This window comes from Prionailurus viverrinus, chromosome C1, assembly GCF_022837055.1.
Source record: "Prionailurus viverrinus isolate Anna chromosome C1, UM_Priviv_1.0, whole genome shotgun sequence".
Lineage (NCBI taxonomy): Eukaryota > Metazoa > Chordata > Mammalia > Carnivora > Felidae > Prionailurus > Prionailurus viverrinus.
The window spans coordinates 106,841,824-106,913,912 of NC_062568.1; positions in this window are offsets into that span (position 1 = coordinate 106,841,824).

Consider the following 72,089-nt stretch of genomic DNA (forward strand, 5'->3'; position numbering starts at 1 on the left):
ATGCCTGAGAACTTTCCTGTTCTGTTCTGCTTCCCTGGAGGCCCAGCTGGCAGCCCAGCCAGCAGCCTAGCCCTGAGCTCTGTGAAGTACTTTACCCTTATTCTGCTTTTGTAAAAGTTTATTTATTTATTTATTTTGAGAGAGAGGGATAGACAGAATCCCAAGCAGGCTCCTCACTGTCAGCGCAGAGCCTGATGTGGGGCTTGATCTCACGAACTGTGAGATCATGACCTCAGTGGAAATCAAGAGTCTGATTCTTAACCAACTGAGTCCCTCAGGTGCCCCTCCTTACTCTGCTTTGTGGCTGGGTAGGAAAGGGTTAAGTCAGCAGGTCTGGGTTGCTCAAACCCTACCCATTCCAAATAAAGGCCTGTCTCCAGAGATTTTAGAATATTCTGTCTGGTAAGAGTGTTTTGCATGCCTGAGGCCTTGGGCCATGCTTTACCGGTTGGGCAAGATAAGTTTATGCAGACAGTGTGATTCATAGCCAGTGCCTGGGTTTCCTCCAGGAGGGGGCTGGAGTCAGTCATGTACGTGTTGCGACTGACCTCCAGTCAAACTCTGGACACAGGGCTCAGGTGAACTTCCATGGTTGGAACTTTGCACGTATTTCTGCATTGTTGCTGGGGGAGTTCAGCGTGTCCCTGTGTGACACTGTTGGGAGAAGACCCCTGGAAGCTTGTGCCTGGTTTCTCCTGAGCTTCTCCTGGGTGCCTTTTCCCTCTGCTGGTTTTTGTCTATGTCCTTTCACTGTGATAGACCATACCTCTGTGTATAACAGCTTGTCCTCTCAGTAAGTCATCGATCTGAGGATGGTGGGGGGACCTCTGACATAGCACTCAAGGGGACTTATGCATATTTCTCTCCCTTTCCAATAAAGAGCCTTGTCTGAGCCAGCTTTGAATGAAAAGGATGTTCAGGAAAGGGTCCAGACAGGTAATGGCCCACTGATCCTGACTGACCAGGGAGCATAAAGACCATAGGAACTGTCACCATGGAGGCCTGAGTTGGGGGCCATGTAGAACCTGGGGAAGGCTCTGGTTGTAGGAAAGGGCTGCTCACACAGGCCATGGTTGCAGGTAGAGGTCATAGCCCTGCCTACTGTGGCCTGGCAGGGAGAGAGCCAGAGGACACCAGCCTGGTCTAACCTGCTTCCTTCTGTCTCCAGCCTCTGGCAAAGTCCTCAGGTCCAACAGGAAGCTGCAGGGCAAGTGGGTCTGCAGGGGCAAATGGAGGCCATGACTGCCCTGACTATAGTGCTGGGGAGGGACCAATGTACGGGCTGTCCCCGTGGTCCCTGATGGTGGCTGAGGCTTAGGACGCCAAGGAGTGTGCCCTGTGCCTGCTGAGCTCGGCCCAACTACACAGCCTCTGTGGGCCCAGGTGCCATGATGACCATGGGGTGGGGCATGTTGTTTGGGAAGAAGTGGAGGGGGGAAGTGGAACTGTCCTGCTGATAGGGCACAGAGCAGGTGGGGAACACTCAGGGAACCAGGATGCCCTGAGGGTGGTACCCAGTTCCACAGCTCCAGGCTTCTGTCTTCTGCCCACAGGCCTCAGGGAGAGGCCCTGTAAGGCCGGATGGCTGCCAGGGTCTCCAAGTGGGGCTGCCCTGCGTGTCTGCACATGGCCTTCTCCCTAAAGCTGCCCCCTCCCCACCTGTAGGGTGCCCAAGGTGGGTGCTGTGCCAATGGGCAGGCCCAGGTATAAGAATGGATGGAAAGGACTTGCTAATGAATTTGTTAATTAATGAATGCCATTCTTCTTCCCACAAAGGATTCAAGGTTATTTATAAGATCTCAGACAATACAGTAATTACAAAATGGAGACCGACTCACTGGGCCTGGGACAAGGTCAATAAGAATGTGGAGTGGGTGCAGGCGGGCTGCCCTATGGCCCATGCTCACACTTCCTGCCCCACGCTCTCAGCCTGGGCCTGCCCTCCCTCCTCAGGTTCTGGGCTCTGGGGCATGCTCACCTTCCACAGAGTCCTCCTCATTTCTGTGCATGACACAGAGAGCTGGTTTTACCCCAGGAACACTTTCTGTCCTGCCTGAGCTGGCTGGCCAGTGTGGTCATCCCTGAGGTCTCTGTGCCCCAGGCTGTGCCCTGCTCCTTGACTGCAGACCTGGCCAGTCTTGGTCCTTCCACACCCTTCTGCCGGCCCTGGCCTTCATGGTACTGCTCCCCAGCTGGGTCTGTGAAAGGACGGCTCTGGGGCCACCCTCCCCAGGTTGCCCTAGTCCTGGTTACTTCACTGCATGTTACCACACTCGATGCTGTTAATGTTATTGACACCTGCTGGGACGTTGTGACTAAGTGTACAATGGTACTACTGGACACCCCAACGCACCTTCAGGGAAGCCTTGGGACCTGTAGTGGGCCACATGACCAGATCCTGGCCCAGACCTTCCCCACGGCTGGCTGTGATGCCCCAAGGGCAAGGAAGTTCAGGGAAAGGTGAAGTCCATCTGGCGGGACTCCCTGGGGCCTGGCTCTGCCCCTCTACACAGGTGCCTCAGCCACCAGCCACCAGCCTTCCACGTGAGATCTGAGAGAGAGGCCGTGCAGACACCCTTGTGGAAAGTGAGGGGGTCCAAGAAGAATCATTCACCTCATTTTGGGTACAGTATCAGATTCCCGCTGTCCATGGAGGAATATGCAAAAAAAAATGGGAAATCATGGCCTGAATGTGCTAGCAGTATGCAATCAAGCCTGACTTTACAAACCATTAAACCATGCGCTGAGTTATGTTAATTATTATAAATAAGAGCACAAAACAGAATAAAACATCTATAAAAATAATGTAAGATAGAATATATAATGTAAAAGAATGACTAAAAATAAGTGACTCCACTAATTTATTACATGTTACAGTGGTATTCCAGATCAGCTGGGGAAGGTAGAATTCATTTCGGTAAATATAGTGAGTGCTCTACCAGGCCCAGTTTCTTCATCCCACGTGGTTGGCTTGGGCTGAGATCTGCCTGGACTTGGCCACTTGCCTTGCTTTCTGGCTGGAATGGTCCTAGTGATGGCTCTTAGACTTTCTGTGGTAGTAAGGCCACTACCATGGGGCACAGAACCACTGTGGTGACCCATCTCCTCATACTGTGTGGGCCTCCTTGGGGCTGAGGGCGAGTCACCCCTGGATCCTACCTACATCTCTCTGCCCAGATCTGACTCAGTGGACCCACAGGGGCTGTTTGGAGAGGGAGGGGGAAGAAGGCAAATCAGTGCTCCAAAGGATGGATGTTGGCCAATGAGAGAGGCAGGCAGGTGACGTGTTGTGCCTCCCCTTCCTGGGGCCACTCTGTGTTCTCTAGCTGTGTCCTACTTGGCTGTGTGTTGACAGGCTTTGCTCTCCCTCCTTCCCTGGCTCACTTTTTCCCCTCACTATTGCTCCCTTCAAGTATTAGCACATATGTGTGACCGCAGGCTCTGATTCCTAGGGACCCTGTGCTAAAGTAAGTGCATACTGTTTGCCAGGCAGTGTTCTGGGCATGTTAGACATAACAATGCAGAAAACAGAAAAACATCCTTGTCATCATGGAGTTAATGTTCTAGAAATGGTAGTGGGCTGGGGAAGACAGTAAACAGTAAGTGACAGAAAATGTCAGAAACTAGTGAGTGCCCCAGGGGTGGGAATGCCAAGGGGAAGATGAATAGAGAAGTTTTATATAAGGTGTTCCCCAAAGGCCTCAACCTTCCAAAGAGGTTGAAACATGCACACAGACTGAAGAAAGCAGTGGGGAGAAACACATGGGGAAGACTGTTCCAAGTGGAGGGAACAGAGGTGTAAAAGCCCTGTGGCAAGACTGCTTGGCATGTTGAAGGCCTAGGAAGGAAGCCAGAGGGCTAGAGCAGGGTGAGCAAGGAGCAGAATAGAAATTACCAGAACATGTTGGGCCGATGAGTCTTGCCAGTGTTGCGGGAAGCAGGGATACCCAAAGGCACTGTTGCATTGGCACAGTAAGAGATGGTGGTAGCCTGGACCAGCATTCAGTAGAGGACTTGATGGCTGGATTCTGGACAGAATTTTAAGTGGATCCAGTAGACATTAGATTTAGACATTAAAAAGAAGAAAGGAAGCAAGAATGACTCCAAGGTATTTGTCCCGAGCACTGGAACTGTGGAATTGCCAAAAACCATGGTGGTGGGCAGGACAGGCTTTGAGGGGAAAGGTTAAGAATTCAGATTGTGTGCATTGAATATGAAATGCAATGGAAATGGTGGGTAGGTAGTTGGACATAGGAGACTGGAGTTTGGAGGTGGGGATTTGAATTGGAGATTGTGTACAGTGCTACCTATATTCTTTAAAAAATTTTTTTGAAGTTTATTCATTTTGAGAGAGACAGAGAGAGCAAGTGGAGTAGGGGCAGACAGAGAGGGAGAGATAGAGTGAATCCCAAGCCGGCTCCACACTGCCAGCACGGGGCCGGATGTGGGGCTCGTACCCATGAAACATGAGATCATGACCTGAGCTGAAATGAAGAGTCAGATGCTCAACTGACTGAGCCACCCAGGTGCCCCGTATTCTTTTATATCCTTCTACCTGACATTATGTTTCTGAAAGTTGCATAGGCTGCAGTTAATTTATTTTGAGGCATTCCATTGTGTGAATATATCTGAATTCACTTATCCATTTCACTTTTGATGGTCATATGGATTATGTCCAATATTTGAGTAATATGTATATTTCTGCTTTGATTATTCTTGTATGTGTACGCATGGGCTCACATTCCTCTGGGATATATACCTAGAAATGGAATTTCTAGGTCATAGATAAACATATTTTTAATTTCACTAGATAAAGCCAAACTGTTTTTCAAAGTGGTTACACTATTTTGTGCTCCAACTAGTATGCTGGTGTCTGACGTGTCTGAGAGTTCCCGTGTCTCCACATGCTTGCTGAGTTAATGTTTGCCAGCATGTTGGAAGCATAGGGGTATTCCATCATGCTCCTAATTTGTGTTTTCCTGTTTTATTTGTGATGCATGCATTACTGGTTCAATACAAGTCTCTAAAAGATACTAGTGGTAATGAAAACAAAGAGAAATTGACTCAAGAATTTCAAAACTAGAAGAAAGGAGGAAGGAGGAGTGGAGGGAATAAAGATGTAAAACTCTTTTTCATCTTACGCCAGATTAGTCAGTGGACACTGTCTAGAGCTAGAGTAATTTACTGAGCCCTATATGACAGAAATGTGAGAAAAACCAGAAGGTCTTTGAAAGTCACAATGGAAACTTCCTCTTCAACCTCCTTAGTTCTGCTTCTAAGCAACACAGAAGCTAAAGCCGTAAAGGGGCAGAATGGAGGGAAGATGGGTTTTAAGCAGGGGTTAGTCATATAATTCAATTTCTTTAACTTGGTGTCATACTTCTGTACAACTTCCCAAACAGTTCCTGTGGACTGGTTGTCCAAAACAATGGAAACTGTAAAATCTGCTAACATGCTGGCCATGACCCAGAATTGGAACACAAAGCAGCCTAAGGATGTCCTGTGAATAGCAGGTGGCAGGCTAAAGTGTCCCTTGGATGGGCAGGTTGGGCTCCACAGGGCACACAGGGGCTCCTGCCACCGTCCCTGGATGTGCTGCCTTTCCTTTGCTTAGTGACCTTTTCCCACTGTATTTCTTTGTAACAAAAGCATTCCAGAGTACCGTCAGGCCCCTTGGCTGACAACAGCCCCTGCAGACGCACCCATGGATGCATAGAAAATGTGGAAAAAACACAATAATAGTGAAAAACTGTACCACAGCTTTCTGAGTGCGGGATACATCAATAAGGACATGGAGACACTAGTGGTACAATCAGTGGCATGACATGAGTTCTACATATCAAACCTGTGTCCTGCAGACCGAGAAGCCGTGTTCTTTTCTTGTGCTCACAGGACACTTACAAAAACATTTCACTCGTTAGGCAACAGGCGAGGAAAATTTTCCAGTAACTGCCTCCTAATAGAAATTGTACAGGTCAGTACTTTGACCCAGCGCATTGAAAATGGAAAGTAATAAGAAAGTAAAAACAAAACAGAACAAAACAAACCCCATCCTTGAGAAAACTAAACAAACATAAAAATAGTGCAATCATTTCCTAAGTAACTTTTGAATCAAAGAGTAATTTGAAACTACAATTGCTAAATACTAAGAAAACAGCAATTTGAAAACCCTATATATCAAGACCTAGGATATCTGTCAAGGTTATAATGAAGAAATTCATGACCTTAAATGCCTTCAATGTTAGGCAGAAAAGAGAAATAAATAAAGTAAGTTTTCAGTTCAACTTAAAAAGAGAAGAATAAACTTTAAAAAGACAGGACAAAGGAATTAATAGATAGGAACAGAAATTAGTGAATTAAAAACACTGAGCCATAAATAAGTGCCAGAACTAATTCTTTGGGAAACTCTCAACAAAAGAGATAAATTGCTAGCTGGTCCTGCTGGCCCCCATGTGTTTTACAAGGATACACATGATGGATGGCATTGCAGGCAGTATGGCTCCCTGTAGGCAGACCCCAGGTTAATGTGAAGTCCGCACTCCCCCACACAGGAGCTCCTTTCCTCAAACACCCAGGAAACTCTCTTGGAATGCAAGTGAGTGGGGTGTGATCAACTCAGGGATATATTTGGATTTGGTCTAGTTAATAAAAAGGAGTCTGCAAGATTTTGGAAATCGAAATATAATTAGAAAACAAAACCTTTTACTGTATGTTTAATCTGATTCTCCTAAAGAAAGCATTGCATCTTTATGATGGAGAAGAAGGAGGAACCTAAAGCAGAGGGGACTAGGAAGGAGGAAGTATATCAGATGTGCAGGAGATTGAAAGGGGTTAAGAAATTAATACAACTCAATAGATGATTTCTCAAGTGAGTATAAATGATAAAAATTTACACCAAAATAGAGACAAAGACAGAACATAGTAACATCCATGGAAAAAGTAGAAAAGTGATCCACAAAATGGTAGATAAACAACTAGTTCAATGTTATACAAGATGGCAGAATGGAAAGTTCCAGGAGTTGGTCCTTCCAACAAAACAATCATTGAACTAGCATGAATCGTCAGAATCAACTATTTTGGAACTCTGGAATAGAGTCAAATCCTTGTTGAATCCAGGGAAGTGCTTGGTAAAGAAAGGGTCTGGTAAATTTTGGTGTTTGTGTAGCAACTACCTTTCCCCATTCCCTAGCTTCAAGGCAGGTAGCCATAGAGAAGATGGTCTGCCTTTCTGGGGTGCTTGCTGGTGCCAGAGAAGGCAATAAATTTTGCCCTCAAAAATAAGGTTGTGTGTTTTGTTCTGTCTTGATGAGTAACTGAGGGGCCAACATAAATGCTGGCCATTGTTTCAACTCCTTTGGCTGAAGCAGCATTCTGGGTAGCATCTGTTGAAATAACTTAAAAAGACAGAACAACATCTTTTTTGTTTATTTGTTTCTTTTCTTATTGGACTCAGGTATTCAAGGAAGCCTCTATTAGGTGACTGTCTGACCGTGAGATAACAGAACAGAGACTTCACTGACCACACTCAACAAAGAATATAGATTTTGCAAAAATAGTTTAGAAATGTCACCTAACAAATAGATGGCTTCATCCCCAGCAAACAAAAACAGCAATCCCTGGGGAGGTAGGAGAATCTGACTTCCAGATTTATACTATATTAAAATATTCAAAATGTCTAATTCTCAACAGGAAAAACAATTGTTAGAAACCATCCCTATGAAAGCTCAGACATTGAGCTTATGAGGCAAAGACTTTACCTATCTTATATATACTAAAAGAGTTGAAGAAAACCGTGGTCAAAAAATTAAAGGAATGAGAAGAATGTTGTATGAACAATTGGGGAATATCAATAAAGAGATAGAAATTACAAGCAGGAACCAAATAGAAACTCTGGAGCTGAAAAGTACAATTACTAGAGTAAACATTCCACTAGAGAATTTCCACAGAAGATCTGAGTGGCAGAAGAAAGTATCAGTAAACTTAGAGACAGGCCAATTGAAATTACCCAGTCTGAGGAGCAGAAAGAAAAAAGACAATAAATAAATAGAGCCTGAAGAACCAATAAGACATCACCAGACAGGGCAATATGCACATTATGGGAATCCCAGAAGAAGAAAGCAAGAGCAGGAGTGAGAGCAAGAGTGAGAGTGAGAGTGAGAGTGAGAGTGAGAGCATGAGAGAGAGACAGAAAGGGGCAAAATGATATTTGAGGAAATAATAGCTGAAAATTCCTCATATTTGAGGAAACACATAAATCTGCACATGCAAAAAATTTAAGGAAATTCAAGCAGGAGAAACTTAAAAGAGAGCCACACTGAGACACATTATAATCAATCTGTCAAAAGGTAAAGGCAAAGAGAAAAGCATCAAGAGAGAAACAAGTTGTCAGGTACGAAGAATAATCAATAAGATTAACATCTATCTTCTTATCAGAAACTACAGTGACCAGAAGGCAGTGGGGTTATATAACTGAAAGAGAAAAACTGTTACCCAAGAATTCTATATCTGGTAAAATGATCCTTCAAAAATGAAAAAGCAAGACATTCTTAGATAAACAAAATATAATAAAGTTTGCTGCTAGTAGACCTGACCTCCAAGAAATGCTAAAAAAGAGTACTGCAGGTTGAAATGAAAGCACACAGAAGGTGACTCAAAGCTGTGTGAAGAAGTAACAATTCCAGTAAACATAAGCAGATTGGTAAATACAAGAGTTAATACTGTTGCTTTTTTTTTTTTTTGCTTTCAATATGGTTTAAAAGACAAGTGCATAAAACAATGAGTATAAATCTGTCTTAATAAGCATACAATGTATAAAGGTGTAATTTATGACAATATTAATGCAAAGGGTGATAAAGTAGGCTAGGATCAGAATTAAGATGTACTATTGAAAGTAAGCTGGTATCAATTAAAAATAGTGTTATAAATGTAGAATATTAACTTAATCTCCATGCTAGCCACTAAGAAAATAAATAAAAAGTATGTAAGAAGTAAATGAAGAGAGTCATGGAGTTACACTGGAAAAAAAAACATCAAACACAAAAGGAGGTGAAATTGAGAAAAAAATTATATAAGACACCAACTTGGCAAAATGGCAGAAGTAAGTCCTTCACTATCATAATCACTTTAAGTGTAAATGGATTAAGCTCATCAATTAAAGGAGATTTGCAGAATAGATTAAAACACACACACACACACACACACACACACACACACAGACACACACACACACAAAGTCCAATTGTATGCTGCTTACAATAGACTCCCTTTAAACTCAAAGACAAATAAGTTGAAAGTAAAAGGAAAGAAAAAGAGAGCTGGAGTGGCTATACTAATGTCAGACATCAACAGATTTTAAGTAAAAAATTATTACAAAGAGACAAGAAAGAACATTAGATGGAAGAATTATAAACATGTACACACCAAACAACAAAGCCCTGAGTATATGAAGCAAATATTGACAAAATTGAAGAGAAAAACAGATAGCTCTATAATAATAATAGGAGACTTCAATACTTGACTTTCAATAATAGAACATCTAGACAGAAGATCAATAAGGAAACCAGAGGACTTGAATAATACCATAAGCCAACCAGACCTTTATATGAGACATATAAAGACTCTCCACCCAACAAAAGAATACACATTCTTCTCAAGTGCCTTTGAAACTCTCTCTAAGATAGACCACATTTGGGCCATAAAACAATTAATTATCAATACATATTAAAATATTGACATCATAGGAGTATAATGGAATGGAGCTAAAAATTAATAACAGAAGGAAAATTGGAAAAGAAGCACATTCCTGGAAATTACACAACACACCCTTAAATAACCAATGTGTGAAAGAAGATATAACTAGAGAAATTATATAGCACTTTGAGATGAATGAAAACAGGAGTACAACACATCAAAACATATAGGATGCAGTTAAAGCAGTGCTCAGAGGGAAATTTATAGCTGTAAATGCATATTAAAGAAGAAGAAAGTTTTCAAATCACCAAGATAACTTTACACCTTAAATAACTAGCAAAATAAAATCAAACTAACCCAAAGCTAGCAGAAGAAAAGGAATAATAAAAGTTAGAGTGGAGATAAATGAAGGAGAGAGTAGAAGAACATTAGAAAAGATCAAAGCCAAAGGTTGGTTCATTGAAAAGATCAACAAAATTGGCAGACCTTTAGTGAGACTGACTGAGAACAAAGAAGACATAAATAACTAAAATCATAAATTAAAGGGGGGACATTATACCAACCATACATAAACTAAAAGGATTATAAGGGAATACCATAAATAATTATACCCTAACATCATCATCATCATCATCATCATCGTCATCATCATCATCATAATTGTCCTAGGTAATCTATATGAAAGGGACTCATTTTTTTAGAAACACACAAATTGTCAAAACTGACTAAAGATGAAATATAAAATCTTACCAGACTTATAATGAGTAAAGAAATTGAATCAATAATAAAAAACCTCTAAACAAAGAAAAGTCCATAATCAGATACCTTCAGTGGTGAATTTTACTAAGTACTTTTTTTTAAAAAATTCACACCACTTCTGGGGCACCTGGGTTGGCTCCATTGGTTAAGTGCCCAACTCTTGATTTTGGCTCAGGTCATGATCTCATGGTTTGTGGGATGGAGCCCTGTGTCAAGCTCTGAGCTGACAGCGCAGAGCCTCCTTGGGATTCTCTCTCTCTGTTCATTCTCTCTTTCTCTCTTTCTCTCAAAATAAATAAAGAAATATTTAAAAAGTTAATAAGCTAACACAACTTCTACTCAAACTCAAAAATTAGAAAAACAGAAAACACTTCTGTATTAGTCAGATCCAGCTGCCATAATATGATGCCACGGATTTGGTGGCTTATATAATAGCTATTTATTTTGCCACAGTTCTACAGGCTAGAAATGCAAGATTAAAACACCAGAAGGCATGATTTCTGGTAAGACCTTTCTTCTTGGTTTGTAGACAGCTGCCTTCCTGTGTCCTCATGTGGGCTTTCCTCTCTCTGGTGTCTCCTCCTCTTCTTATAAGGACACCGGTCCTATTGGATTAGGGCCCCATCCTTATGACCTCATATAAACTTAATCATAGGCTTAAAGTCCCTATATCCAAATACAGTTACATTAGGGGTTAAGTCTTCAACATATGGATTTGGGGGGGGAGGGACACAATTCAATCCTTAACAACTTTCTAACATATTCTATAAGGCCTTGATACCAAAGCTAGACAAAAATACCACAAGAAAACTATAGACCTATATGTCTTATGAGTGTAGACACAAACTTTCCCTGCCAAAATACAAGAAAACAAAATCCAACAGTACATTAAAAGGATTATCTATCAGACCAAGTGAGATTTATCCCCAGAATGCAGTGGCGACTCAACATAAGAAAATCAATCAATGTAATATACTACATTAATGGAATGAAGAGAAAAAAAAACCCACATGCATCTCAATAGATGCAAAAAAGGCACTTGAAAAAATTCAAAACCCTTTAATGATAAAAACATTCAACAAAGTAGGGATAGAAGGGAATTTCCTTCACATGATAAAAGGCATTTGTGAAAAACCCACAGTCAACATCATACCCAATGATGAAAGATGGAAAGCTTTTCCTCTAAGATTAGGAGCAGGATAAGAATGTCTGCTTTTGCCAATTCTATTCAACACTGTACTGCAAGTCCTAGCCAGAGCATTTAAACAAGACAAAGAAATAAAAGGCATCCAAATTGCAAAAGAGAAAAGTATCTCTATTTGCAGATGACATAATTCTATATATTGAAAATACCAAAGAATCTACAAAATAACTACTAGAGCTCTAAATTCTGCAGTTACTGGGTACAAGATCAACACACAAAAATCAGTTGTGATTTTACCTACCAGCCATGAACAATTTGAAAAGAAATTAAGAGAAAATTTCCATTTACAATAGCAATCAAAAGAATAAAATACCTAAGAATAAACTTAACCAAGGAGGTAGAAAGACTTGCACACTTGTACAATGAAACTATAAAACATTGCTTAAAGAAATTTAAGAGGGTCTCATTAAATGGGAAGACATCCATATCCATGGATTGGAAGACAATATTACTAAGCTGGCAATGGTCCCCAAAGCTATCTACAGATTGAGTGTAATCCCTGTCAAAATTCCAGTAACTTTTTTTGCACAAATGGAAAAGTCAATCCTCAAATTCATATGTAATTACCATTAGCTAAAAACAAAAACAAAAACAAAACGTTGAAAAAGAAAAATAAAGTGGGAGGTCTGACACTTCTTGATTTCAAAGCTCACTATAAAACTACAGTAGTCAAAACAGTGCAAAGATCATGCTGTTGTCTAGACACTAAGTGAAAGAGACCTCGTGTCTCCTCCCTCTTTCACTGCTGTTATGGGAATCCCCATCCCACACCCTCTGCTGATCCACTGGCTGGAGAGTGCCCTGCTGGGAGGATTCCTTTGTGGGTGCCTCCCTGCCCAGGGGGTAGCTCTTTTGGGCTCACTCTCCCATGCTCAGCCACTGCTTCTCAAAGTTGCACTGGGCCAGGGCAGCTTCTGCGATGAGGTTCAGGTTGAACCTCTGGGCTCTCACCACTGGCATTGAGTCCAGGTCACTAGTAGAGATGGGCCTTTCCCCAGGGTAATGTAGTTCAGGGGCCAAGAAAGTGACCCTCATTTCACATCTCAGGAGGCAGAGGTAGGTGTCTCTTCCACCCTCTCCCAAAGTCCTGGGTCTGTGTGCTGATTGATCCATCATCAACCTGCAAATCAGAGGTTCCAACGAGTCCCAAAGTGTCTGCTATGCCTTCCTGTCCCACTGCTCTGTACTGCAAAATAGTGATGCTACTTTGAGGGGGAGAAAAACCAGCTTCTACAGATGAAGACAAACACAGAAGCAAAACACTGTGAGTATGTATTTCTGCCCATCTATATACTTAGGAAAACACTGAAATACTGTAAAGTAGGATTATGTACACTTTTTTTCTGTTTTTTTTTTTTTTGTTTTGTTTTTGTTGTGTTTCCTACATTTTCTGATTTTTCAAAATTGAGACTTATCCTTTTGGTAAAGGAAAGATATCTTATAAAAATGTCAAGACAGTCTTCCTCTGATGGCACTCAGCATGTGGCTGGTGTAGGCCAAGGGTCTGCTGATGCATTTTAGATTAAATCTGTGAATCACTGAAGGACGACTCCAAGGCTTGGGCCACTGAACAAAGAGGGACCTTACCAAAGGAAAGAGAAACCCCAGAGGAATCCTGTCCCTTCAAGGCCTCCCCCGTGGGCCCCCACCCATCCCAGATGTCCAAGCAGACATGAGGAGCAGACACAGTGGAGTCCCAGGGAAGAAGGAGCAGCCCCACTTCTCAGTGAGAAGCCCTGGAAAGACCCAGAAGTGCCCAAGCTCTGCTTTCTCCAGTGGGGTCAGATGGTCCTCAGGGCCTGAGTTATGGCAGGTGGGCCTGAGTGTGCTCCTTTACTCTGGCCTCTCTTCTCCCACCAACCTCCCTCTTACCTGCCCTGGGGTCCTCTAGAGCACACCAAGCCTTTGCTCATGCTGGTTTCTCCTCTGGGAGCACGTCTTCCCCCTAAAGTCACTTGGGTCATGCTTTTATGCCCTCAAGTGCCTTCTCACTTTAATCTTCTCTAAGAAAACACTCAAGGTCACTCCATCTGAAATAGCACCTTCCCAGGGTGTGTGTCACATTGGCCTGCTGATTTTGCTCCTTGTCTGTGGGTCCCATGAAGGCAGACCTCCTCTGCCCTGATGCTTGCTGAATCCTGCTGGGTGCTCATGGTGCTAGATGAGGAAAGGCCCACCTGTGCCTCAGATATTGTGTCCCATGGGGATGGTCACTCGGTCCCACCTTTCATGGGACTCTCACAATACCCATGCCAGCCGCTACTTCTAGGACCCATGCACACACACCTAACAGGGCCTCCCAGGCCTTCTGTGACTGGCCTCTGTCCCTGTTACTCCAATGACATTGCTCTGACCACACCTAGTGTCCCCAGGATCCCCTGGGGATTCCTTGCCCTCACACTAGTAGTTTTTCCTTCCTTTGCTCATCTCACAAACCCTTACTCAGGCTTCAAGGCCAGGCGTAAATGTCTCCAGCCTGGGAAGACTTCCCAGCCTGCTCAGCCAGCTATCCATCCTGCTGGGAGCTCTCTGAGCACCTGGTGCTCACCTGCACGGAGACTCCATAAGCTGAACTGTTGGCCTCTGACTGGCAGGGGATCCCTGGGATCCCTTACCCTGGGCAGGGCCTGGCTCAGAGAAGGCAGGCCACTGGTGCTCAAGCAGTGAGTGCCTTTGCACAGTGAATCAGTTCATGGGCATTCCTGCTAATCCCTCGCCCTTCTCCTCCTTTCTCTCTTGTTCCCCTTTTGTTCATTGCCTCTCCTATTTGCCCAGAGTCAATCTAACTTATGAAAAACAAGCTGTCATCTTAGTGTTTTTTATACCTCGTTCCTCCAACAGCTGCTGTGTTTCCAGATGTTCATTACTGCTGTATTAGCAGAAGTTGTTAATGATACTCAGGCTGACAGAATACAAATTGATTTTCTAAAGTTATGCTGATTGCTTAGGCATGTTTCTTGCACCAGCTAAGCAAAATGGGGGTAGGGTGGGGAGGAAGAGCCATGCCATGTAGCACATATGGTCTTTGATCCACATGTGAACCAAACGTGACTGGAGAAGGTGCGGATAAGGACGGGTTTCCAGGGAAGTTTTAACCAGACTAAACCCAAAGGGTGATAGTGCCTGAAAGCAATGCACCCTGAGATGCTTTGTGTTTTCTGGCTTCTGCTGTGGGCAAAGAGGGGCCTTGTGGAGGGCAGGAGTGTGGACCCTGCAGTCACACAAGCTTGGTTGAGATCCCAGCATTGCCATATATTTGGGACATGTGATTTGGGGGAAATTGTTAACCCCTAAACATCCTTATCTGCAAAATTCAGACAGCGTGGGTATGTTAGTGATCATCAAACAAGACAGAGCATGCAAAAGTGGAATGGCCTCCTTGATAGCTTGGTAGAGATAGGGAGGTATGATTAACTGTTAGTGAGCTACTAGAGTGTTCAGCAGTCTTCACTGGTAGGAAGAGCAGAAACTGCCTCAATGATTGAAGAACCTGGAGCTGGTTCTGCTTCCAGACACCAGGGGAGAGAAAGAGCTGGAGAATCCAAGCCAGAGCACTGTTGTTTCTGTTGCTGCCATGTGGTGTCACTGTTGCACACGAGCCCTGCACAGCCTGGTGGACACTGGTATGGTGGGGGCCTCATTCCAGGTCTCTGAGAAGGCTGCATTGTGCCTCACCCTGGGGCTGCAGAGCTGTGATGCTATTCCTTTCCCTTCAAGAGGTTCCCTGGGATCCTGTGCTGGAGACTGTGTGACACAGAAAACTAAAGATCCTCTTACAGTCTTTCCTGGGGCATGGGTACCTCAGTGATGTCACAACTGGAGAGGGACCATTCCTGTGATTTCCCCAGAAACAAAAGTGGACTTTGAGGTGACTCATCCTCTATCTACTCCTAGATACAGAAGGAGCTGTCTTGGTTTTTAAATTCCAGTTCAGCAGCAGCACCTCACATGTGTAGGTCATGAAGCTCAAGTGATTTGTTCATGCTACTCTATCAACTAACAGGAGTGAACTCCCTTTTCTTTCCACCCAGGTGAGCCAGCAGGTCACAGGTTGTGTCAGAGGCTCTGGCAAGGCATCTTGGTAACCAGGATATTTATCTATCAATCATTCTGAAGCCCTGACTCCACTGGGAGCTGTGGGGGTAGCAGATGGAACAGATCAGACCTGGACAAGATGGCTCTTTCCCCTTTTCTCAGAGCCTGCCCCAGTAGGTCCAAATGTAAATGGTCCTGGAGCTGAGTGTGTGGGTCTGCTGTCTGGATGCAATGCTCAGGGCACTTTTTTTTGAGTTCCCAAACAGAGGGCTCCCTGTGACCTGGCATGGAGAAACTCAAGCTGATGTGGGCGGGGCCCTGACATGCTTCTTGAACAGTTACTAGGAAGGTGAGATGATGGTCCCAGAACTGAGGCCACAGCCAGAGCCTCAGCCCTGCCACAGGTAAGCTGGAGGGTCTGGGGCACGTCACTGTCCCTGCTCAGGGCTGTGTCTTCCTGACCACTAAGTGCCTGGGAGTGCTGGAATGTTGGAGGGGAAGGCCCTCAGAGATCCTTCCAGCCAATCCCTTCCTGCCCTGAGCACTCTCTACCACACCCCTAGGGTGGACACCAAAGGCTCAAAGTAATTTCCTTTCTCATGAGCTGTGATGAAAGGAAGGGATGGAAATAAGAATTTCACCAAGCTTTAAGGGATGAACAAACAAGAGGAGGGCATTCCAATGAGGCAATGTTTTGGACCACTGAACGGAGAAGTGCCTTGAGGTAACAGGCTCCAGGATGGCTGTTTGTCATGTGGAGAAGGGTCTGTACACTTGTTCAGGTCTCAGGAGCACATCTACTGTGCTGGGTGCAGTAGGCTGCTTGCCAGCGGAAACAGGGATCTCAGAGTTTCCCTCAAGTTGCCACACCTTATGGGTGCATTATTCAATTCATTCATTTGTTCATGCATTGCTGAAAGCCCTGTGACTGGTGTGGGGTAGGGTCTGAGACTCTATAGCAGGAGGAACCCACATCTCATGCAGTGAGGGGTTTGGATGAGGCTGGGACCCTTGGGGGGTGGGGACAGGGCCCAAAATGCTGGGTGAGAGGAAGAGACAATGACTGTGTGAAGCTTGGCCATGGTGTGTAATGGCTGTACTGGGCATGGAGGCCAGAAATGTAGTCAGCTGGTTTGCAGCAATAACTTTGGTTAGAGAAGGAGGGAGAGGAGACAAGAGGTAGGGAGCAGGGAGGGAGGAAGAAGGGAGGGGGTCCCTGCTTCCTGGAAACTCTCTGCCCACCTTTTGTTGGGTTAACCCTTCCAATGTCAAGTTAAATGTCCCCTCCTTAGGTAAGTTCTCCCTGTCTCCCAGTCCCAGATTGAGTCAGGTCCCTGATTATAAGTGTCATCCCCACACGTGTTTTAGCACAATTCATATTAAATAGCGATTTGTGTGATTATATGTTTGTCCTCTGCTATCTGTCCAGGCACCTAGTATGGGGTCTTGACCACATATGATTAAATGATGTTTACTGAATATTTCATTTGCCCCTGGGTGGAGAATTGGAGTTCTGTCTGTCTGAGAAGGTGTTGGCAAGGGACCTGAATTTCTCTTGCAGGTTGTCACTTAGTGAACCATTAAAGCCATTTCCCTTTTGGTCTCAGAGTTTTTGTTTTGTTTTGTTTTGCTTTGTTTTGTTTTGTTTTTAGGAAACAGAACAAATTATTAATAAACTATCTCTGAGTTTCCTTCCAGCTCTGAACTGCTGTGCATCACAGAAAAGTGACCTTTGTAAGAGTTGGCAAAGCCTCCTTGACCCTGGCTGGGCTGCCTCTTCTTTTGTCTCTCTGTTCTGTCTGCTTCCCTCCTCCAGTCTCTATAGGACCCGGCTTTGCTGGAAAGCACCTGTGGTTTCATGGGAACATCTGTCAGCCTCTGCACACTTGTGACAAGTTTTCAGTTGAGCTGATCTTGAGATGTCAGATTGCTTCCTGATTTGTGTGCCCAATTTCCTCTTCATGTGACTGCCCCTAGACCTTCCAGTTCTTCATTCTGGATGCGATGACCATTGGGGGAAGAATGTGGTTGAGAAGGCCAGTGGCTGGGTGATCACACTGTTCACAGACATGCTCCCTAGTCTCCAGCCATTACGGGAGATTAACAATGTGGTGCTAGAAGTTGGAAAGAGAGGTCTCTCTTGATCATGCACCATGCACATGACAGATTGCTGGGCTTCCTGAAAACAGAGTGGGTGATCTCCATTGACATTGCCCGATTGTGCAGATTGTTCTATTTGTCTATGTGGAATGCTCGGCCTCACTGATGCTCGCAGGGCTATTCTTTTCTTGCAGCTGTTGTCTTGGCAAAGTGCTACATGAGAGAGATGACCACGGGGAGAAGGGGGCATCCTCTCACCATCATACTGGCCGCACCCAGTCAGGAGAGAACAGCTCCCTATGTGTTTGCACCTGGGTAGATACGCCTTGGGGAGTCCAGCCCATCATCTTACCTCTGTCTGCAGGGCCCTAAAATAGCGCAAGGAAAAGTTGGTGTGGCCCTGTGCAAAGGCTAGCTGTGCTTATAGACGTGTCTGGTGCTGGCTTGAGTACAGAGTGGGCCAATTAATTCCCATGTTGTCTGGATACCTGTTGGGGAGGGACACACCCTATCTCACAAAGCTCCCTAGGCCACACCAGCTGGAGGGGGTGCCAGGAAGAAAGGATGACATACATGGTACAAGTCTTGCTTGCTACCTAGCCCAGTGTCCCTTCTCCTGGCTGCTCTGCAGTGGGTCCTGGATCCTGGAAGGGGCTCTGAATGAGCTCTCATGGCACACGCTTATCTCCAAGATGTGCCCTCTGCCAGGGTGGAAAGGCACTGGTCATATGAGGGAAGGGCACAAACATTCATAAGGATCTGTTTTGGGTTGGGCAGCAGATATACATTATCAAAGTGCAGCAGGTCCCTACACTTAAAAAGAGGCAGGGGTGGGGTCCTCTGTGTTCTCTGGCCTAGAGAACTGGACTGGACCACAGACAGGATCTCAGGGTGCCTCCACTTTTTCCCCTTAAAGCCCAGACAACTCCATCCTGCACCCCATCCGCCTTCCTCTCAGCCTTCCGGGGCCAAGGCCACCTCAACTTCCCAGGTTCCCATCCAGGTAGGAGGGAGGGGTTTTATTACTGCTGCCCTCCATCCCCTGGAGGCTGTGCCAGGAGAGGTGGTAGGGGCACTGGGCACCCCAACCTTGGCATGCTTGTCCCCTCCTCTCATCCTGGGGTCTCTGCTGTGGCTCTGGGTGTCCCCACTGTTTCCTGTATGGAGTGCATAAGAGCATGGACTTTGGGTGGAGTTCAATCCTTCATTTAGAAGCTATTGCTTTTAGCTAAGTTTCTCAAGCTCTTTTTTTTCTTCTTATTTTAATCTGAAAAATGGAGATACTAATGGTATTTGAATTTTAGGGTGCTCTGAGTAGTAAGTGAGGTTAGGACTCAGCACAGCTGGAAACCTATGAGCCGCTGTCACCACAAAGCTCCTTGCCAAGGCCCTCTTCTCTCAGGAGGCTGGAATCCAGGAAAGGACTGAGCAGCCATTGGAATGGGGTCCTGAGAGAGGTGGAAAGTACCTTCACTGTGCTGTGGCCCAGAGCCCCAGTTCTTCCGTAAAATAATGTTCTCTGATTAAGAGAATAGATTGCAGGGGCACCTGGGTGGCTCAGTCAGCTAAGCAGCTAAGTGCTTTCCACTCAGTTCATGATCTCCAGGTTGGTGAGATGCAGCCCTGCGTCAGCTCTGGTGCTGACGGTGCAGAGCCTGCTTGGGATTCTCTCTCTTCCCCTCTCTCTCGTCCTCCCGTGTGTGCTCTCTTTCTCTCTCTCAAAATAAATACACATTAAAAAAAGAGAGAGGAAAGTGGTTTGCAAACTGTTTCTGAAACTATTTTTCAAATTATGCCCATAAGGATGCCACAGAGACTGCCTTGGGAGGCAAAAGGGAGGCTGTGGGCTCTGTACCCCGGCCCCAGAGGAGTCTGCTTTGCTCTGTAAACACTTTTAAATACTGGGTTCCACACCAGATTTCATTAAAATATGGGACACACTGTTAAAAAAAGTTTGAATATTCCATAATGAATATTTTTAGAAGTTTGGACACCACTGTATTAAAATGGCATCATCATCATCATCATCATCACCACCACCACCATTTAAAAAATAAAATCCTATAGAATGCTGACACAGGACGGGCATAAAAACATGCCCTACCCCCTGCCGCCCCAAGAATAATCAGCAAGTCCTCACAAACTGTGTTTTCATCAAAGCCCAAAGGGACTGCAGATGAGGAAACTGAGGCTGAGCCTCTGAAAAGTGCCCACCAGCAGAACTCAGCTCTGCGGCGCCCCCCTCCGCCCCGCTCCACGCCTTCTTCCGGCCTGGAGTCCTTCAACCAACCTACCGGTTTATAGATCAGCGGATGCTCAAGCACGCTCACGTGGACATACACCTCCTCCTCTCACCCTCCCTGGTTTCCCTGAATCCTGTCACCTAGAGCAGGGAGAATGCACATCAGCTCTGAGACAGTGTCCCTGGTGTTCAATCCCCTCCCCTAACCAGAATGTCTTCTGGCTGAAAGGGGGAGAATTTCAGGCAGACAAAGCATGCTGCAATTTTGTGTGCTGTGTCCATGCCTGCTATTATGGAATGACTTCATCGTGTGGTGCTGAATGAGGGTTGCTTCAGAGGTTTTGGAGCACTGGGCAGTCAGCTGCTAAGCATACAAAAAGCCTGAGCTGTGGGTCAGGGAAGGCACCCAGCTCCAGAGCAGACAGAGCAGAGTTCTCAGCACCAGCCAGCCCATGACTTGGGTGAATCCCAGAAGCTCAGTTCTGCCCAGGCCTGGAGCCCTGGGCAGGATTCCTTGGGAAAAGTAACAGAAACTGTGTGGCCAACTCAAAGAAAAGGGAAAGTTTTCAAAGGCTTTGCAGCAGCCACCAGAGCTGATGGATGATTTGAGTTGAGCCAGGACAGGAGCAGGAGTCCCAGGACAGTCCCCTCCTGGGGACCTGGCAAGATGAGTGACTGCCAGCCTATTCTGGGCTCTGTGTGCCTGCACTGATTCGTGTCCCAGAGACAGTGTTTGAGGCTCCTTCCCATCTGGGGGAGGATGGGCTCTTTAGCTGCTCTTCCACCAAGACTGGATGTAGTGAGGAATGGGTTACCCAAGAGACATTGGGGTCCTGCCACCTGGAGGAGAGGAGTGGACGTGAGCAGGCCCTAACCAGTCCATTCCTATGTGGTCTTCACTTCCAGTAATCAGTCGTGCACACAGCTGCTTAATCAATTGTTCTTAATTGCTACTTGCATCTTGATATTCTCCTTAAACATATCTTTGGAGGGATGTGGAGGGGCCAGATGTCCTTGGGGAGGACTTGAACACTGCTCATTGCTCTCAGCTGCTCACACTTGTCCACTCCTCTTCCAACTCTCCTTGCCTGTCTCCACCCTGAACCCCCTTGGCACAGCTGGTGGCCCCTGCCTCACCCCGCTCTCCATCACAGTCCAGTTCAGAGCAGATGGCTTTGGGGAGTGTCCGGGATTTTACTCTGTCCAGACCTGAGCCCCGTGTCTGAGAGCCCCCATGATGGAGTTATCAGTGGACTGGGCCATTTTATCTTTTCTCCTGGGTTTGTTTTTTCTCTTTGATTTTGAGTTGCAACCTTGCTAGCTCCATGTCTTCCAAATTCTAAGTCCACTCCTTTGAGGCCATCAACTTCTAGGACAGGAACCACATCTTAGTGACAGAGAGGAGACTTTCTGTCACTGGCCTATCACCAGTGCCAGGAGGAGGTCCTGTAATTGTGTTAAAGTGTAAATCTGTGCAATGAGGATGCTGCAGAACATGAAGTGTCATCATATGATGAAAAATCAGGCAGCCGTTACATTAACATATATGAAGAAATTTTAATGACATGGATTAAGGCTATGGAATGTTAAATGAGAGAAGTAGGACCTTACATACAATACACACACAGAAAACTTGAAAAACAAACAAACATATGGGCCAAAATATTAATACTGGTTGTTTTTGAATGGAGGAATTTTGTGTGATTTATATTTTCTTCATACTTTTCTGCGTTCTCAAATTTCCTCTGAGAATTATATATTATTTCCATTTTAATGCTTCCATTGTTTTTATAATGAGAACAAAAGTCTTTAAAAACTATTGAAAAGTAACAGAATCATTTGTATTCTGAGGTGATGCTGCCCAGCTTGATGGAACATGGATGTGATTCAATTTCTCCCCCTTTAGACAAGTGTTTTATTATTTCATGAGAAGGTAAAGGGAGTTGTAATTTAAACCAACATCAACATACATTTCCCCTCCTGACAATTGTATTCTATCAGAGAAACAAAGTAAAGCCAAGTGGATTTGTCAGAGTACCTCCTGGAGATGCCCTTTGCCTTCATTCAAAGAATGTCCTGAATGCAGATAAAATATGCACTCCTTCCCATGTCCTGGGAAGCTAATCTGATTCTGGCACTGTAATCAGACACACGTGTGAAAATCTGGTCTCAGCTGTGGTTTTAGGAAGTCATTTAACCTTTGTCATCTGCAAAATGGGAATGATATCTTCCTGGTCAGGTTGTCCTGACCATAATGATCTTATATGTGGCATGCTTCATCTGGTCCTGGCACAAGGTAGGGGCTCAATCAACTATGATGCATTTTTTGGTGTGTGTGATTACCTTTAGGCAAGCTCCAAAGGCACAGAGCTCACCAGGACCTTCATTGTTCCTCCTGGTCTTGTGGGGCTCCCCCTATAGGACAGTTCCCACAGTATGGGGAGGAGTCACCCAGATACTCCTAGTCCTAAATGTCACAAGAAGGTTTGAAGATTCCTGATAAGGGACCGAGGGAGGGAAGTCAGAGTGAGGGAAAAGGAAGGGTAGAAAAGAGACATAGGCGTGAAAAAAGAAAAAAAAAAAGGCAATTGCATAACTATAAAAGGTAGTATAAATGCATGCTTTTCTCTTTTTTTAACTGATTTAGAAAGCAATTATATAAAATAGTATGTTTATAATGTATTATAGAGTGTGTAACATATAGAAAAATATATATTGCCAAGAACAGCACAAAGGAAGTGGGTGGAAGCAAAGATGCACTGGGCTAAGGAAATGACTACAGATAGTAAAGTAATAATTATCACAATGTACTGTTGGGTCTATAACATTAATAGATATAATATATATGACAATAATACCACAAAAAAGAGGGAAAGCGAACAGAGCTACATAGAAGTATCATTTCTATATATCATTGGAATTAAACTAGTATGAATCTGAAGCTGATTCTGATAATTTAAAATACACACAGTAAGCCTTACAGCAATCACTAAAAAGAAAAAAAAAAGAAAAAGTGAAAAAATTATCAAAGAAATTAAATGTTACATCTGAAAATGCTCTTTAATACAAAAGAAAGCAGTAGACAAGGAACAGAGGAACAAAAAACACTTGAGACATATAGAAAACAAAAAGTAAAATAGCAGATGTCAATCCAGGTATATCAATAATAACATTAAATGTGAGTGGATTAAACAGCCCAATCAAAATGCAGAAATTTTCAGATGGATAAGAAAACATGATCAGTCATATGCTGTCTACAGGAGACACACTTTAAATACACAAATAGACTGAAAGTAAAAGGATAGAAAGAGATATATTATGCAAACAGAAACCACAAGAAAGCTAGAATGGCTATATTGATATCAGACAAAATAGACTTTACAACAAAAAATTTTTTTACTAGAGACAAAGAGGGACACTTTATGATGATAAAAGGGACAGTCCATTAGAATGGTATAAAATTATAAATACATATGCACCTAATAAAAGAGGATCAAAACACAGGTGGCAAAAAGTGACAGAAATGAAGAAAGAAATTCAATAACAATAGACACTTCAATTATCCACTTTCAATAGTGGGTTGAACTAGTCTTAAGATTAACAAGGAAATAGAAAACTTGAACAACACTGTAAACCAAGTAGACTTAACAGAGCCAACAATAGAATACATATTCTTCTTAAGTACACAGGAAACCTTCTTTGGCATAGACCACAGGCCATAAACAAACATCAATACACTTAAAAGGATAGATATAATATAAAGTGTGGTCTCCAATTACACTGGAACAAAATTAGAGATCAATATCAGGGAAAAAAAAACTTGAGAAAGTAACAACACAGTCCTAAAGAACCAGTGGATAAGAGAGGGAATCAAAAGGGAAATTAGAAAATACTTTAAGATGAGTGAAAATGAAGATACAACATATCAAAATTTATAAGATGCAGCAAAAGTGGTCCTTAGAGGAAAATATATAGCTGTAAATGCTTATATTAAGAAAGAAGAGGGGAACCTGGGTGGCTCAGTTGGTTGAGCATCTGACTTCAGCTCAGTTCATGATCTCATGGTTGTGAGTTCAAGCTCCATGTAAGGCTCTCTGCTGTCAGTGCAGACCCTGCTTCAGATGATCTGTCCCCCTTTCTCTCTGCCCCTCCCCCCCTCTCAAAAATAAATGAACATTTTTTAAAAAAGAAAGACTTCAAATCAATAGCCTAAACTTCCACTGAAAAAAAGAAGAGCAATCTAGCATAAAGCAAAAGAAGGAAATAATAAAGATTAGAGGAGAAATTAATGAAATAGAGAATTGAAAAACAACAAAAATTCAATGAGTCCAAAAGCTGGTTCTTTAAACAGATCAACAAAATTGATAATCCTTTAGCTAGCCTAACCATGCGAAAAAGAGAGAAGATAATAACTTGAATCAGAAATTAAAGAGTGGATGTTCACAAGACTACCCACAGAGAAAAGCTAAGGTTCATGTGACTTCCAAACTTCACAAACTCTTCCAAAAAATAGAAGGGAGGGAAACAATTATGAACTCATTTTGAGGCCACCATTACTCTGACACCAAAACCAGAGAGAGACGTCCTAAGAAAACTAAAGAGCAATATCTCTTATGAACTTGGAGGCAAATATCCTCAACAGAACACTAGCAAACTGAATCCAACAACATGTAAAAGAATATATACCAGGTCAAGTGGGATTTATCCCAGGAAGGCAAGGTTGGTTAAACATAAGAAAATCAATTACTGTAATAGGTCATACCAGTAGAGTAAAAAATAAAAACCACATAATCACCTCAATAGATATAGAAAAAGCATTTGACAAAATCCAACAGTCTTTCATCATAAAAACACTCAACAAATAAGGAATAAAATAGAAATTCCTCAACCTGATAAAGAGCATTTATGAAAACTCCACAGCTAATATCACACTTAATGGTTAAAGACTAGATGCTTTGTTCTTTTTTAAAATTTTTTTATGTTTATTTATTTTGAGAGAGAGAGAGAATGAGCACGAGCAGGGGAAGGACAGAGAGAGAGGGAGGCACAGAATCTGAAGCAGGGTCCAGGCCCTGTGCTGACAGCTCAGCACAGAGCCAGATGTGGGGCTCCAACTCACCAACTGTGAGACCATGAGCTAAGCTGAAGTTGGACACTAACCGACTGAGCCACCCAGGTGCCCCAACTTTGTCCTTAAGATCAGGGGCATGATAAGGAAGTCTGCACTTGCCAATTCTGCTCAACATTGTACTGGAGGTTCTATCCAGGGCAATTGGACAAGGAAAAAAAATCCAGGTTTGAAAAGAAGAAACAAAAGTATCTCTCTTCAGAGATGACATGACTTTGTATATAGAAAATACTAAAAAATTTAGGATGTCCAACTTAAAAACTCTAAGAACTAATAAATGAGCTTAACAAGGTTTTAGAACACAAGGTCAAAATAAAAAATCAATTGTTTTTCTTTATGATTGCAATGAACAATCCAAAAATGAAATTAAGAAATAAATTTCATTTACACTTTCATTTACAATGATTTACAATCATTTCAATTACAAGATAAATAACACACTTAGAAATAAATTTAATAAAATAAGTGCAAAACTTATACTCTGAAAACTAAAACATTGAAAGAAATGAAAGGAGATTTATTTATTTATTTATTTATTTATTTTCAACGTTTATTTATTTTTGGGACAGAGAGAGACAGAGCATGAACGGGGGAGGGGCAGAGAGAGAGGGAGACACAGAATCGGAAACAGGCTCCAGGCTCTGAGCCATCAGCCCAGAGCCTGACGCGGGGCTCGAACTCATGGACCGCGAGATCGTGACCTGGCTCAAGTCGGACGCTTAACCAACTGCGCCACCCAGGAGCCCCAGGAGATTTAAATAAACAGAAAACATCTCATGTTTATGGCTCAGAAGACTTAATACTGGTAAGATGGCAATACTTCTTCAATTGATCTACAGGTACAATACAATCCCTGCCACCAGCTGTTTTCCTTTCCTTTCCTTTCCTTTCCTTTCCTTTCCTTTCCCCCTCCCCCTCCCCCTCCCCTCCCCTCCCCTCCCCTCCCCTCCCCTCCCCTTCCCTTTCCTTCCCTTTCCTTTCCTTTTCTTTTCCTTTTTTTGGAATTGACAAGGTGATTCTAAAATTCACATGTAATTACAAGGAGTCCCAAATAGCTAAAACAATTTTGAGAAAGAAGAAAAAATACAAGGATTCACGCTTCCCACCTTCAAAACTTAAGTACAAAGTGATGGTAATGAAGACAGTGTGGTACTGGTGTAAGGATAGACACATAGATCAATCAAACAGAAATGAAAGTCAAGAATTAAACCTACCCATCTATGGTCAACTGATTTTTTGACAAGGGTGTCAAGGCCATTCAATGGGGGAAACTAGGCTTTTCAAAAAGTGGTGCTAAGACAGCTAGACAGCCACATACAAAAGATGAAGTTGGACCCAGACTCAAACTTTATATAAAAACTCAAACATCATTTTTACATCTCAAAATGGATCAAAGGTCTAAATGTAAGAGCTAAAACCATAAAACTGTTAGAATAAAATGTACAGATAAATCTTCAATTCTGTCACTTCAGCACTTGACAAAGGATTCTAGTAAAAACATGATCAACAGAAGAAAAAAAACACATAAATTGGATTTCATAAAAATTAAAAATTTTTTGCTTTAAAATCACTGTCAAGAGGGTAAAAAGACAACTTACAGAATGGGAGAATATATTTGAAAGCCATAATCTGATAAGAGATTTGTATCTAGAGTACATAAAGAACTCTTATAACTCAATAATGCAATGACAAATAACCCAAGTAGAAAATGGGCAAAGGATCTGAAGAGATATTTCTCCAAGGAACATATACAAATTACCAATGAACGTATGAAAAGATGCTCAATAGAATTAGCCATTAGGGAAATGCAAATCAAAGCCACAATGAGATGCCACTTCACATACACTAGGATGGCTAGAATAAAAGGTCAGATAATAAATACTGATAAGAATGTGGACAAATAGGAACCCGCACGCACTATTGGTGTAAAATGGTGCAGCCATTTTGGAAAACCCTGACAGTTCTTCAAATAATTAAACATAGTATCATATGGCCCAGCAGTTCCACTCCTAGGTATATACCTAAGAGGAATGATAACATATCATGCACATGAATCTTTATAGTTACATCATCTTAATAGCCAGAAGTAGAAACAACTCAAGTGTCCATCAACTGATAAATAAAATGTGGCCTACTATACAAAGGAATATTCTGCCATAATAAGAAATTAAGCACTGACACATGGGTGAACTTTGAAAACATGCTCAGTGAAAAAAGCCAGTCACAAGTGATCACACATTACATGATTCCATATGACATAGAAGGTCCAGAACAGGGAAATCTACTGAAGTTGAAGGTAAGTGAGCGATTACTTAGGTCTGAAAGGAGAGTGGGGAGAGAGGTGAGGGTTTCTTTTAGGGGTGATGAAAATGTTTTAAAACTCGTAAGTGATGACTGTGGGGTTGGTGGTATGTACCTGTGAACATGCTAAAAAACATTGAACTGTATGCTTTAAATTGATGTCTTGCAAGATATGTGAGGTATATCACAATAAAGCTGTTAAAAACAATTGTTAGTGAAATAAATTAGGAAAAGAGAAATGGAGAGAGAGAAACAAGGAGAGAGGGAACAAAGGAGTTTATTCAATGTCAGTAAATAAATCTTTGACTTTAACTGGGGAGAGATACAAGAAGATATGAGAAATTCATGCGGAACAGCATATAGACTGACATCAAATGAAATGTCATCAATTGCCAAAAGAATCAGATCAGCCCCAAAGGTTGTGAAGGGGTGGGGGATAGATCAGAGGGGATGGGAAGAGTGTGGGGTGGTGGTAAATGAGCTAGTATCATATGTCCCAGGAATCAGGGTGACCTCCCTAACCCGGGAGGAAACAGACAGTAGAATTCCCTCACCATGTTAAAACAATGAACTTGACCACTGTGTACTGACATGGAAAGATGTCCATGATTGTTAGTTTATAAAAGCAGGATCTACACCAAGCAGTAGTTAATTTTAGAGAGAGGGATTGAGGAGGAAGTTTATGCTTTTTCTGGATCATTTGATTTTTTTTTTTTTTGCAAGCATATTTTTTTTTTTTTTGTAATCAGAAAAAAAAAACCCATAAAGGTATTTCACAAAGAACAAATAAGACAGACCTGATTAACATTTGTGATTTGCAAATATTCTTTGATGAGAGATGATGTGTAAACAAGAAGGATTATTACCATAGGCCTAGCCAGCTTGGAATGGCCACTTCTGCCATTGTCTCCTCCCGGACAATGCCACAGCTTCTTCCACAGGGCACTCACAGCCGCAGGGAGGGCCCCCATTCTCCCTGAAGCCTCACTTCCCACGATTTCCCAATGGGCTGCCTCTTCTTCCATCCATCCTCCTCACGCAACATCCCACCATAATTATCCTTCTTCCCACCACTTCCTTGAAACCAAACCTGTCACAGACACCAATGACCTCCAAGTTTCCACTGAACTTCTGTGCCCCTCTCTACTTCTCAGTGTTTGGCAGTCTGGCTCCTACCCGTTCCTGGAATGCTTTCTTTGCCTGGCATCTGGGATTCCTGACTCCTCTGCGGGCTCCCCTTCCCTCTCCCTGGCTGCCCCTTCTCAGCAGTCCTCCTGTTTCACATAGTTTGGGATGGCGTGTGCTGGGCTCTGACCCACCCTGAACTTTCTCTTCCTTAATCTCTGCTCCTCCATGGGTAACTCATCTGGGCCCTGCTGCCCTCTGTCTTAAAGGTTGTTTTCCTTCCCTTGTTTAATACTGAAGGGAAGAAAGAGGCAGAAATGGAGTTTCAGAGAGAAGATTCTGCAAAGATGAGCAAGCTTGTAGGGCTGGACTGTCCTCTCCCCCTGACTAGATAAGACCAGGCAAGGGGAAAGGAAAGAGGGAAGATGAAGCTAGTCAGGCCGGGGAGAGAGAGAGTGGCAGAGGAACAGGTGCAAGCCCTCTGGTGTCTCTTATCAGGACACTAATCCCATCATGAGGGCCCCACCCTCCTGACCTCCTCCAACCCTTATTACGACTGTCAAGGCCCTGTCTCCAAATAGTCATAGTGGGGTTTCAACATGAGTTTTGGGGGGGACCCAAACATTCAGTCTATAACAGATGGGCTCAGTGCTGAGTGTTCCTCACCAGAAAGCTTGCTGTCTCTCTCTCTCTCTCCTTGCCACCCCCACCCCCCACCCCAAATGTGAGAAGGCGACGACAGACAAGGAAAAGTCTGCACATTAGGAAGAGAGCTCTCACCGAAAGCCGACCACACTGGCACCATCATCTTGGGCGTCCAGCCTCCAGAACTGTGTAATCAATGCCTGCTGTTGGAGCTGCCCAGTGTGTGGTATTTTGTTGTGGCGCCCGAGTGAGACTGCATGTCTGTCAGGGGACTCTGCTCTTCTCCACTGCTCTGCCTGCTTCTTCTTTCTGTCCTTCCCTCTCATCCTCACTCACAGCTGTCCCTCAGCACTGTCCAGAAGAATGGCTCAGGATGGCTAATCAGTGCTCCAGCTGCGCCCTAGCCGAAAGGTACTTTCTTCCGGGCCTCTGGTTAAATCCTGAGAGGGGAGTGTGCTCACTGTGGCTCATCTGGTCTTTGTCTGTGGCCCTGCTTGCTGGGGGTGTGTGCTTCTGGATGGCCCACCCTGTTCTGGCCCAAGCAGACCCTCTGCAAGGGGGACTGGGTGCTAGACCTTCGACTAGGGGCTCAGCATGGCAGTGACAGCACCGTGAAAGCCCAAGCCTGTGGGAAGCAGGTGGGGTATGTGTCGCATGGGGGCCAAGGGAGCAATGAACACTCGTGATTGTTTGCTCTGCAAGTATTATTCGTGTGCATGTATTTGCCTAACCTCCACCGTAGTCCGTAGGCGGGCAGATGTACCACCTTGGAATAGAAGGAATGGGGCTCCCTGAGCTGAAGCTCTTTCCCAGGCGCCAGGCAGGAAGGGGGCGGGGCGGGAGTGTGGCTCTGCGGAAGCTCCGCCCCAGGGCGTGGCTGGCCCACTCAGGCCCCGCCCATGTCCTTGTGTCGGAGCAAGCCCATTGAGCGCCCAGGAAATCCAGCTAAACCCTTGGACCAGGCAGTCTGGGAGGCAAGGTCCTGCCTTGTTTCCAGGCACTTCCTTGCTGTTGGAAGGGGGCGGCGCCACCGAGATTCTTTTGATGGGCACTGACCCTCTGCCTGTCCTGTCGGATTAAGCTCTTTGAATTAAACATGGTCCCTTCAGACTTTGATTTGGATGCGAACACCTGGCACGGGTTATACACTGAGCCCTTATCAGCAGCAACACCTTGGTGTGACTTCTTTATCAGATCTTCTTTTCCCTAGACTGAGAATTGTCCTAGAGAACAGACCTTTGGGAGGATTCGAAGGGAGAGGGAGGTCTGTTACAAAGGCACCATCACCCCGGACAGTCTTTAGCATAGGAAAATCATCCGAGATAACCATCGCTGTGTTTAGGCTGCACTGGAGCCAGCTGCGGAGGTCCAGTGACGACTTCACCTCCTCCTGGCTGTGTGAGCAAGGCCTTCCTGCCCGGACTTTCTCAGCTGTAAGAGACCTGGTGAGCAGCAACGCCTCGAATGCACTAAATGCTCAATTACAAGTATAGCAACACAACAACCAGTATCTACGCATCAATTTGCAGATCACAAACCGTTTTGCATGATTTCCTTTGAGTCACAAACAGCTCTGGAGATTTTTTTAAATTAAAACAAAAAAAATTTTTTTAAATGTTTATTTATTTTTGGAGAGACAGAGACAGAGCACAAGCATGGGAAGGGCAGAAAGGGAGGAAGACACAGAATCTGAAGCAGGCTCCAGGCTCTGAGCTGTCAGCACAGAGCCTAATGCGGGGGGTTGAACTCATGAACCCGAGAGATCATGATCTGACTCGAGGTTGGACGCTTACCTGACTGAGCCACCCAGGCGCCCCACCCTGGGAATATTGACACCCATTTTACAGATGAAGGAATGGAGGCTGAGAGAGATTAAGAGCCTGGTTCTACATGGCACAGCTTTAAGTGCTAGGGACAGCAGTCAAGCCCAGACTTTTTGATTCCACTTCTGCAGAGTCCTGAAAGACCTCCAGGTTTGGATATAGCTGGACTTTGGGTCGAGTACCGGCCCTTCACAAAATGTTGTGGCCTCTGAGACTCGGTTTCCTCACCTGCTAAATGGGAAGGCAGAGTTGCAGGCAGATGTCTGCGGTGGGGGTCATTACCATCATTACCCAGCCACCCAGGTCCAACAGGCCTGATGGACTTTTCTGCTATTGCCGTTGATGTCTGGGCTTAGCCTGTCTGTCTACAAAATGATAGCAGAGACTTTGAAGGCTGGGAGTGGGTCAACAAAAGATAAAACACAGTCCCAGCCTATTATCTCAGCTTCACATATCGACATTGGCAGACTTTTCCGTGCTTGTGGAGGGAAAGCATTGGAACTCCTGCCAAGAGCAAAAACTGATTTGCCCACATGCAGTCCAGCCCTCTGATCTGTCCCTGGAGACAAAATAAGGAAACTACCTCTTTGATTCCAAACTATTTTTATCTGCCTCTGAGCAGTGCTTATGGTGCATTTTGTGTTTTTCAGGGAAGGGTGCTATCAGCAGTGGAGATAACCATTACCCTGGACTAGCCCTGCAAATGGGCCCCTTTTGTCTTCTCTGGCAGTGCCAGAGGGGCCAGGCTTGGGTCACGTGCTGGTGGCAGCTGACAAATGTGTCTCCTTGCCTCGGCTGGTTGGTGCTGACCAGATGGTGAAGGAGACAAAGTTGTCTTCAGTGCATCTTGTCCTCAGAGGTGTGTGCTGTAAAATGAGGAAGGCCTGAGTGGGTGTCCATGACTACTCTGTGGGCTCTCCTCTCCTGCCCTCCCATCGCTGGGCTGGCCCCCAGCTTTTCGTGTCTGTTGGCCCACCCCTCTTCCATTAGGATGCAGTTGGACGCTGGCTTCTGCTGGCCAGCGCCCACCCACAGCTTTGGGCAGAGAGTACCCTGCATTAACCCTGCCTGCTACCTTTTCTGGGAGGGGGGATTCAGACAGAAAGGGGTACACATTTTGCTGGGCGTTCAGGGATCAGGAGGAGTAGAATGAGCCACAGGGAGAAAGGAGGGAAGAAGGGAATTTATGGCTGGGGGAAGCCTGCTAGTAAAAACCTGCAGATGGAAATCAGCGCAGCAGGAAAATATTAGAGATGTTACATGAGATCTTTTCATCTTTCCCCAGAAAAGGTTACTTTTCCTGTGCCCTGCCTCCAGTGCGTAGAGGTGGATACAGCCTGGAACCAAGTGTATGGTTGGTTTTGTATCAGCCACAGGGTGCTCAGACATTTGGTCAACCAGTATTCTGTGTGTGTCTGTGAGGGAGCTGATGATATCATGTGAATGCATAGACTACGTATAGCAGATTGTTCTCCCCAATGTGGGTGGGTCTCTTCCTATCAGTTGAAGCCTGAATAGCACAAAAACCTGCCTGACTGGTTTGAGCTGGGACATCAGATATTGCCTGCCTTCGGACTCAAACTGAAACATTGGCTCTTTCTGGGTTTTGAGCATGTTGGCATTTGGACCAGAGCTACACCATCAGTTCTTCTGGGTCTCCAGCTTGCTGACTTCAGATCTTGGGACTTATCAGCCTCCATAATCACCAGTGGAACAATTCCTTATAATAAATCTCTTTACACACATACACACACACACACACACACACACACACACACACACCCTATTGGCTCTTTTTCTGGAGAACATGGACAAATGTACCAAGTGTCATAGTTTGACTTTGATTCCACACTTGATCTTAGCCAAAAGGCCAAGAAGTGATTGACTTTGATTCCAAAATATGCCCCAAAACACATAGTAGAGACATAGTCTCAAAAGTCTTGGTTTTTAATGGTAAGAGCCTGGCTTTTTGAAAGAGAAGGACTTAGTACACACAGTTTAATAGCATAAAGACAGGCTTGGGAAGCTTGCATGGAGATGTAGCAACAGATTTCCCATCTTGAGGGGTTGTGTTTTGGTGGGAAGAAGATGACCAGAGGGCTGTGGATGCAGCCTAGAGAGTGGGGGTCCCTGAGAGGAGCCAGTGCCCTGTCCCCTCCAATATCTGAACTGGGAGGGGAGTGTTTATAGAATGCATTGGATTGTTGAGTGTGGGGGCCGAGGGCTGAGTGAACTTGTGCTTGACCCTTCCCAGGAGAAGAGGGCAGGATCCTAAAGTGAATGAATATTTACCCAATTGTTCAGATCAAATTTGCATACTCCACACTTTTTTCCTAGGGCCAAGAGAGTTGTGCCTGCCAATGTTGACTTTTGCAGTTCTTAAATAAAAATCAATTCGCTCATAAAATTCCTCTCCGTTCCTCTCCCTGCCTCCACCTTCCATCCTGAGTTATGTCAGGGGGCTGTACCACACGTGGCCTGCCACCCTTGAAAAATGTGTGATAATCTATTCGTTAGGTTGCTTTTGATCACAAGCAATGGGAAATGCAGTTCAAACCAGCTGAAGCCATAGAGAGATTCTGACTAACTCAAATGAAAAGTCCAGATGGGTACAGGCTTCAGGTGAGGCTTGCTTCAGCGGCTTGGTAGTGACGTGGGCCCCATTTCTCCACAATGCTTTCTGCAGTGTCAGGTTAACTAATGAGTGCTTCCTACCAGGTCCCAAGATGGCTGGCTGCATCTTCTTGAGCCACCTGATTCTTCTCTCATGTCCAGACAGACATGTGCCCATCTGCAGCCCGGTGACTGGGGGCAGGAATGTCCTCAGTGCAGGATGCCAGCTCTGTGCTTGGAGTCTGAGATCCCTGGGTGGTGTTCTTGGACCTAGGCTGTTGGAAAGGGCAAGGGGGTATAGATGCTGAGGAGGGAACAACACAGCTCCTTTACAAATGGAACCTTACATTTTCATGTTTTATTACATTGCCCTTTTGCCACCATCCTCCCACAGTTTTCCTGCTAACTGGTAAAGAATCTTTAATCTGAGCAGAAATTGCTGAATTCTTACCAGCCAAGTGGGGATTAGTAGCGCTGTCTCCTTACCTTGGGTAGGGCAGGCCCTGAGCCATATGTCCCGGACCACCACCCTGGCCTTGCTCTGCTCACCTGTGAAATGATTCGGTCCCTGCTCAGTGAGGTCCTTGTGAGAATAAAGCGGTGTGTCTCCCAGTGAGCATCCTGCCCCAGGTTGAGGGTGAATGGGTAGCTGATGCACTATTGGTTCATGTAAATGCCCCCTGAGCTGCTCCTGGCAGAGTGCTCTGGAGGTCTTGGGCATAGACAGAAGGTGGAGGGGAGGAGTTGCCAATGAGGAACAGAGCCCCACAGTCATCTGCTAACCCTCCCTGCTGCTCCTGATGAGGACTTGCTGACCCATCACTTATTCACCATCCAACTGAACAGGAGTTACTGCTCCTAAGTGGTCACTCCAGGCCTGATGTGGCAATGAGGCCTGATGTTGATAGTGTCCTGGTAGCTGGAGGAGGGTACTGTGCAGTGCCCAGTCCAGTGCTGGCCTCGGAGTCACCTGTGCATGAACCCTCAGTGCAAATGCGCACTGGAAGCTGCAGGGCCCTCAGGCACTCAGAGCCACCGTGGTGTGGAAGGGACAAGCTTAGTCCCCACCACCCCCAAAGATGGGTCTGAGGTTGGCTCTGCTATATGGTCTTGACCAAGATGTTTCAGTTTACCTGGCCTCCATTTTCAGACTCCAGAATGCAGAGGACAAGTGGATGGTGACTGTCCCATCCACTGTGAAAGTGGGGATGGGGCTTGTATAGTCAGTGGCAAACCCCTCCTGGGCCTTGGGCCTCCTCCTCAGCCTCCCTGCTGGGGGTCCAGCTCAGTCTCGGGCCTGTTTCCTCTGCCCCTTGGTGCTCCTCTGTGCCCGTGGCTGCAGCCCTGTGTATGTCTGCAGCTCTGGCTTCTCTCCTTGGCTGCAGGAACGCACCCCACCCCCACCCCAGCCCAGAGATGGCTCCTGAACTCCACCACAGTGGCACATCCAACCTCCACCCCTAACCTGCAGGGCTGCTGTCTTCCCCAGCCCAGGTGACCTGAGCAGTCCTACACCTGCTCCAGCCAAAAGCCCTGGGGTTGTCCTAGCCTCTTTCCTTTCTCTTTCACATCACTTTGAATGAAGTAGGGGGGGGGGGTGAAAGAAAGTAAGAAAATCCACTTGGCTCCATTGTGGAACATGTCCTGACTGTGACCTCTTCTCACTGCTTCAGTTTCCTCTTCTGGGGCCCAAAGTTCACCTGGATTATGGTGCCGGGTCCCACTTACCCTCCATATCCACATTCCCTACCCCCCCTGCCCTAGACTATCTGCCCCTGACAACAGACAGAGTGATCCTTAAAAACATTTTTTTAATGTTTATTTATTTTTGAGAAAGAGGGGTGGGGGCAGGGGCAGAGAGAGGGGAAGACACAGAATCTGAAGCAGGTTCCATGTTGACATGGGGCTCAAATCCACAAACTGCAAGATCATGACCTGAGCCAAAGTTGGTTGGATGCTTAACCGACTGAGCCGCCCAGGTGTTCCCAGAGTGATCCTTCTAAAACACAAGACTTCAGATGCCACCCCTCTGCTCTGGCTTCTCCTCTCCCTGAGGCCCTGTGTGCTCTGGCCTCCCCTTACCTGGTTAACCTCATCACCTACCACTTTCCTCTGCTCCACTCTGTCCTGTCTGCATTGGCTTTCTTGTTGTTTTCTGAAAAAAATATGCCAGTCCTGATCTTTCCCCAGGGCCTTTGCACTGCCCTATTCCTCTGCCCAGAATGCTTTCCTTCCATGCTCCACTCTCTCCCCTTCCCCAGGTCCTTGCTTGGACATCACTTTCTGCCTGAGGTCCACCTGGAGCCTCACATTTAAAGTTGCAGCACACTTTCTGCTGCACCCTCACTGCCTGCCCTGCTCTCTGGTTCTTTTTCCACAGAACAAGTAGTGTTCTAACACTGTGCCATCTGCTGGACTATTGTGTTTCTTTCTGTCTCCTCCCATTAAAGGGCAGCCCCATGAAGGCAGGGATTCGTGTCTGTTCCCTCTGGCCCCAGAACAGTGCCTGGCACATAGTAAATACTCAATAAATATTTGGCAAAGGAATGGGCACCCCCTTGATTTTATTAAGGGGCTGAGCATGAAGGTGCAGGGAGAGGATATTTCTTTGGGGAGAACTGCTGTAGTGATGGAAGGGAAGGGGTGCTCCCCATCTCCTCAGCAGATGAGAGGGGCTTTAAGAAGACCTCTGAGCAGCTGATACAAGTCCCTGGGAGGGGCACAGTGACTCTTGGCTGAATCAGGCCCAAACTGACACCAAGTAAGAGGGAGGCTGGCTTGGGGTGGAGGGCAGGCATGGCCATACTGCACACTGTGTTTCCTGAGGATTAGCGGTGCCTGTGCCCAAGACAGTAGGCAGCAGGAGTGGGACAAGAGCCTGGGATGAGGGGCAGTTAGGAGGTAAGCCAGAGCAGGATGTCTCTGGTAAGGAGGAACTGGGGTCAGCTATGCCTGGAGGCAGCTCTGCAAGGACATCAGAGGTTCCCATGGGAACACCCTTCTAGTGAGATGGGACTCTGACCATCACAGTTTCTGTGCAGAAGGGACATCTGCAGGGGGATCCTGCCCCCCACCCACTGAGCTCCCAGATGGAGAAGAGGTACTTCTTAGCTAAATGTGGGTCACCAATTATGATATAAGATGGGGAATGTTAATGGTGGAAGCAATGCTATTTTGGACTAAAAGGCCAGGAAACTCATAGGACCTGTGTGGGATCCCATTCAGGGAAGCCGAGCTTGGGGCAGAAGAAACAGGTCTGAGGGTGGATTTAAAGATTCAGTGAGAGCAAAGAGTAAAGATGTTGATTCTGTGACACATGGAGTCAGGGTTCTTCCTGGTCCTGTTTACAGCTGGGGACAAATCTGTGCATCTCCCTGAAGTGAGACCTAGAACACCTATCGGGGACACCCTAAGAGGCAATGAGGCTGGCTATGTCTGCAGTCCGCCTCTGGCAGTGTAGGAAGTTGAGGACCTCAGTGCTGAGGGTCATTGTGTGCTGAACCCCTCCCTCCTAAAGGGGAGGGGAGGAGGGTGCCTCCCTCTTCCCCAAACAAGTGAGAGATGACTTTGAGGGAGCACAAAATGGAGTCTGATGTTGGTTGGTGCATCAGTCAGGACATCAGTAACAAACACCCCCAAAACTCATAGACATAACGTCATGGTACTTCTCCATCCACATTAATTGCCCACATGGGCTGGTGGAGCTTTCTGCTCACATGGTCACTCAGGGACCCTCCGTCAGCTTCTGTGTGCTTCTGTTATTGCCTCAGCTGAAGGAGGAGGATTTGGAGAGTTGTGGCCCTGAGAGATTTCTCCTGGAAGTGACACAGCCCACAGTTGTCCCCATATCATGGTTCGAACAATTTGTGTGACCACACCTTTGAAAAGGGGCATGGAGACAGGCACAGAGAATTTTACATGTGCCTGGAAAGCAGGGACCTGGACATATTGGGACCAGCACTAGTGACCATCACTGCTGGGAGGGCCCTGGCCAGCAAAGGGGTGGGGCCAGGTAGAAATGTGCTCCCTTACACCAACAGTGGGATGAAGGGTGTGTATCCAACACTGTGAGAATTGTCACAGTGGGATCCTAGGAGATCCCAGCAGAGGGATGGGCCCCAAAAGCCAAGGTGAGAGCAGGAGTTGAGAGCAGCAAGTCTAGAAGATCCATGTCAGGGATCTCAGCCAGGGGCTACTGCGGAGCCTGCAGACTGCCTACAAGAGTGTCACTTTGCCCATTTGGGCCCATTAAGCAGACTTTACCTATCACTGTATTCCCCACTCTGTCTTCCTCTGTTACTCTGGAGCTGCCCTAAAACTGCAGCCACCAGCAGGGGCAGGGTGGAGTGAGAAGGGGTGAGGAGCAGGCCAGGCTCTCACCTCAGTGGCAGGTGTCCAGGGAGAAGCTTTACCTGGATGAGAGCTCGGGGTTCAATATCAAACTGGATTCAACTGGAGTTATGGGATTACTAGCTTGGGCTGGACCTTCCCTTATCCTGGGGAGGCTGAGAAGCTACAGCAGCTGGCTGGGAGCCTCTACTCTGGGCAGGGGGACAAACTAGTGAGGTGGCTTGAAGGGGGAGCAGGAGCGTGCTGCCCACCATCTTGGAGAAGGCTGGTTCCATCTAAAACAGGGGAAACACTGCCCCCACGTGACCCACCTCTCGGGACACCCTGGCTCAAGTGGCACCGTGTCTGAGTGAGGAAGGGCTTCAGCACCGTGTGCTAGATATGACGTCAAGGCTGCAGCTCCTGAGGGCCTGGTGGCTCTTGTGAGGGGCACCCTTGGGTCCTGGGGAACAAGCCTGTCTCAGGACTGCCTCCCACTCTCAGCCCAAAGTACCACCAGAGATCCTCAGGCCTCCCTCCTTCCCTTCCTTCTTCCCTGCCTTGGGCCTTGCCTGTGGAGAACTGAAGGTCACACATTCTGAGGCTGTGCAGGGGGAGAACTGGAGATGGGGGCAGTTGAGGTGTGGGGGTTATCCAGGAGGGAGCAAGCTAGAGAAGGGAGAGGGGAACCTGGCAGGAGAAGAGCTACAGCTGCTCATGCTGGTGTCATGTCTGCTGCGGGGGCAGGGGCGGGCAGCACTGGAGGAGGGGTCCTGGACCTGTTCCTGCAGCACCTCCCCTGGGCCAGATGCTGTTCTGTGTACAGATCCCTGCCCTCAGGGGCTTATGTTCCAGTGAGGGAGACAGACTGTAAGCAAGTGCCAGAGGGTGAGTAGGGCAAGGGGGAGTCAGGAGACTGGGAAGACTGTGGAGGTCAGAGATAGGAGGAAGACTCACTGACAAGTGGGAATTTAAGCCAAGACCCCAAGGCATGAGGGGGTGGCCAGGGACAGCGGGCACTGCCTGTAGGCGGAGGACACGGCTGGAGCTGCTGTGGCATGACAGAGGGGGGACTGGATCCCGGGGTCCTGTCATTGGCTGCCACCCTGTGTGAAGTAGGTTTTGGGCAGAGGGTGATAGGACTTGGTGTAGATTTTAACAGGTTCATTCTAATTCTAGGTCAAGAATATCCTTGGGGTGGGCAAGGGTGAGGGAGGAAAAGTGGGGAGGCCCCTGCAATCCTGCAGCAGAGGTCACGGTGACTGGGACTAGGGTGGAGGGACAGAGACTGTGAGAGTCAGCTACATTCTAGATAGAAATTGAGGGCTGAGTTGAGAGGATATGCTCTGGGGGGGGGGGGGGGATGAGCAAAAGGAAGTAGATGAGATTAAACCCAAGGTTTCTGGCCTGAACGGATGCAAGGATGGAAATGCCACTAATTGAATGGGAATGCTGGGATGGCACAGGTTTCAGGGACAGGCCACCTAGGGTTAGCTTGGGATGGCCACTAGGCCTCCGAGTCACCATGTGTTGTATGCAGGTGTGAGTCTGAGCCCTTGCGTTTAGGGGAGAGGTCTGCAGCATGGTATGAGGCTGGGAGTCCTCACTGTGCCAGTGGTATTTAAAGCCCTGATGAGGGAAGAATCCCCAGGGGGGTGAGTGTAGACAGGAGGAGACAAATCCAGACCCGGAGCTCTGGGCATCTGTCACCGGCAGGGCTGGGAGGAGTGCTGAGAGAGCAGGAAGGGAGCCTGAGAAGCAGGCTGGAGCCGGGGGCAGACAGGTTGGAAGCTGGCCCAGGTCCAGGAGAACAGGCGTCCATCCTTGGGAGGGAGGTTTGAGCCCCCTCAGCACCAAAGTGCTGGAGAAATCCCAGGTCAGTGCAAGACAAAGACCCCAGTTAGAGCAGGCCTTACTCTTCTACGGAAGCAGTGATGGGGGCAGAGTGAGTGAGACCCTGCAGACCCTGGCCGTGGTCTGCTGCGTGGCAAGGCCAAGAGGGTGGGCTGTCCTTTGAGCTGGCTCTGGGCTGGGAAAGGGGTGCGGGGAGGCTGGGAGGCTACAGTGGGCACTGGAGCAGAGCAGGTGGGGGAAGGCCTGCATCTGGACCACGCATAGCCCACTGCCTCTCCCCCAGGGGGAGGATCTGTGCTCTGCAGATGAAGAAACTGAGGCTGCCAGGCTGTGTGACTTGGTGTAGGTCACACTGCCGAGTGCAGGCTTGGGTTCCAAGGCCAGAGGCCTTCTCACCGCTGGCCACCTGTCTCCTTAGAAAAGCTTTATGAAAACAAACTGCAAAGCAAGTCGGAATGTCGCATATGGTCTGAGGCCTTTTAGATCAGGTTTAGAATATGCAAAAACAGTGCTCAATGTTGCTTAAGGATAGGACTGCCCAGGCCCGCAGCGAGATGATAAATCCCGGTGCAGGAGAGTGGATGGAGAGAGCTGTTCCCTCTGGTGCACCTTGTGGCCTTTTGAGTTCTGAGTGGGGTGGTGCACACCGATGCTGTCATGCTATTCTTCCTGCTTTTCCTATGTCTGAACTGGGTCTGAGTGAGTGAAGAAGGTTGGCTGCAGGCCTTCCTGTGACCTGCCTCCTCGACAGCCTGGCCAGAGACCAGGACCCCAGGAGGAGAAGGAGCTGAGGGCGGCTGGCCCTCCTGGCTGCATGCTGGGGGTAGGGGGTGGGTAGGTGGGAGGGTTGAGCCTCCTCAGAGGTGCCCTCATCATGGTTCAGGGGCTGGGCCTTTCAGCAGGGGCACAGTCAGACACGTGTCACCTTGTTCACGCCCTCTCTGTCCACAGGACTGCTGTCCCTTCCCCACAGAGGTCTCTTCCCTTCTCAGCACAAAGGAGAGATCCAGCAAAGTCTTCCTGTGTGGGCCCCTCTTCCCTTTGAGGTCCCTGGTACTCCTTTATCTCCCACAAGTGGCCTTGGTGCCCCATTGTGTGCAAGCCCTGCCCCCTTTGTGGGACATGCTGTGTGTTTGTCTGGCTGTGTCACAGGGGGCTGGGGCTACACTGGAGTTGTCTTGGAATGACTCAGTCGATCCAATGGTCGCATTTTTAGTGCTGTGAGCTGGGCATCAAAGCGTTGGTAGCTGGAAATGGACTGTGGGAGGATATTTACACCACAGAAGTCAGCCGGTGCTCCACATCTGGGCTTTTCCTCCTTTACTCTAGAGTTCACTCCGGTGCTCTGTGGAGCACCCCCAGTGAGCCTTCCTGAATGTGCCCAGCTGAGTCTCTGGGCTCAGGCCTCAGAGGGTCCCTGTGTGCTCCCACTCTCGCTCAGCAGTGTCCTGCGGAGCCCCAGGCCTGCCCAGCTGTGGTGTGTGTTGTGTGGGGCCGCCTCTTCTGCCCTGCCACGCTCCACACTCTGAGCACATGTTGGGGGCTGCCTGGTAGAAGGAGCCGGGTCCCTGTGTCTCACATGCCAGAGTTTATTCTGGCTGTGCCCGTGTCGGTGTGGAAAAGTGACAGCCTGTGGAGCTTCGGTTTTCTCCCTGGTCACGCAATGTGGAAGCCGCCTAGACATAGATTCCACTGCTGAGAGGCATGTGTGGCTCTAGGAACATGATGGTGTCCATCAGTGACAACCTCCATTGGTGGGCAGGAGTGGTTTGACTGGGGACTTCTAGAAGAGCTACTTTGAGACATTTCCTCTCTGTTCTCTGCACAGTGTCGCTGGTCTGCAAACAGGTATGTGAAATACAGGGGTGGTCCCCCTGCCCAGACCTCTTGCTGCTGTAGTGTCATCCTGGGACTGTGCAGGGCTGGGGGGCAGGTGTCCTCTCAGGGGTCTAGCAGCATTGGCCTAGAGCAAGGGTGTGGGCTGGAGGCTGCAAGGGCTGTGTGGGTGCTGCCCGTGTGTTTGTCTAGGGGTGCAAGGATCTCCTAGCCACGTGTGGATATGGATTCCCACGTAATGGATGTGTTGAATCCCTGCCCCACTTGCAAGTGGAGGATAGACACTGTGCTCATGATTGGGTTCAGTAGATCCTAAACCCAAAACTGCCATTCTCTCCTGTCCAGTCCTCACAGTGGCTTGGTGCTGGAAACCCAGTGGGGAGCCCCACATTGGCTACTTTGGTGAGCGACTGTCTTTGGATTCCTGTTGTTGTGGACTGAATTGTGGCTCCCATGTCTGTGTTGAAGCCCTAAACCTCAATATGGCTGTATTTTGGGATAGGGAACAGTGGTAGGGCCTTGATCTCATAGGACTGGCATCCTTGTAAGAAGACACTAGTCTCTCCCCTTCTGTGTGTGTGTGTGTGTGTGTGTGTGTGTGTGTGTGTGTGCATGTGCACACACAGAGAAAAGGCCATGTGAGGACACTGCAAGAAGCAGCCATCTGCAAGCCAGGAAGAGGGTCTCACTGGACAAGAACCCTGACGGCACCTTGATCTTGGACTTCCAGCCTCCAAAACTGTGAGGAAATAGTCTGGTTAAGCCACCCCATCTGTGGTCTTTGCTGTGACAGCCAAGTAGACAAAGACACCAGAGATTACTCTCTTTAACTGAGTGCCATGGGCTTTCTGGACATTATCGACACGCATTATTTATCTTTGCATGATTTACATGCATTATTTCACTTAGATTGTGCTCATATAACAAATGAGGTTCCTGAAGCATGGTGAGGTGGAGTGATTTGCCCAGGGTCACAGCTAGCAGAGCCAGAATGCAAGCAAAAGAGGGGGTCACCTCGTAACCTATGGTCCCGACACCATACCACCCTTGGGGTCCCTACATGAAGCTCTTAGCCCCCACAGTCTGCAACACTGTGACCTGAAGTGACCTGGCCTGTGAATGGGGCCAGAGACACTTGGAATTTCCCTTGCATACTGGAAATGAGGCTCAGGACTAAACCCCAAGAAAGTGAGGCTGATGCCAGGCCCATGGCAACAGGGCTCCCTGTGTAGCACCCTGGCATTTTGATGGATGAAAAACATTTCAAGTTTTCCTGTAAAAATGTCTGTTGTGGAAAGATAAGGTAATTTTGGCATATGCAGCGGTGGCTTCTTAACTAGTTCGTGCAAGAACTGTTATGCTTATTTTTAGCCTTAGGGCCGAGTACATCATGGCCCTAATCAGCAGCGACGGTGATGCCAGCCAAGCCAGCACCACACCAGACCCAAAAGGCATTACTAACAGGGCTCCTCTGCCAAGGACTGTGACCCTGGGACCCACCCTCATGTGCCCACCTGGTGTCACTTGCACTGGCCATGGGAGCAATTGAAGAACCCTGCAGAGATCCTGTCTCAGGACCCAGGGTGGGGGGCACTCTAGGCCATGAGAGGGGTTCAGGCTGACCTCTGCGGTTGTTAGTTGGGCATGACGCAGTCTTGGGGCCTGGCGGGGCCTCAGGCAGCTCCCTTCATGCATACAATGGGAAGAGGCATTTGGGGGGCTCTGGGGTCCCGTCTTGCTGCCAGCTGGGGGTCTGTCCTTTGAGTGGTCACAGACGGGGCATGTGCTGGGGGCAGCATCTTTACCTGTCACCTGCACAGGCACTCCTTCATGTGGAGCCCTCAGAGCTCTGCCCACATGTCCTAGCACAGCTGGGGTAGTGAGGAAGCCATCCCCTTTTTGGCCAGTGCAGTACCCCAGCTTCTGGGACCACCCATCTGGAAGAGAAGGTCAGATGGGGAGCCTATGCTTAGTCCCTGGTATGGCCCCCTTTGAAAATGCCACTGGGCATTGCCCCTCACTCTGCCCTGGACAGACCACACCTGTCCCCATCTCCTTTGCTGCAGTTTTTAGCTGTGTTACTCTCCACCCCAGACAGGGAGCCCTGAGGGCTGATGATGACAGGTTACCTCATCAGCTGGACCCAGAAGAGAATGCAGTCCCCAGTGATCCCCCTCCCTCTTCTAGCCCCGACACTTTGGGTTTTCTAGCTCCAAAAGGCTGTGAGGGACTGGCCCCAGCTCTGGGCTCAGGTTTCTCTAGAAGCTGGCTTTTGGAGACCCCTCACTCTCTACTGTGCAATTAGAGGGGACCTCATGCCCTCATGCCCTCACCCCCGTCTGTAAAGCATCCTCCTCCGTTTCCAGGGTCAGAAAGCCCAGAAACTTCTCTGCTTCTGTGTCAGTCACATCTGCTGGCATTCTGGCCGGACCTGGCCCTGCCGGCTGTCCAGGAGGCTATTTGCTTGGGTGCTCCCTGCTGGAGACCTTCCTCCCCAGTCACCCTGAAGACCAGAGTACTCAGGAGGGATTTGGCCAGAGCAATTTGGGTGGTCCCCTCTCTCTGACAGTGGGCTGTGTAGTTAGAGAAAGCTGGGGTTGCATCTCATCTCAGATGCTGATCAGCTGAGTGACCGAGACTGTTGCTTCACCTCTCCGGGCACCCGTGTCCTTCTGTGACAGATGGGTGATAGGATCATTGTGAAATCTGGGGAGATCCCTTGTAGTGCCCTCTGGGCACAGTGCTTGCTCACTGTGGGGTCCCTGAACAGAGGCTGCTTCCATTTAGGCCAACTGCAAAGCCATTGTTAGGCTCAGATGTGCTGGGGAGATGGGCCATGTTTTGCTCCAGAAAGTAGTTTCTTTCTCTGTCTGGGGTGGGGGAAGGGGGCAGTTGCCTCCATGATCTCTGGATGACCCAGCTCAGTTTGGAATGGTGGTGAAATCTTCAGGCCCAACCCAGACAGGGCCTTAGCACCTCCCCTAGGGCCAGCACAAGCCCACTTTATGATTCTTGGAAATCTGTCTCTGAGAAAATGCAAAATTCATTCACCCTTGGGGAGCTCTTGGCAGCGCTGGGTTACATTTCAGCCCATTTGTGCAAGAACCCAATATTCTAGCTAGAAACCTCAGCCCACCCTGAATGTGGTCATGACAAATAGGAGAGGGAAGTGGATTGGAGATATGACTTCTGATTAGCACAGTTACGGGGAGCAGTTGCTCTGGCTCCTGGTGTGGAAGACAATAAATTAATTGCATGCTGATGTGGGAGAGAGGACGCCCTGATTCTATGCAGTGCCTGGCCCTGCTGCAATCCATGTGTGGAACGTGTAATTGCATCGTATTGCCAGGAGAGTTGTGGCAGGGATTCAATTACTCTGCAGAGTGACTGTAAACATCCCCCACACCATTTCTTGTCTGATCTCTAGTGTTAGAGAAGATGCTGCATCACTAGGCTCTGAGCTCAGCAGAGGAAGCACCAATAGCCAGGTCACGGGGTCCATGGTCCTTTGTCCAGTAAGGGAACTTCGTACCTCTGCGCAGAAACCCACGGAGCAAATGTTAGGAACTGAATGTGTGTGTCCCCTAAAGTTTAAATGATGAAGCCTTAATCCCCAATTCTCTGGTATTTGGAGGTAGGGCCTTTAGGTGGAAATTAGGTTTGGATGAGGTCATGAGGCATCCCTTGATGGATCCCCTAATGGATTGATGTCCTTTCAAGAAGAGAAATGGAGACCAGAGCTTGCTCTCTGTCAGCCATGTGAAGACACAGCAGGAAGGCAGCAATCTACAAGCCAGGAAGAGAGCCCTCACCAGACGCTGAATCAGCTGGCACCTTGATCTTGGACTTCCCAGCTTCAGAACTGTGGTAAATAAATTTTTAAGCTGCCCAGTCTGTGGTATTTTGTTATAACAGCCTGAACAAGTAAGAGTTCAACAAAATGCAGTCAGTGCCTGTAGGTGAAGTGTGCACTGGCCACAGGGACTGGAGGCCTGTCACTGTTGTCCTGTGGCTGCCCAAGATCCCACTTATGTCACGCACAAGTCCCTGTGGGCTCAGTCAGGGCTCTCTTTAGCTTTTCCTAAAAAGCTGTTTAAAAAGAGAAACTGGGATTCTTCCTACCTGTTTCTTGCATGGTGTTAGATTTTTAAAAGTGTTTTCCTTTGATCCTGGAAGTAATAAGCACTTCTGAAGCAGGATTAGGATATCATGCTTTAAGGAAAGGAGAAGCTGAGTGTGCCCTGGTGCCCACTATGTGCCAGCTACTGTCCCAGGCCCCGGGCAAAATAAGCAAAAATCCCCACCCTTGCAGACCTGCATTCCAGCAGAGACACACAATAAACCATGGATATTACATAGTATGTTAGAAGGAGGCAGTGCTTGAACAGATTAGAGCTGCATCAGTGGAATTAGGAGGCCTGGAGTGGGTGAGGGCAAGAGGTAGGATACAATTTATCTAAAATAGTCAGAGCAAATCTCAATGACACGGTGATGTTGAGCAAAGATTTGCAGGAGGTGAGGGTGTTAGCCATGTGGATATCTGGGTGAAGTATGTTCCGGGCAGAGGGAACAGCCATGCCAAAGCCCTATGATGGGACATGCCGGAGTGCTCAGGGGACAGCCAGATGGCCAGTGTGGATGGAGCAGGGTGAGTGTAGGGGAAACAGGAGCTGAAGTTAGAGGGGCCACATCAGGGAAGGCCTTGCAGGTTACTGTGAAGGCTTGGGTTTTTACTCTGAAGCAGGAGACACGGGTCGAAAGGAACAGAAAAATAACATGACTAAACCTTTATTTTAAGAAGGTCATTGTGAGTTTGTGGGTGGGGGCAAGGTTGGAGCTGGTGGAGCCCTTGGGAGGCTACTGAAATAATCCTGGCAAGGGGTTGTGGTGGCTCACACTGGGGCAATAGTAGTAGAGGGAAGTGGTCAGATTCTAGATGCATTTTGAAGAGTGAGCCACCAAGATTTCCTGATTAGTTGGTGGTGGGATGCAACAGAGCGGATGAAGCACTGAGGACCCCAGAGTTCTTCACCTGAGGGGTTGGGAGGATGGAGGAGGGTTCTCAAGGTACAGGCCATCAAGTTGGGGAAGGGATCATGAGCTCAGTTCTGGATGGCTGAGTTTGAGGTATCTAAGTGGGACTGCCAAGTAGGTGGCAGCCCAAGATCCCAGAGGTGGGAGGAGCTCAGATTTTCCAGGTGTGTCTGTTATTCCAGATGGTTTTCTCTCTTTCAGCAGTTTTGGAAGTGGACAGTAGAAAGGGGCTTGTGCAGCAGAGGTCATGTTTGCTTTGGGATGTGAAGGCCAGAGCTTTCCCAATCCCAAATGCCTTTTTCCTGGATGCCCCGGGTGGGACCAGCAGGTTCCAGCATGGTGCTGCACAGCCCTCTGTGCAAACATCCGCTTAGCCTGCTCTATGATGGTGCGATTGTTCATGCCACCCTTTCTCCCTTTAGACTGTGAGGCTCTAGAAGACAGGACTGGATTGCCCGTCGCTGGCTTCTCTGTGCCCAGCTCTTGAGGTGACCTATGGCAAAAACTCAGAGAATGACTGCTTGATATCACCCACCTGACCCCAAGTACAGGAAGCAAGCGTTTGAAGTGGCCCTCTTTAAAGGAAAATCAATGATTGCAAAGTCTTTGGATGGTATTTCTGACTGGAGCTATAGAATTTAGTGTGGGCTGTGGAGCTGGACAGCCTCTCAGGGACACCTGCCTTTCCTTAAGAAATCCTGAACCTCTCTTCCACATTTGTTATTCTTTTAGTTTCTTATTTTTCCAAATTGCTTGTTCATATTCTTTATTAATTTTTTTTCCTATTGGGTTGTCTGCCTTTTGCTTTTGATCTGTAGAAATTTGTTTCTGTTTTGTCTTTATATTTTATTTTTTATTTAAAAAATTTAATGTTTATTTATTTTTGAGAGAGAGAGAGAGCACAAGCAGGGGAGGAACAGACAGAGAGAGGAAGACACAGAATCTGAAGCAGGCTCTAGGCTCTGAGCTGTCAGCACAGAGCCCAATGTGGGGGCTTGAACCCACAGACTGTGAGATCACGATCTGAGCCAAAGTCAGATGCTTAACTGAATGAGCCACCCAGGTGCCCCTATTTTTTTTTTTTTAAAGATTTAATTTTTTTAAATGTAATCTCTATCCCCCAATGCAGGACTTGAACTCATGACCCTGTGGTCAAGAATTGCTTGTTCCACCAACTAAGCCAGCCAGGTGCCCCTATAGAAATTCTTTATATACAGTGGCTACTGGTCTTTTGTTAAGTTGCAAATATCTGCTCCCAGTAGTGGCTGTCTTTTCATTTTGTTTCTGATGTCTTTTGATCATAGAATTTAAAAATCTTATTACAGTCTACTTTATGATCTTTTCCTTTTTGGTATGTTCTTTTTGTGTCCTTTGACAAATCTCTTTATAATGGGATCATGAAAGGTATTTCTTAATATATTCTAAAAGTTTTACAAGTTTTACTTTTCATGTTTAGATTTTAATTGACTTGGCATTGATTTGTGTATGTATAACATATGTATATGCTACAAAGTAAAGATCTGCTTTTATATTTTCTCCTATGGATAATACTGTCTTTCCATCATTTGTAGAAAAATCTATCTCCACTTATTTTAATGCCAACTGTCTCATACATTGTTTTCTATAGACATGGATCTTTAAATGCTTTTTAACACATAAACTCTCCCCCCGTTTTATTGAAATAAAATTACAACTAGCACTGTATAAATTTAAAGTATACAGCATAATTATTTGACTTACATATATTGTGAAATAATCACCACATTAAGTTTAGTTAACATTCATCATCTCATATAGATACAAAAAAAAGAAGAAAAGATGTTTTTCCCCTTGTGATGACAACTCTTAAGATCTACTCTTTTAAATTACTTTCAAATATATCATACATTAATGTTAGCTGTAATCATTGTACGTTGCATCCCTAGCGCTTATGTATCTTATAACTGGAAGTTTGTACTTTTTGACAACTTTAACCCAGTTAACCCCTAAACCCTGTCACCTCACCTCTGGTAACAAGTCTGATCTCCTTTTCTATGAGCTTTTTGTTTATTGTTTTTAGATTCCTCATGTAAGTGAGATCATATAGTGTTTGTCTTTCTCTGTCTGATTTATTCCCACTTGGTATAATGCCCTGGAGGTCTATCCATGTTGTTGCAAATGGCAGGATTTCCTTCTCTTTGAGGACGAATAATATTCCATTGCATTTATCTATACTACAAATTCTTTATCCATTCACCTGTCCTTGGACACTTAATGCTGTTTCCATGTCTTGGCTATTGTAAATAATGCTTCTATGAACATAGGGGCGCTGATTTCTCTCTGACATAGTGTTTTTGTTTCCTTCAGATATGTTCCTAGAAGTGGAATTGTGGGATCATATGATAGTTCTATTTTTATTTTTTGGGGGATTCTCCATAATGTTTTCCACAGTGGCTGTACCAATTTATATTCTCACCAATAGTGCAGAGGTTCCCTTTTCTCCACATCCTCACCAACACTTGTTGTCTCTTGACTTTTTGATACTAGACATTCTGACAGGTGTGAGGTGATATCTCATTGTGGTTTTGAGTTGCATGTCATTGATGATGGGTGATGTTGAGCCTCTTTTCATGTACCTGTTGGCCATTTGTATAACTTCTTTGGAAAAATGTCTATCTGGATTGTTTGCTCATTTTAAACATTGGATTATTTGTGTTTCTTGCTATTGAGTTGTATGAGTTATTTTATACATTTTGGATATTAACCCTTATCAGATCTACGATTTACAAATATTTTTTCCCATCCCCTAGGTTCTCTTTTCATTTTGTTGATGATTTCCTTCGCTGTGCAGAAGCTTTGCAGTTTGGTTTAGTCCCACTTAGGATTTGGATATGGTATCACATTCAAAAGATCATTGCCAAGACCCATTCAGGGAGGTTTTTGCTGTTTTATTCTAGGAATTTTATGGTTTCTGGTCTTACATTTAAGAACAGTCAATGGAGGAAAGACAATCTCTTCAGTAAATGGTCCTGGGAAAATTGGATATTCACATGCAAAAGAATGAATTTAGACTCCTATCTTATAGCATGCACAAATATCAACTTGAAATGGATTAAACACATAAATTTCAACATGTCAACTTAACAAGTCTAAAAGTGGTCAGCCCTGCATCCTGTCCCCAGATACTATGAGGGCCCCAAAAGTGCCTTAGCTCTGATCATACCCCGTCTGCTTGCCTTATTATCTATTGTCTTGTCAGCTCTCATTCTGGTAGGCTTCCTGGTAGTAGGCACTTTGTCTCTGGTTCTCTGTTGTGATCATGGTGCCTAGAGCAGTTCCTGACACATGGTAGGAGCTCAGCAGATGCTGAATAATTGGACTTTGTTGTTATTCATCCTTTAAGTGCATTTAGGTTATACTGCTCACATTAGTCATCATTGTTATTATTACTTTATATCTTTGTTGAGTAGCTGCCACTTTTTCTCTTTGTTGAGCAAAACCTATTTCAATGAGAAAAAATGTATTCTCTCCCAAACTAGGGTAAGCCTTATGCTTGATGAGTCATGCTGCCAGGTCCCAAAGATACTATATCTTCCAGTTGTGGTTTCTTCACCTCACAAAGCACCTGCTGTTCAGGGTCCTTCAAGAAGTCTACAGGCAAAGAATGTCTACAATAGTGTGTGGTGCCACTGGTTCATGTGTCTGCCAGGGAGAATGAATCTTTAACATATGTGCCAGAGATTTTAGGACAGGGGGACCCATTCCTCCCCCTCTTTCCCTCATCATTATTTCCCTTCTCACTATTGGATCATTCCCATGAGCATACAAATGTGTGTCATTTCTCCCTTCTGGGAAGCAACCCTTTCTGACACTACTTCCTCCTCCAGATACTGCCAGAGATGGGGTATGCTTTGAGTTGGAGCTGGCAGGGCTACAGATGGGTTGGCTGCATCAGAAAGGATGGTGTTGAGGCTGACACTGGGTGTTTGGTTTTCTCTCTTTGCAGAGATTTGCAGGCAGTTCCATGTAAAGTTTGCATCCCTGAGATGTGGGAAGGATCACAGCTGGGAAAGGGCTCACAGTCCTTGGGCCACTGGTCATTTTTGAAAGAATCTGGGGAGCCTGGAGCATATTCTTACCTGGTCTCCAGACAAGACCTACTTTCCCTGCTGTTGCTGTTGTCTGCAGGTGTGTGGGCTTACCTCCTAGGCACAATAGTACTTGTTGGGCCCTAGAGGAAGTATGGAGTGTAACCCAGAGAGCTTTTATGAGACATTCCTTTGATGGGGAGAAGCCCTGCCTTTGAGACACGTCAAATCCTAGGGGGCCTAAGATGGGCCGAGTGGTAAAGGGAGTGGGACTGGCCCAGTGAGAGGGATGTTAGCCTCCAGAGGCAGGTATAGAAGGCCCTTCCAATGGGCTGTGGACAGCTGTTGTTCTTGCTTCAAGTTTGGCTCTGTCTGGATAGCACCAAGCTCCAGGCATCTCCAGACTGCTAGAGTGTCACCTTAGTCCTCCTCAGCTGATCAGGCTCTAGGAGCTCTGGGCCTTCCTTCTCAGCTGGGGGTGGCACACAGTAGGACAGCTTCCCCAGATCCCACTTGAGCTCTACTCAACGGCCTACTAAATTAGCCTCTGCCCTCACCATGTGTGCCTGGTGAGTAGTGCCAACCTCACTGAGTCCGATCCCCTCCCTATCTCGAGGGGGTGTCTCCTTGGCCAAGACAGGAGAACAAATAAGGCCACGTGCGCCATGTGCCTCTTGCAGAGCCTGGAGTACATTGAGCAGTTTCTAAGGACCCTTGTCTCCTGTCCCCAGCTTTCCTTGTGATCTTAGCTGAGTCAGGCTCTGGGCCTCCACGTAATCATCTGCTAAACAGAGTATATAATCCCCATTGTCTAGCCTCCCAGGACAGCTGAAAGAAACAAGTCAAGGTGTGGACTTGGAAAATGCTTAGTCCAAGCCCCATCCCTGACTTGACCCCCACCCACTAGGCTGAGCCAGATTTCTCTCGTCTACTTTCTGGCCTTTGCATCCACTGTGTTCTTTACTCCAACGACTGCATTTGGCTACTAAAAGCCCTGCATATGTCACCTCCCCTGAGGACCTCTGACCCATCTCCTCCAACAAGACTAGGTGCCCCCACCCACTACAGAGCTCACCACTCTCTGCTTTGCCTCTTGAGCAAGATCAGGGTTCACTTTAGACCCAGGTCCTTGGATACAGCACAGCTCTGGCAAAAGACCCATGATGGCTTTTTAAACAAATGGTGCATGAATGGGTAGGTGAACTAGCAGGTGAGCTGTGAGTGATGGCCTGCTCAGGGAAGGAAGAGTGAGCTGTGGCTTACAGCTGGTGGATCCCCTCTGGGTGTGACAACACCCTGGGGTTTCCAATTTTCCAGTCAGCCTGGTGCTCAGCTCAGGGCAACCCTGAAACAAAGCTGGCCTTGACTGGGAGGTGGGCTTCTGGGCTCACGCTCAAGTTCTTTCCTGTGCCGGACCCCTCACTGCTCTTACCTGTCTTGTGTATTCTCTTTGCAAGTGGCAGCCTTTTGCACAGACTGGGAATTGAATGTTGAAAATAAAAAGGGCTCCATATCATTATCAGAGATGTTTCTGGTACTGTCTCTAATCCTTCTGCACTGATTCAGCCTGTATCCCACTCATTTGCCTGCTTCCTTTGCCATCTCCACCAGACTTGGCCTTGAGCCGCAAGTTGTCAGACCCAGGCTTCCTGTTCTCTGAGCAGCATCATCTTCCTGGAATCCCTCCCTTTCTCTTGGCTCCTGGGACCCTGTTCTGCCTAACTTTCCTTCTCTACCATCTCAGATGTGCTCACCTTCCAGAGCTCCACCCTGAGCTCGCCCAACCCCATGACCTTGGGCACCACTGCACATGTGTATGCGTGGGCTGAGCCCTTCAAGGATTACATCTCAGGGGCTGTCTGATTCCTTCATTTCTCAAACTGAAATGCCTTTTTCCCCAAACTCAACTGATAATTCTTCTATTGTAGTCTCCTCTCCTGGTGTCTGTCAGTTCTGTAGTTGGCACTTCTGTCTACCATGTGGTTAATTACCCTGATTGTTCTCACCCTCTCATAAGGTGTAAGTCCCATCTGTCAAGTGAATGACTGACTTTCATTTAATCTGCTGAAGAACTCCATGAAGTAGGAAGAATAGGGGTTATGACCCTCATTTTGGAAATTGGGGTACAGAGAGACCTGGCCTGCCCCAGGCCAGAGCCCTTCTGTTCCTTCTCTGTGTCTCCCAGTCATGAGTTTAGCATGGGGATTGAGAGCACAATACAGGCTTAATCCAAATCCGAGGTTCAAATGCAGACACCATCCTCCCCAACATTCCTAAGGGCTGTGAGGTCTTAACTGTTTGTGCCTCAGTTTCCCTCATGGTATGTCAGGAAGAATCAAGCTACTATGCTGTAGAGCTGTTGTGAGGGTTTGGTGGACAGATGCATGGCATGTGGTCAGCATTGTGCCGGCACAGCTGGTGCTCAGGGCAGCTTGGTGTCTATAACAATGCTGTTATCACTGGAGAGCTCAGCACCAGGCTTCTCAACAGAGCTGTCGACATGCTCTGGCCTTCCTCACTTCCCTTCCCCTCCTTGGTGTACTCTCACTGGTCCTCCCACCCTGGCACTAGAACCTGCTCCCCAGGGTCATCAGGGATGCCTGCAGCTGTGTGTCCTGTACACTTGTCCCTGCGTCTTACTGGGGCTCATGGTGTGCCTGGCTTCCTCCCTCCTGAGGCAGTCCCTCCTCTTGGCAGCTGGGAACTCCCAGTCTTCCCCTAGTTCTCAAATTTCTCTCTCTTTTTCTCCTTTGCTGGCTCCCCCTCCTCCACAGGACCCTAAGGACTGGCATCTGGCCCCAAGGCTCTCAACCTTCCTTGCTCAGGGTCACCTCTTCTGGGAGACCTTGTCTGTCTTTGTATCATCATCTTCCAGCCACTCACTGTGGACCACCCCATCCCCAGCCAACCCTTGCCTCCTGCCCAGCCTTCCCCCCTAAGCTCCCAATCCAGATACCTACAGCTGTTTGATGCTGCCTCCTGGGGTCTCCAGGGCACTGGCACTGAATATGTTTAAACTAAGCTGTGCTTTCCCCCAAAACCTGACTTACCTTTGACTTCCCGCCAGGGCATGACCCTCCATTCCAAACCTGGGAATCCTGCTTAGCCTGTCTCCTCTCCATCCATCGTCCATCACCTCCTGTGTTGTTCACCTGCTGCCTGTTTCTCGGGTCCATCTCCTTCCCCATCACTGCAGGTATGACTCACTGTAGTCCAAACATGTAGTTTCTCACCTGGAAGGATCACTTTGCCTCTCTAATCCATTCTGTGCCAAGCGGCTTATGTGATCCTTTAAAAACTCAAATCCGATCATGTCACTTTGCTGTTAAAAACTCTTCAATCTTTCCCCGGGCCTCTGCTGGTAACATTCCTAGGCACCCCTCACTCTCCTGAGCTCAGTCTCCTCATAGCCTTTTCCTGCTCCTTGAATGTGCCGTGCTGTCCTCCATCCTGGCCTGGCCAGCTCACCCTGGTGTCACCTTCACATCACTTCCCCAAGGACACCTTGATCAGCCTCAGTCCTAGGTCAGGACTTGTTGCTCTCCAGGCTCAGAGAAGCCACCTCTCTGAAGCACGTTCTGTGACTGCCTCCAAAACCTGTTCATGTGTGTGTAGCTGTGATTTTGTGTTATTCATCTGAAGTGATGCCATCCAGACTCTTGGTTTTAAATTCAATGGAAATACTGGTGCTTCCCCAGTTCCTGTCTCCCCTGGACACCCGACCACCCACTTGAAACCTGCGCGGGGATGTCCAGCAGGCACTCCCCATGGAACATGCCTGAAAACCAGATTTCTGATCCCACTGTGGCCAGATCCGCTCCTCCGTAGCTGCTGCTGGTGTGCATTCATGTGTGGAAGATGCAGTCCCAGCCCTACCCTGTATGGCCCTCTTGCTCTCATACCTGTACTCAGCTCTCACCTTTTGGCTCTAGCTCAAAACACTCCCAAATCCCAGTGGCATCCTGAGCACATGGGCATCCAGAGGTGATTTTTTTTTTTAACACTCCCCCCTTGCTATGGCCTGAATGTTTGTGTCTCCTCAAAGACAGTATTTGCAGGCAGGACTTTGGGAAGATCATGATGATGGAGTCCCTATGATAGGATTAGTGCCCTTTTAAAAGAGGAAGAAACACAATTCTCTCTACTACACAAATTCACCAGAAATGGCTATGTGAATACATAACTTTAGCAATAACCCCACCATGCTGGCACCCTGATCTTGGACTTCTGGTCTCTAGAACCATGAAGAATAAATGTTTGTTTGATGTTTAAGCTGCTGGTCTGGGTATTTTGTTAGGGCAGTCTGAACTAACTGATACCCCTCCCCTCTTCTATGTGACAAAATTATTTTCAGTAATAATCATGCAATGAAACAAGGGATAGGGTCCAGAAAAGAAATGCAGAGCACACATTTTCTCAAATTGACTTCGTGTATACAATCATGCCAATAAAAAATAAATGAATTTTAATGAAACAGAATCAGCCACAAGACATACAGCTGGGACACAGAGGCAGCCACTGAAAGACAGCACTGATGTAACATTTTATTTACTTGATTAGTTCTTTAGTTTTTTAAAACAATCACTTAACAATTATGACAGGCTAAATGTCAAGGATATTATTTACAATCAGTAACAGTTCAGATAGGAACTGAAATGTACACTTATCAAACAAAAATGTTACACCTTCCAGTTTGTACTGTTTCACTGTTTCAAATTTTAAATACAAAGAAATGTCCCAAGTGGTCACATAGAAGCCATGCAGTAACTCACATTCTGCTTCCTTGTCTTCCTAACTGCTGTGATATCAACATTTATTTCAGATCCACCAGTTGAATGCAGGGGCTGGAGAAACGAGGTGAGCAAGGTGTGACCTGGTCCCTGCTAGGGGTCAACTGTGTAACTGAGAGTTCTCTGAATTAATGTCTAGGTAGAACACAATATTGACTAAAGGAGCCATTATAAAATGTGCTCATTTGAAGTTTACAGATGTATTAAAACTCAATAGTAACCACAGCAATTGTTTAGAAATTAGGTAAACAAAAAGTTCTTTTGAGGGGGGAGTATTTTATCAAGGATTCTATTTATCACTGGCCATTACATCCCCTCTGGATGATGCACCCCTTATTACCTTCGCTTGGAGCAGACCACTCCCACACCCTTAGCACCCACCTACAGGCTCAGACCCCTTTTCACCATCTTCTCTGCCACCTCAGTGGTCCCTGTCTTGCTCTCTCATCTGGATTCCTGTCATTGTCACTGGTAGGGGCTGAGTTGTGTCACCCTCGGACTCCACTTGCAGAATTCCTATGTGGAATCCCTGACTCCCAGCACCTCAGAATGTGACTGTGTTCGAAGACAGGATCTTTAGAGAGGTGATTAAGGCGAAGTGAGTTCATTGGGGTGGGCCCTAATGCAATGTGTCTGGTGTCCTTATAAGAAGAGGAGATTAGGACACAGACACAAGCAGAGGAAAAGACCACAAGACCCCAGGAAGACCACCAGCTGTGCTGTTTGTTAGGATGGCCCAAGCTACTGATGTGGTCAAGTAACAGGTTCACGTGTTTCTGCCCTTGCCCCGACTCCATCTTTCCTTAGCACAGGAGCCCAGTGATTGTTCACGTCAGAGTCCTGCCCCTGTCACACCCCTCCAAGGGTCCCCATCACCCTTGCTTTAGGCCATGGGCCCTGCTGGAAGGCCTTCCAACCTCATCCCTGCTCCCTCATGTCCCCCTGCTCCTCTGCAGGCCCCAGGCTTCCTGGCTGCTACTCCTCTAGCACCCCAGACCCTTCCAGCGTGGGGCGGGGGGCCTTTGTCCTTCCCTGCAGTTACTCTGCAGGAGTGCTTCTCCCTCACTGTTCAAACTGCCAGGGCCACATGGACTTCCTTTCTAAAAAGCTGCCTTTTCTGTGAAGCCTGGCAAAACTCATGGCCCCACCTCAGCCCTTCCCAACTCCTCTCCCTGCTTCATCCTTCCTACCTAGCGCACAAGCTCACATTCTGGGAGGCTGTATCTCTGCTGCCTCTCTTGGTGGAAAGAAGCATCTCTGCCCTGCATCTCAGTGCCTAGGACAGTGCTTGGCACAGAGTAGGTGACCGACTATTCGTAGAAAGAAAGAATGAGTGTGTGAACGACTGCCAGACTCCCTGCACCTCTGTCCACCAGAGCAGGGAGCAGGCCTCGCTTATTAGCAGCTCCCTCCCCAGGGCCTGGGCTAACATCTGGCACATCTAAATTCTGAATTCAAATGTGCTGATTCCCTTGGATTTCACCACACTCTCTGAGCAGATTTACAAATAGAGGTAAGGTTGCAAAATTAGTCCCCCAAGACTTGGCTTTTTCAACTAGGAAGTGAAATGGTATTTCAGAAAAGGCTGTGGATGGATGGAAGAGGTTCAAGGGGCTTCAGTAGGGATGCAGGGTTAGAGGAAATCTCTGGAAGTTAGTTCACCAGCAAAGCCATCTACTGACGCCTAAAATCTAGACAGAAGGATAGAAGTAGCCTGTGCATTTCATCCAGGACACACAGCCCAGAGAAGAGCTGCACACCCTTTAGTGGTTCACCTGTCACGTTTTGACACCCCTTCCCCAGCCTGGTGTCCGGATGGGATTATATCAAGAGCCTTGTCTTCTTTCCCAGTCCAATGCTTTTTTCTGTAGTTGGAAGCTTGCTCTCCTTATGAGGACCCCTCCTCTCCTGGGAGGGGCTCAGGACCTTCAAGCCCAGGCCAGGCTAAGTTGCCAGTGGCTGGAAAGGTCACTTGGAGAAAGTGCACTTTCAAAGTTGTCATTTCAGGCTTCCTGGGAAGGGCTATGTATTCAGACCTACCAGCTCTTCCTGCAGGCAAGGAAAGGGAGTGCTTTCCTTCTGCCCCTCGGTTTGCTCAGCTATAGCCAGAGGAGGACCACAGTCACCTGCAGGTGCTTGTGGGGGTCAAGGATAGTGTAGGGAAGCAGTTGTTCTGAGGCTTAAATTCTGTTGATGCTGAGAACTAACACCACGAGGAGGAAAGCTAAGTCACCAGTCCTGGAGTTCAGGCGGGACACTGGAAAAAGGGAAAGAGGCATTGGGTGCCCAGCCTTGCTGTTTCTTCCTACCTGCCCAGTAGCTGTGCCTGAGGCCTGCTAGGTTGGTGACAGCTCTGGGGCTCCCAGGTCCCCATGGTGATGGGACTGCTAGGCACGTGGGCCATTAGGCTCGCCCTCAGGGTTTGAGAACAGCTATCCTGAGGCAGCCTTTCAGGCCGAGGACACATTGTGGAAGCATATTTCATGCAGACTGTCAGGTGTGTGTGATTTATCCAGTACCTGGCTTCTTTTAAAATGTTATCAAGGTCTCCTTGTGTTAATTGCAGATCCATTACTGAGCAACGGGAGAAGGGCAAACATTCCTTTTCTAGGGGCAAAGCCCATTAGAAATGGAGATATGCTCTCTTGCTGGTGATGGGACACTCAGAGGAATGGGGAGTCTTAAGGGGACCCCAAATAGTTCTGTATCCCTTTGGCTGACACCTGACTGAGGAACCCTAATGACGTCTGATCCAGGCCACAGTGACGTGGTGGAGCCCTCTGGGGCCGGGACCTCAGAGGCCAGGAGGGTGATATGCATCAGCCTGTCCAAGGGTTAGCATGGAATTCTAGGCAGTCTGACACAGTCTGGGCCTGCATCCAGACTCCACATCCACCATCCCCACTGCTGCCACACTGAGACCCCCACACAATGTCCCCTGTGTCCCCCTCTTACCTCTGGTCTTCCTTGCCATGAATGAGGTGGGGTGGGTAGGGCTGCAAGGGTCAGCTATGTCAGTGGTGAGGCCACTGTGTCCTCTACCTTGAAGTGCTGCCTGGGGGTGGGGAGCTGTCCCCCCAGGATTAAATGACTTCTGCATCTACCAGAAAGCAGTAGGTGCTGCCCTCCAGAGAGATTAGCCACTCCTCCTGGGGTCTTTGGGACAGGAGTCCCTTCCAGAGTCTTGGGATGAAAGCTGTCATGTCATTCCCTCCTGGGCTAAGGAATTTAGTCCACTTCATCCTTTATGGGCCAGGGCCTGTGTTGGGGGTTGGGAAACACTGATACAAAAATACTATTCTTGTCCTCAGTGGGGCAGGTCAGTGGGAGTGACACACACTTATACAAACAAGTACACCGAGAGGGGCTACAGCCCTTGAGGGAGAAGGGAGATGCTGGATGAGTGTGTGTGTGTGTGTGTGTGTGTGTGTGTACCTGTGTAAGGCATCTGACTACAGGCATGATCTTGACTGAGTGCAGCACTGGAAGAGCCCTGATGGCCTCAAGAAGCCACATAAGCCTAAGAAGCTTACAGTCCACTGGGAGCGAGGCCTGGAGATGCCTCTCTGTCCTTCTCTATCTCACCGTGGTGGTGTCTTGAGGCAGGACCCAAAGATTTTCCTCCTCTTTAGATGTCACAGTGAGGTGGGGGATGCTAAAAATAGAGAAATTCTGTGGTTGGGGTAAGTGAGGGTGCATTCTTCATTTGTTAACAATGAAGAGACTGTACATGAGGTACAAAAATCTTGCTATCTGCTTGGAGAGGCTGGAAACAGAACTCTTTTATCCCTCCCTACCCACAGTAACATTTTAGTATGTATTTTGAAAACTTTGAGGTGAAACATTTCTAAAAAGTATTTAAAAAAAAGTCTATCAAAATTATGAATGTATGGGGTTTAAAGAGTCTAACAACACAAGTTTTGTTAGGCAAAACAGCAGTCTCCTTGCCCTAACCCCTAGATTCCTGCTTCCCGGAGGAAACAAGTTTTTAACAGTTCTTTTGATATTATATTCACAACTCTAAATAAAATGCTATAACATTGCTAACTTTCAATTTTCCAGTCTTGGGCATTATCCTTTTACTTCCTACCATGGAAGGTGGGGAATTATTTTTTGTTCACCTCATTCTGGCAGCACCACACACGTTGGAACACTTCCCATCCCCCACTATCAGCAACATAGTTACCTCCTAATTCTGCATGGACTGAGAATACAAAAGTTCCCACACTCCTAGCCAAAGGCCGATTGTTCTGTAGCCATGGTAACAAATAACAGCAGAACCAGTTTTAAACCTTTTCAATGGATAGACACCAGCTGACCTCAATGAACGTGCTGTGCAGCCAACCAACCGGTGTCGGTCCCTAGCTGAAACTCAGCCAATCAGAGACAGACACCCGAATAAGCAGCTTCTGAGTGCCAGCCAAGCAACCATTCTCTTTCATCCAGTCACCTTCAAGGGATGACAGATGACATCAACCCTAGTCCAGATGGCTGGCCAATCCCTGCACTCCCTGCTCCGAGCTCTGGGAGACAGCCTGAGCAGCAAAGCTGGTGCTTGCTCAAGGGAGCAGTAAGTTCAGCTTTGTGTTTTGTTTTGGAGTTGAACGTGGGCCTCATTACCTTTGACAAGATTAACATTTGGTGTCTACAGTGTGATTATGTTAAGGCTTTTCACAGATGATCCCTTTCCTGCATAACTTTTTTGTTTTAACTGGAGTTAATGATTGCTCTGTATTTTAACTTTCTTAATTTTATTTTCCCTTCTTTCATAACTTTTTTGTTTTATGCGGAGTTAATAATCATTCTGTATGCTACATTTGTTTGACTTTTTTTCTGCACTTGTCCCTAATTTATACCCAAACTCCTTCCAATTGCCATGCTCATTCTCTGTTGGTATAAATTTCCTCTCACAGTGTTCCAATGCACTGGTGCTGTCAATTTCATCTTCCTGCCAAGTGTTTCTTTCAGGCCCTGACTTCCTCAAGCTGCCCTGGCTGTTCTGGCCCTGCTGCTCAGCCATCTTGGGGTCTACCTTCATTGCCCACTTGGGACCCCCTTCAGCTGTCTGTCCTGTTGGACTTGTGTTTCCTGCAGCCCTGGCAGGGTGAGGCCCTCATTGGGAGAAGCCCTCCCCTGAGACCTTCTTGAAGAAAGGTGCAGGGGAGGATAATCTGAGAAATTGCATGTTTGAAAATGCCTAAACGTCTTACTCCTGACAGTTTGGCTGGTATAGAATTCTCTGATCAAAATCATTTTCCTTTGGAATTTTGAAGGTATTGCTCTTTTGCCTCTGATTTTCAGAATCATTAACAAGAGTCTTCTGGACCATTGCATCTAACCCATATTCACTTACTTTTATGTCCTTTCTGAAGGCTTGTAGGATCCTCTGTTTGTCCTCAGTATTTTGAAATCTGAAATGTGGTGACTACAAGTTCATTTATCCCAACAAGCATTCTCAATTACTTGAGGTTGTCCTACTACAAGTTTAAACTCATTCACCACTTTCTGTGTCCCCACCACCCCCACACTCTGAAGTGGGGTTTTGGAGCTGGCAGGGAAGGAGTGTTGTAGTAGGGCCCCTCTGCTAAGTGTGTCTGGCCCAGTATGGGCCCTAGTGATTGCCATCTAACTTCACTGGGAACTGATGGGACACCTGGGTCCTGCTTTGATCTGTGGTCACCTGATACCTGACGCTTCCTCTTTGTCTCCTTATATGAACTCTGAGGCAGCAAGGGCTCACCGGCCCCCTTAGCCTTGCTGTCACAGACACAGGACACTGGGGCAGGAGGTGGTGACCCAGGACTCTCTGCTGCCTCCTGGGGTTACCACAGCCAATGGAACACATGTACTCACAGCTTTAGGGATACTCTAAGTTTGCAGGGATGATAGAATTATCATCCCTGCTTTGTGAGCTGATCTGGGGTGGGGGCTGAGGGGCAAAGGAATTTTAGCATCACCCAGCTTCTTCCCTGACCCTCTCCTCCCCTAGGCTGGGGACCCCCATTTGTTCTCTGTGGGTGAAATAGCTGTTGAGGTTGTACCTTTCCATCCTACTGCTCATGCAAGGACTCAGTCTCTTTGTGGTCAGACCCTGTTTCTCCTGGAGTGCTGTCTCAGTCCTGGGTTCAGGTGTCTATATGTGGTACTACAGGAGGCTGCCACATCATTTCTCTGCTGTCCCATCTCTGACAGCCTCAACTCCTGGAGTGGACCCAGGGGGCTTTTTACATTTTTAACTTGTAGCTCAGGTTCCTTCCCCCCTTGCTTACTGTCTTCCAATGACTTCGTTCTGATGTCTGATGTCCACTGGCTTCTCTCACCTCCTCTGCTCATTCCTTTGTTCCCTTCCTCCCATTCACTGGCTACTTGGATGCTCCTTGAAACTGCCTGTCTGGCCTCGGAGACTTTGCACTGCTTTCCCTGCCTGCAGGTTCCTTACTTCATTCAGATCCCTGCCTGAGTCTTCACCGGAGTGGCATCCTTCTTGATCCTGAAGAGTTTGTCTTCCTCTTACTTTGCAAGGAAACACATGGTATTAGAGGTACGTGATTATCTGTGTTTTACTTCACGAGTGGCTTGTGGCTTTACAATGCCTGGATGTGGGCTGTGAGGGCTGGGACTTCCCTGGTTCGTCTTGCCATCGCCAGCTCTGCTGGAACTGGTGGGGAGCGGGCACATGGTAAATTGTTGGATGAGTATGAATGGCACTTGATGAACTCTGGAGCTGAGTGTGGGCTCATGTCACCATCTTTCTTCTGCAGCGAAAACACTTCCTGAGTGTGGGGCGCACACCGAGCCCTTCAGGTTGCATGCTCAGCCCACCACAAAGACAACGGTCAGCAGAACAGCATTTCCCTACTGGAGCAGCCTGACCTCAGCGTGTGCTAATTACACCTCTTGATGTCACTCTATGCTTGAACCTCTGAGCCAGGAGGGTTCCCAGGCACCAGCCCCTCTTGCTGCTAGCCAGGCTCTGCCTTTCTGTAACCTGTTTGCCCAGGGTTCTGCTGTGGAAGAGCAGGTAATTAGCAAAGTGCCACGCACCACTCCATGCCCTGAGAACGTCCAGCCCCAGTGAGCCCTCCTGTTCCTGGCCCACCCAGCCTGCCTACCTGCACTTTGACTCTATGGGTTTAAGAAGCATCTGGAGAACGTAGTGGGTGTCATCAGATCTTGCCCACATCCCTGCTGCTCCGTCCCATGTGTGGGATGCTGTGAGAATATTAGGAATTAACATTCCGCAGAGAAGGTCCCAACCAGTCTCAGGACTTTTGTGCAAGTGCTCCGGCATCCTCCCCCTGGGTAAGGATGGGATGACTGTGGGGCTTGTGTTTTGCACCATTTCCCCAAAGAGTTAAGCTGGTGGTGTGCTAGTGAATGTTTACCAGCCAGTTCTCCAGGGGAAATGAGCCCGATCTGTAACGCTTGCGATTTCCACGGTGTGAAGACTCCTGCCAGGGCAAATTTCAGCTACCACGTGAATGCCATTTAAAGAGGAGCTCTCCAGGCACAGGTTTAAGTTGGCTCCAGCTGGCCTGGGGCCTCGCTTTTGTAAGCACATCTCCCTTCCTTCCCTTCTCTCTCTCACTCTACCTCCTTCCTGCTGGGATCCCACACCCCCCCCCCCAAACAAACTATTCCACAATGCTACTTGAACCCAGGCCTCAGGACCTGTTTCTGGGGCAATCCAGTCTAAACAGTGAAAGTCAATTCTGGAAGGGATGTGGAGATCACCCATTTGTCAGAAAAGGAAATGGAGTCCCAGGCAGAAGTGACTCCCCAGCCCCTGCAGCTGGGTAGCAGCAGATCCAGCTCCAGAAGCTGTCCCCTCACCCCTAGTGATTGAGGGCCCATCCTCAATCCTGCCACCTCTGTAGTTTCAGGTTTGAACTGCATCTCAGCCGTGTGGATTTTGGGGTCATGCACCTGACTAGAAGGCAGGAGCATATTGCCCTTACCTGCCCACATGCCTGCAGATGGGCCCTTTGCAGGTGAGCTGAGGAGCCTTGCAGCCCGGGGTGCCAGTAGGACAGCACAAGGACAAGAGTGAGCTGGAGGGGGCGTGGGTTTAGAATCTCACAGTCTCCAGGCTGAGCCTGGGTGTGTCACTCCCTCCATCAGTAAGGTGGTGATGGTTTCCTACCCTGGGAGCCTTCTGGAGAGCCCTGCTTACTGTCTAGCATGGAGTGAGCCCTCAGCGAGTGGACGTGAGGAGAACGGTGCACAGAATGCCAGGTGACAGCAGTCTGGGGCACGCCTTCCCCAGACCCCAGGCTCCTCATCTGCAAAGTGGGAGGCAGCCTGTGTGAGCAGCTGACTGATGGTTTGAAGGTAGGCTCTGTACTGGCAGTCATCCCCACAAAGCCTGCCAGGCCTTACATGCTCCCCGTGGCCAGGGTTGTCCTGGGCCACGGTGGAAGTGATGAGTGTGTTATCATGTCCATGGTCCTAGGATCTCAACCACGCCACTCCTGCCAGGAGAAATGGGCTCAAGCACAGTCACTGGAGCCACAGAGATGTCACAGCTAGAGAGATGGGCTGATGATGCCTGCATGGATTTGTGAGGAAGGGGACAGGGTGTGTGGGGTGGGGGTTAGACTGGGTTTTTGCACTGCACATTTGCAGATAAGAAAATTATATTTTTAGAAAGCATTTTCATGCAATTTCAGTGGCTAGTTCTTCTCTGTTCTTCTATTTTCAGATGAAATATTACACAATGATTGGCTAATTTGAACTTTTAAACTTTTATCAAAAATAATTATCAAATGTTTGCCATTAGAATTAGTAGGATTTTTTGTTTAATCAGATGGAACGACTTTTGAGATTAGGCCATCCTGGGCAGGGAGGCAAGCTCTCCTGGGAGCCCTGTGCTGAGGTGAGAAGGACTCAGGCTCCCTGTATCACCAGGGGCCTCCCATCACAGAGACTGTCCCTAAGTTCTGGGGACTCTACTTGCCCAGCCTGCTCTACAGGCCACCACATGCTGGCAGGAAGCAGCCCAGGGTGGGAAGCAGGTAGCCTCTGTCTCCTACTTTGCCCTTCCTTTCACTGACATGTTAACTTGAAGGCATTCATCTTCTCTGAGCTTGTCCCCTAGTCTGATGGGCGGGCTGTATCATCCACTTGAGTGCTTATAAGAACTTGGGGAATCACATGGTAAATCTCCAAGCTCAATGCCCCACACAGGGGTGGGCATGTGGTGTTCATTCGTCTCCTTCTTCTCTTGTCAAACCACCCACTGTTTTTGTGGAGCACCTACTGTGTGCACATCAGTTTCCAGGCCTGCTCCCTGCCCTCCAGGGACTTGAATTTCTCCTGCCTTCGTGAAAAAGAATGAAGGGTGATGCTGAAAATAACCCACCTGCAGGAGTGATTCCTACCTGCCAGTCACTGTTCTAAGTGTCTACATGAATTACTCCATTTAATCTTTCTAATAATCTTCTCCCCATTTGATAAGTGAGGAAGTTGGACACAGGAACTTTAAGTAACTCACGCAAGGCCCCAAACCAGAGTGGAAGAGTCAGGATTTGAAACCTGGACCTATTCCCTTTGTGGCTCCAGGCATCAAAGCAACTGGTCCAAGCATGTGTGCTGCTTATGCCCAGAGAAGGGACAGGATGGGTGTGAAGCTCTCCTGAGGATGAGTGGCTTGTAGATAGGCTTTGGGGAGTGACTTCAAAGGGGGCTGAGCTGGGGGCTAAGGGGGCAAAGGCTTTGGAGGGTGGAGGGTGAAGTGAGAGTAGAGGAGAATCACAGCTTCCCCAAGTACCTCTGCAGCAAGAAGACTTCCTCCAACACAGATGCCCTTTCTTCTGCATTCAGTGAGATTTTTCTATATCACTTATTGGCTCAGTAAATATCCCTGAACCTCATTCTGACATGGAGGTGGCAGGACTGGATCCAGTGAGGGCTTCTCTTATCTGTGGGAGGGACAGACCTAAGCAGATGGACACAGTAGGATGTGTTGCAAACTATGACCCAGGGGAATAGGGATCTGAGGTAGGGTTGGGGGTGAGGTGGTGGTGGGGCATAAGATGAGGAGCAGCCTGAGATGTGTGCATACTGTGAGGGTTTTGCTCTGTGTGAGATAAAGAAAAGCTTGGGGGTCCCAACCTTACTGAAGGACAGAACAAAGTTAGAGATTGACACTTCCTATTTTTAAGACTTACTGTAAAGCTACAGTAATCAGGATAGTGTGGTTTCAGTGAAAGAATACACAAATGGATCAATAAAACAAAAGAGAGAGCCCAGAAATAGACCCACAGTCCACTGATATTTGACAAAAGCAAAGGAGATACAACAGAGAAGAGATGGCCTTTTCAACAATGGTGCTGAAACAATTGGACATCTACATTACAAGAACAATGCCTTATCCCTTTCACAAAAATGAACACAAAATGGATCACAGACCTAAATATAAAATGCAAAACTATAAAACTCCTAAAAGCTAACAAAGGAGAAAATCTAGATGACCTTGGGTTTAGCTCTAACTTTTTAGATACAACACCAAAAGCATGATTCATGAAAGCAAGAATGGATAATCTGGACTTCATTAAAATTAAGAATTTCTGCTCTGCAAAAGACACTGTCAAAAAAATGATAAGATAAGCCACAGACTAGAAGAAAGTATTTGCAAAAGACATCTCTGATAAAAGACTGTTCTCCAAAATATGTAATGAACTCTTAAAACTCAGCAAGGAGAAAACAAACAACCTGATTTAAAAATAGGCCAAAGAAGGGACACTTCACTAAAGAAGATACACAGATGGCAAAGGCACATGAGGAGACGCTTTGCATGGTATGTCAGCAAGGAAATGTAAATTAAGACAGCAATGAGAAACTGCTACACACCTATTAGAATGGTCAAAATTCAGGGCACTGATGACAGAAAATGCTGGGAAGGATGCAGAACAGAAACTCTCTTTTGTTGCTGGCGCGAATGCATAATGGAATTGCATTGATGGCTTCTCACAAAACTAAGCAAACTCTTAACATACAATACAGGAATCACACGCCTTGGCATTTACCCAAAGGGGCTGAAAACTTATATCTGTACAAAAACCTGCACATGAATGTTTATAGCAACTTTATTTCCATTTGCCAAAATTTGGAAGCAACCAAGATATCTTTCACTAGGTGAATGTATAAATAAATTGTGGTGATCCAGACAATGGGATATTATTCACCACTAAAAAGAAATGAGCTCAAGCCATGAAGAGACATGGAGAAAGCTTAAATGCATCATACTAAGTGAAAGAAGCCAATCTGAGAATCTACGTAGCGTATGATTTCAACTATATCACATTCTAGAAATGGCAAAACTATGGAGGCAGTAAAAAGATCAGTTGTCAAGAGTTGAGGGGAGGGAGGAAGGAGTAGATAGAGCACAGGGGGTCTTTAAGGAAGTGTAACTACACTGTCTGATACTACAATGGTGGGTACATGTCGTAATGAATCCTTGTCTGAATCCATAGAATGTACAACACTAAGATGGAACTAGTGTAAACTATGGGCTTTGGGTGATTAGGATGTGCCAGTGTAGGTTTATAAATTGCAACAAATGTACCACTGTGGTGGGGAATGTTGATAACAGAGAAAGCTATGAATTTGTAGGGGCAGAGGGCATATGGGAAGTCTTTGTACCTGCTTCACAAAATTGCTGTGAACCAAAAACTGCTCTAAAAAATAAAGGCTATTTAAAAAAATCAGATTCTAGAAGTAAAAACTAAAATGTCTGAGATGAAAAATATGCTGAATGTGATTAATGACAGATTAATGCTGAAAAGACTAAAGAATTTAAAGAAAGAACAATGAAAACTATCCAAAGTGAAACATATGAACAATAAACTGTAGGAAAACTTCAGTGCTAAATACGTATAATTGGAGCCTCCAAGAGAGGGAGGAAAGGGGGAAGGGCAGAAAAAATATTTCCAAGAATAACAGTTGAAATTTCCAAATTAGTTAAAAACTATAAACCCACAAGAAACATGAAGAAAACTATGTCAAGGGGCATCAAAATCAATTTGCTTGAAACCAGTGATAAAAAATAATAAGGCAGCTGGAGCAAAAAGTTGTGTTCTGTACAAAGGAACAAATATGAGGAGGAAAGCGGACTTCTTATTGGAAACCATGCAAGTCAGAAGACAGGGGAGTGACACCTGTAAAGGACTGAAACAAAACCAACCTGTCAACCTAGAATTCTATGGTGAAAATATCTCCCCAAATTAAGGTGAAATAAAGATTTTCTTAGACTGTCAAAGGATGTAAGAACTCAGCACCACAAGACCTGCACCATAAGACATGTTAAAGAAAGCCCTCTGGGCAAGGAAAATGATTCCAGAGAGAAATGTGGATCCACACAAAGGGATGTAGAGCATCAGACACTGTAAAGGTGTGGGTATATATAAAAAACTCTGAAAAATCTTTTAAAATGAAAATTGTGAAATATATGACAAAAACAACAAAAAGGCTGGTAGAGGGGACGTACAGAAATATACTGTTGTAAGGATCTTATACCATGTGGGTTGTACAATAATATTACTTAAACATAGATAGTCTAGTATAAACTCTAATAAAACCACACACACACACACACACACACACACACACACGCACACACAGAGTTATGTGGCCAATAAACCAAAAATGGAGGTGAAATGGAATCATTAAAAATATTCAATCCAAAGGGGGACAAAGGCAGGGAAAAAAAAGGAAAAGAGGAAAAAAGAAAAGATGGGACAACTGGAAAACAAAAAGCAAGATGGTAGATTAAGTCCCACCACATGTAATCACATTAAATGTAAATGATGTAAATAGTCAAGAATGATTTTTTTTCTAGTGTCCTGTATATTTCATGGAAGGTCAAGGCATTCTAAGTCTTAATCCATTGTATGTGGCCTAGTTTTTCCTTTCTGAAACATGTAGTAGCTGATTTTCTTCCTTTGTTCTAAACTTCTGCAATAAAGTGATTTGGGTTTTGGGGTGTTTTTTTTTTGTTTTTTGTTTTTTTGCTCACATAGAGCAAAACCATTATAGGTTTTGCTGGGTCCTCCATAGACCTCTCAGTCTGGAGATTTGTGTCTTTTGGTTCAAGGGTTTTCTTGTTTTTTTAATTTCTTCATTCCTGTTTTCTATGTTCTCTTCTTCACAAACTTATTATTTGGATATACACATTGTCTTGGTTCATTGTCGTTGACACATGGGTTTGTATGCAAGTGACTTCCAAAAGAAACTGTCCAGGGAGTGGGGAGCAGGAGGAGGAAGGGGAAGCAGCTAAGGGGGAGCAGGATGAGACTTCAGGCCAGGTCCCCTGAGGGGCTCTTTGGCTGTCCAGCAGGGGACTCCAGGGTGCAACTTTCACTTCAGGACTTCTTGCCCTAAGGCAAGGGACCTGGCCTTTCATTCTCTTGTGCTCCACTGACCCAGGGCCATCAGGAGTCTAGACTTCCAGCACTCTGTCCCCTGCGGATGCAAGTAAAGTGTCTCTTCATATGTGGATCCTGAGAAACTTAACAGAAGACCAGGGGGAAGGGGAAGTGGGGGGAAGTTACAGAGGGAGAGAGGCAAACCATAAGAGACTCTTAAATACTAAGAACAAACTGAGGGTTGATGGGGGGTGGTGGAGAGGGGAAAGTGCCCATCGCCTGATGGGCATTGAGGAGGGCACCTGTTGGGATGAGCACTGGGTGTTGTATGGAAACCAATTTGACAATAAATTATAATTAATATATAAAAAAAACAAGTAAAGTGTCTCTGCCCTTGAGCAAAAGCCCCACAATAATGAGGGAGGGGAGCAAATGAGGCCTGGGATATCAGGACAGGACATTGACAGGGCTTGCTACATGGTCTCCTGAGCAGGTCCTCTATTTTTCTTTCTTTTTGTGTCCTATTTTCTAGCTCTTTGCCTTTTTCTCTTCTTTCTGACAGATGTCTTCAACTTTTTATTCCAGTACTTCTATACATTTTGAGATGTTTACTATCATATTTTTAGTTTTCAAGAGCTTGTGTTTGTTTTTTGAATATTATTTTTTTATATTCTTTCACATTTCATGGATATATCTTCTCCTATCTCTCAGAGGCTATTAATGATAGTTTTATTGGAATGTATGTGTGGGTTTCCTCTGAGTGGCTCATTCTGTCTGTTATGATGGAAGCCTTCCTCAGGGGTCTGCTACTCCTTGGCTTAAGAGCCAGGGCTAATATCCTGCTTGGGACAGGTGAACAGGTCGGCGGCTCCTGGGGAGCCCTGGTGGGGAGCTTTGTGGGAGAGGGGATGTATAGTCCACCTCCCCTGGTGGGACATCCTCCTGTCCTCTGGGGCTAGTAGGTTTCCCTGGAGCTTGAATACACTTCTCATCTCCTGCTTGGAGGACAAAATATCTGAATGCAGTGTTCTGGGGGCCAAGAAGGGGAGACTGAATGCTGTTGGTTACCACCTTGGTGTCTGGAATGGCACTCACAGCCCTACTGTGCTGTCTCCACCTCCTGTCTTCCTCTGGGAGAGCGGGAGTGCAGGGGTGGGGGAGGGCAGCCTTTCCATGAAGGGTGAGTGTGGAAGAGGGGCCTAGGAATCTAGCTATTTCCCAGCCTCTGGCCAGTTCTCCTTATTTTAGCCCCATTGTAGTTATTTATTATTCCGAGTTCCCAGTGCTGCCAGTTCCTGAGCATTTTGAGAATTCTGTCGTGTGAATTGGGGTGATTCTTTGCATTCCCTGCTGCTGGCTCAGGGTTTGCTTTTTTCCACTTTATTTTACACCTTTTAAAATTTTGTTGGTGTTGCATCTCTCCTGTTCTCAGTGTCCTTGTGCATTTATGCCTTTTAAAAGATTTCTTCACAGTGTTTTTTTGGGGGGGGGTTGCTTTTGTTTTGGAGGTGAGCAGTGGATTTTGGGGGGAGTGAAATTAGGTATGTACACTCAATTAATCACCTTGAGTTTGAAGTCTTTCTGTCTCTTTTTCCTCCATGGGCCACCTACCCCCTGGGAGAACAAGGGGCTGAGTGTCTCTGGAGTGGCTGATTTCAATGCACTGTTCTTTCTCTAGGAGCCAAGCAAATCCTGGCTGCGGCCTGGGCCTACCAGGTACACGAAAGAGTACATGGCTGTGTGGGTGCTTTTGGACTATATCTGTGGTTGACATGTGTAGAGGCATCCTTCTGGCCAAGGGGTGGGCACTGGGGTGTGAGGCTGCTCCAAGTAGGAATAGTTATGAGACTCCTGGGAGCTGGATTGTAGCACCCAGCCCTTGCAGACCAATTGCCCATGTTTGTCAGTTGGTGTCTTGTGGTCAGCACATGCTATGGTCATGGTTTCTTGCTTAGTTTTCACAATAACCTTGTCAGATGGTAACTATGACTCCCATTCTACAATCAGGAAGTTCAGGCCGGGTGGGCCAGTGTGTGTCTAATGTTACAGAGGTTACAGAGCAAGGAGGTGAGAAGTACATTGAGTTCTAACCCCACAGTCAGTCTTTGAAGCATCTTGGGAACAACTAAGAGGCAGACGCCGCACAACAGCGGCTGGGTGTGGGTGCTCATGTTGGAACTGTAATAAATTGTTTGGTTATCTACACGATTTTAAACACTTTCCCCAACTCTCCTTGTTTATCCCCATGGTCAGCATTTGTTCTCTGGCAAAAGAAACACTCAGAGAGGAAATACTTTTTAAAAGAAATAGTCATTGCTGGGAGCCTGCATGGGTTCATTAAAAACAAATCATGGCTTAATGGCATTCAGTTTCATTGAACAGATACACTAAGCCGTAAGACTCGGTGCTTTTAAATAAAGTGCATGGTGAGTTCTGTAAAATATTTGACAACATTTCTAATTATGTTGCTGTGGACAAAATAGGGCCTGAATGAGGGTCACTGCAATTAGTCAGACACAAAGAGGGCGGAGCTCTGTGCCCATAGCTTGAGTGATGAGCCTTGTTTCCTTCAGATGCATTTTCTATACTGAGGCTGTAGGCTCTGTTTGTGGTTGTAACAGTTCATTCTGATCAATGACCTAAATCGTGGAAGGTTACTTACATTGTGCAGATGGAAGGAAAGCTGGGAGAGGGCTGCTGTTTTGGACGAGCAGTTCCAAGAAGTGCTGGAATGGTGAGTAAACCAGGAAGGTGGGGCTCAAAGGCATGATCGAAGGCTTGCTGCACCTCCATGGAAGCTAAGTCATGGTGGGTCATGGGGCTTGGACACAAGGGGATTTAAGCTTTGCCAGAAGATTCACTGTATTTTGTAATCAGCCCTACTAGTTAGACTACAGACAGCCTCCTCAGGGTCTCAGAGGAGTTAATCCTCAGAGCCCCAATGGGTCTTTCTTTTTTCACACTTACCACCTACTCCCTTTCTCACCAGCCCGCTCAAGTATCCCTATCGTCATCTACATGTCTACTGGCATCAACCAGTCCACCCACCCATCACCTATCCATCCAAGTACCCATCCATCCATCTATGTACCCAACCATCCATTCACCCACATATCCATTTACCCATCCAACAGCTACCCACCCATTCAT